This window comes from Jaculus jaculus, chromosome 13 (assembly GCF_020740685.1).
Source record: "Jaculus jaculus isolate mJacJac1 chromosome 13, mJacJac1.mat.Y.cur, whole genome shotgun sequence".
Classification (NCBI taxonomy): domain Eukaryota; kingdom Metazoa; phylum Chordata; class Mammalia; order Rodentia; family Dipodidae; genus Jaculus; species Jaculus jaculus.
Window position 1 is genome coordinate 63,872 of NC_059114.1, and position 72,089 is coordinate 135,960.

At 47.9% G+C, this 72,089-nt stretch overlaps 1 protein-coding gene across 1 annotated transcript; it reads left to right on the forward strand.

The window, feature by feature from the left end:
* The first annotated feature begins 15,951 nt into the window (after positions 1 to 15,951).
* Positions 15,952 to 41,483, forward strand: Rtn4r (reticulon 4 receptor). The gene is made up of 2 exons (XM_004670752.2): positions 15,952 to 16,080; positions 39,812 to 41,483. Exons 1-2 carry the CDS (start codon positions 16,059 to 16,061, stop codon positions 41,209 to 41,211), a joined length of 1,422 nt encoding a protein of 473 aa, XP_004670809.2. The 5' UTR covers positions 15,952 to 16,058; the 3' UTR covers positions 41,212 to 41,483.
* The last annotated feature ends 30,606 nt before the right edge of the window (positions 41,484 to 72,089 follow it).

The window sequence follows — 72,089 nt, forward strand, 5'->3', positions numbered from 1 at the left end:
ACCCCAACTTATATCTAACTTTTACTTTAGAGCTTCTAGGTTTTGTATAAGTTTTAGAATGATTCAAAATTATAGTTACAGACTTCCAGTTAAGATGGCAGTATGGGAACCACACCAAAGCAGCCTAGGAGAGAAAAGGAAAAAAAAAAAAAAACAGCAAAATACACACTTTTACTAAAAAGTGAAGTGTATAAGAAATTAAAACGGCAGCAGAGAAGTAGGAGAGATCCAGAGCCCACACAGGCAGGCCAAAGTGGCTCTGGCAGTGGCGGCTCCAGCAGCGGCAGTACCAGGTCCATGGGGCCACAGCTGCCAGACTCAGCTTAAGCTGCAGGAAAAGCCAGTGCCCAGCTCCAGAAAACAGATCAGCATGCCACCAACCCAGCCAGCCTACTTGTACCCACAGGGCACCAAAGAGGGACCCAAGCAGGAGCGCAGCATGACTGAGACCAAAATCATCCCAAAAGGTAACTAGGATTACACCAGGTCAGTACCTGCCTAATAAACCTGGTATATAGCCCTGAACCAGAAGTGCTCATTACACCTTCCATATCAGGATAAATTATATGTTAAGTCTGATGGATAGTCAGATTTGCTATTCTTAAATAAGCTATATTTTGGGCTTGTTATTTATTGCTTCTTGATTTATAGTGGCTGGTTCCTCTTCTGTTATACATTAGGGAAGGGTCTCATTTGGTCAGAAGCTGACTTGGAACCATCAGCAGACCAGAAATATTAACCTCCTTGTTGATAGAGGATCCAGTTGTCATAATACCCGCTCTTGCATAAATACTCCGTGCTGTTTTTCACTGAATGTGTACATTGTTTAGTTAAATTTTAGAATCTATCTGTATTTTGTTCCACTCAACCTACTTGAATATTCCCATAGCAGGCAAACCCAACCCTTAGGGTCACTTTTTTAAAAATTTATTTATTTATTTTATTTATTTGAGAGTGACAGACACAGAGAGAAAGACAGAGGGAGAGAGAGAGAATCGGCGTGCCAGGGCTTCCAGCCTCTGCAAACGAACTCCAGACGCTTGCGCCCCCTTGTGCATCTGGCTAACGTGGGACCTGGGGAACCGAGCCTCGAACTGGGGTCCTTAGGCTTCACAGGCAAGCGCTTAACCTCTAAGCCATCTCTCCAGCCCTTAGGGCCACTTTTGTAGATACTCTGAGAGTCCTTAAGAGCCACACCTAACACCTTAAGCTCCTACCCTGAAGATATATAACATCAGGTCGATTGATACATCTATTAATACCCAGCTAACTAGAAAAGCCAAGCAGTAACTTAATCCAAGATGCAAAAATATACACATTATAACACAAGAAACACCAAAAACCAAGACAACATAAATCCACCAAAAAGTTTTAATGCATCAGAAATGACCTCCAGTGAGAACAACTTAGAGGAAATGCCTGAGAAAGATTTCAAAAGAATGATTGTAAATATGTTCAAAGAAGTCAAAGAAGAAATCAAAGGAATCAAAGAGGAAATCCAAGGAATCTAAGAAGACACAGGACACCAATTTAATGAAATAAAGTGGTCAATACAAGACATAAATAAGGAAATAGAAATAATAAAGAAAAACCAGTCAGAATTGCTAGCAATGAATAACACAGTTAATGTAATTAAAAAAAAAAAAAACAACTCTGTAGAAAATCTCACCAGTAGAATGGGTGAAAGAGAGGACAGAATATCTAAGCTAGAAGACCAGGTGGCAGATTTAATACAGTCCAACAAAGAGAAAGACAAACTAATACCAAAGTATGAATGGGAATATCAAGATATTTGGGACACTATGAAAAGATCAAACATAAGAATTCAGGGGGCTGGAAAGATGGCTTAGCAGTTAAGCACTTGCCTGTGAAGCCTAAGGTCCCCCGTTCAAGGCTCAATTCTCCAGGACCCATGTTAGCCAGGAGCACAAAAGGGTGCATGTGTCTGGAGTTCATTTGCAGTGGCTGGAAGCCCTGGGGCACCAATTCTCTCTCTCTCTCTCTCTCTCTCTCTCTCTCTCTCTCCCTATCTGCCTCTTTCTCTCTCTGTCACTCTCAAATAAATAAATAAAAATGAACAAAAAAAAATTTAGAAAAAGAATTCAGGGTATAGTAGAAGGAGAAGAATTTCACTCCAAATGCATAGTAGGCATCTTCAACAAAATCATAGAAGAAAACTTCCCCCAGATTGGGAAAGAGGTGCCAATGCAGATACAGGAATCCTTTAGAACACCAACCAGACAAAACCTGGGAAGAACCTCTCCTCGCCATATTATAATCAAACTACCAAACACACAAACCGAAGAAAAAATATTGAAAGTAGTTAGAGAGAAAAATCAAGTTACCTACAAAGGCAAGCCCATCAGAATTACAGCAGATTACTCAACACAAACTTTAAAAGCCAGAAGGGCTTGGAGTGATGTATTCCAAGTTCTGAAAGTTGGCAACTGTCAACAAAGGTTACTTTATCCTGCAAAACTATCCATTCAAATAGATGGAGAAAGAAGGACATTCCAGGACAAAAGCAGGCTAAAGGAGTATTTGAAGACAAAACCAGCTCTACAGAAAATACTTGAAAGAATCCTCCATGCTGAAGAGAAAGAAAGGCACACATATAAGGAACCTGGGAAAAAACAAACAATATTCAAATACTAGTTAACACAAAAGAGCAAAGGTAGAACCTGAAGAACTACAAAAAACCTGACAAACCTAAATACACACCTTTCAATAATATCTCTTAATATAATGGCCTCAATGCCCCAACCAAAAGACATAGGTTTGCAGACTGGGTTAAAAATCAGGATCCTACAATTTGTTGCCTCCAAGAAACCCACCTTTCTACAAAGGATGGACATTATCTTAGGGTGAAAGGTTGGAAAATGGTGTTTCAACCAAATGGGCCTAGAAAACAAGCAGGGGTTGCTATCCTAATATCTGACAAGGTAGACTTCAGTCCAACGTTAGTTAAGAAAGATAAGGAAGGTCACTTTATATTGATTAAGGGCACACTCCAACAGGAGGACATTACAATCCTAAACATATATGCACCTAACATGGGGGCTCCCAAATTCATCAAACAAACGCTATTAGAACTAAGGTCATAGATACCAGCAAACACAGTGGTGGTGGGTAACTTTAACACCCCACTCTCATCAATTGACAGGTCATCCTAGGAAAAAATAAACAGAGGCATCTGTGCTAAATGAGGTCATAGAAGGAATGGATTTAACAGATATACACAGGACATTTCATCCAAGTGCTGCAGAATATGCATTCTTTACAGCAGCACATGGAACATTCTCTAAAATAGACCATATATTAGGACACAAAGCAAGTATTAACAAATACAGGAAAATTGAAATAATTCCTTGCATTCTATCTGACCACAATGGAATCAAACTACAAATCAATAGCAAGAAAAGCTATAGCACATACACAAAATCATGGGAACTAAACAATACACTACTACATGATGAATGGGTCAATGAAGAAATCAAAAAGGAAGTCAAAAAATTCATAAAGTAAAGCGGATAATGAGAACACAACATACCAAGATCTCTGGGACACAATGAAGGCAGTCCTAAGAGGTAAATTTATAGCTTTAAATGCCTATATTAAGAAATTTAAAAGGTCTCAAGTAAACAACCTAATGCTTCACCTTAAAGCCTTGGAAAAAGAAGAACAAGGCAAACCAAAAATCAGTAGACAGGAAGAAATAATAAAGATTAGGGCAGAAATTAATGAAATAGAAACCAAAAATCAATCCAATGAATCAATGAAACGAAGAGTTGGTTCTTTGAAAGGATAAACAAGATTGATAAACCCTTAGCAAATATGACCAAAAGAAAGAGAGAAGAGACACAAATTAATAAAATTAGAGATGAAAAAAGCAACATCACAACAGATACCAGAGAAATTCAAAGAATCATAGGGATATACTATAAAAACATATACTCCACTAAGTATGAAAATCTGAAAGAAATGGATGATTTCCTTGATTTATATGGCCTACCTAAATTAAATCAAGATGAGATTAATCATTTAAATAGACCTATAACAAGTATGGAGATCCAAAAATCTCCGAACTAAAAAAAGTCCAGGCCCAGGTGGATTCACTGCTGAATTTTACCAGACCTTCAGGGAAGAACTAACACCATTGCTCTTAAGCTTTTCCATAAAATAGAAAAAGAAGGAATCCTACCAAACTCATTCTACAAAACCAGGCAAAGATAGAACAAAAAAAGAAAATTACAGACCAATCTCCCTAATAAACATAGATGCAAAAATTCTCAACAAAATATTGGCAAACAGAATACAAGAATATATCAGAAAGATCATTCACCCTGACCAAGCAGGCTTTATTCCAGAGATGCAGGGATGGTTCAACATATGAAAATCGATAAATGTAATACATTATATAAATGGGCTGAAGGACAAAAATCATATGATCATCTCATTAGATGCAGAAAAAGCATTTGACAAAGTCTAACATCCCTTCATGATAAAAGTACTGCAGAGACTAGGAATAGAAGGAACATATCTCAATATAATAAAGGCTATTTATGACAAGCCTACAGCCAACATACTACTAACTGGGGAAAAACTGGAAGTTTTTCCACTAAAATCAGGAACAAGACAAGGCTGTCCACTATCCCTGCTTTTATTTAATATAGTACTGGAAGTCTTAGCCATAGCAATAAGACAAGAGACATACATAAAAAGGATACAAATTGGAAAGGAAGAGATAAAGTCATCATTATTTGCAGATGACATGATTCTATATATAAAGGACCCTTAAGACTCTACCAGCAAACTGTTAGAGCTGATAAACACCTACAGCCATGTAGCAGGATACAAAATAAATACACAGAAATCAGTAGCCTTCATATATGCTAACAACAAACACACAGAGGATGAAGTCAGAGAATTACTCCCATTCACAATTGCATCAAAGAAAATAAAGTACCTTGGAATAAACCTAACCAAGGAAGTAAAGGATCTCTATAATGAAAACTTTAAAACACTCAAGCGAGAAATTGCAGAAGACACTAGGAAATGGAAAAACATCCCTTGTTCCTAGAACAGAAGAATCAATATTGTGAAAATGGCAATCTTACCAGAAGCAATCTACACATTTAATGTAATCCCCATCAAAATTCCAATGGCATTCTTCACAGAAATAGAAAAAGCAATCCAAAAATTCATTTGGAATCACAATAATCCTCAAATATCTAAAATAATACTGAGCAACAAAAATAAGGTTAGTGGTATCACCATACCTGATTTTAACCTATATTACAGAGCCATAGTAACAAAAACAGCATGGTATTGGCAAAAAAAAAAGCAGACATGTAGATCAATGGAACAGAATAGAGGACCCAGATGCAAGTCCAGGTAGCTATAGCCACCTGATAATTGATAAAAATGCCAAAAATACTCATTGGGAAAAAGAAAGCCTCTTCAGCAAAACCATAGGAGCACTCAGAAGGTATCATAGTGCTGGAAAGAAGTCACTGGAGTACTGAGTAACATCTTGATCACACCTTCCAAGGCTCAGGGTCTAATGCAGAAGAGGTGGTGGAAGGAATATAAGAGCCAAAGGAAGGTTAGGACTCCATACAACATGCTCCCTCCAGACACAAAATGGCCTGGATATCCACATGGCCTCACAGTACCTGACACTACCTGCACAAGACCATAATAAAAGAGGAAAAGATCATGACATCAAAATTAAAAGAGAGAGACAGATTGAGATGGGGAGGGGGTATGATGGAGAATGGAGTTTCAAAGGGGAAAGTGGGGGGAGGGAGGTATTACCATGGGGTATTTTTTTTTTCTCGAGGTAGGGTCTCACTCTAGCCCAGGCTGACCTGGAATTCACTATGGAGTCTCGGGACGGCCTCGAACTCACAGCCATCCTCCTACCTCAGCCTCCCGAGTGCTGGGATTAAAGGCATGTCTCACCACGCCCGGTGCCATGGGGTATTTTTTATAATCATTGAAATTGCTAATAAAAAGTTGGAAGAAAAAGTAAAATTGAATAAAAATTATAGTTTCAAAAAAACATTTTATTTATTTATTTGCAAGGAGAGAGAGTGAGAATGAATATGGGTGTACCAGGGCCTCTAGCCACTACAAACAAATTCCAGATGCATGTAGCACTTTGTATAACTGGCTTTACTTGGGTACTGGGGAATTGAACACAGGTCTTTAGGCATTGTAGACAAGAGCCAAATCATTGAGCCATCTCTCTGCCTCAAGATTATAGGGGTTTTTTTGTTGTTGTTTTTTCGAGGTAGGGTCTCACTTTAGCTCAGGCTGACCTGGAATTCTCTATGTAGTCTCAGGGTGGCCTCAAACTCATGGTGATCCTCCTACCTCTGCCTCCCGAGTGCTAGGATTAAAGGCGTGCGCCACCACGCCCAGCTAAGATTATAGTTTTAAAATATTTTTATTTATTTATTTGTGAGAGAGAGAGAATGGGTGTGCCAGGGCCTCCAGCCACTGCAAACAAACTCCAGACACATGTGCCACCTTGTGCATCTGACCTACATGGGTCCTAGGAAATCAAACCTGGGTCCTTAGGCTTTGAAGGCAAGCACCTTAACCACTGAGCCATCTCTCCAGCCCAAGATTATAGTTTCTATTCTATGCTTTCTTCTAGTAGTTTTATGATTTCATTTCTGCTTGTTAAATCTTTAGTGCATTGAGTAGTTGTTTTAGTATGAAGACTGAAGGAAGAACCTAAACTGTTCCCTCGGACTTGTTAACCTTGACTGTGTGCTTGAGGTTAGTTATGCATCTTCTTAGAATTCATTTACTTCTCACACTTATAGCTGAGGCCTTTTCAGGGTTTTTTTTTTTCCCATCATCTGACTGTCCATGGGCTGTGTGAATTACTGTGATCTTAGGATACAATGAGGTCTAGGATTCAACTTAGCCAATGTCTTTTCTTACATTTATTCTTTCCTGTGACCTTCAGAATTGCTCTGAATGGGCTCCCTCATGCATTCAAAAGATGAGTAGTCAGAAACTCTGTGGTGGGTTCCAGCGCTGAGCTCTCACATTGTTCCTTGAGCCTCTGGCTTCCCATTCAGCCTAACCAGCAGGTGGAGGATATAGGTGCGGCATGCTGTTCAGGGTGCTGGACTCTGGTTCTACACCATTCTTGGGATAGAGGAGTGGCCCAGGGGAAGATCTAGGTGAGAATCTCTGATATCCTTGAAGAAAGTAAGATGCTCCTCCAGCTGTAAGGTTCTACAGATCCAAATATGTTTAGGCAGAACTGGGTCAGTTATGCAGAACCAGCTGGAAAGGCCCAGTGACAAGAGCAGTGGACAGTTCTGGGCAGAGATGTCAGAGAGAGGAGGCCAGAGATGATGGTTCTAAGCTTCCTGATGAGCTAGCCAGTTCAAAGCAAGACTCCTATCAAGTGAGCACAGTAGCTAGTAAGCCCTAAAGCTGAGACTATGAACACTCAGTTCAGAGCCCGAAGCCTGGGGAGTGAGAGGAACTTCCTAGAAACCAGACCCTGAGGTAGGCTGGGTGAAAGTCGCCATCATAATCTTGGGATTCAGAACAGCAGCAGCCCACGGCTTTGTGCAGAGGTACCAGCTCACTCCTTCTCAGCCATACCTGGGACCCAGACTCAGTCCTGTAGTGGAGCTCCCAGAAGACTTTCCTGGGCTAAGCAAACCCAAGGCTAGGAAAAGCCAGGGCTAGAAAGAGAGGGGTGGGGCAAGGAAGAGGGTAGGTGAGATGGGCAGACCATGGATACCTGACACAAACTTAAGATGTGCCTGTGAGAATAGCAGCAAACTTTTGCCAGCCTGGACTGTCAGCAATAATGCTGACTAAAAATATTCTAGACTCAGAGGCCCACTGGCGGCTGCTGTGGCCACCTCAGAAACCCCTCCTTACACCAGACACCATCCATGATCCTCCAACAGATTGACAATGGAACCCATTAGGCATTAAATAAACTTGGTCACTGCATCCATTGAATCTCAAACCCAGGCCAAGGACTCCAGAAGCAGCCATGGGAGGTCTGCTTCTCCTGAAAGTCAAGTCTGGCCCACCACTCCTGATCCTAGGCAAGAGACAGGGGAGACTCAGTCAGGAACCAGTTTGGCAAGTAAGGAAGGCTCTTCTAGCCCTCATTGAGGCAGAACTCTGTCCCATGGTTCTCAGAGCACAAAGCTGCTCTTGGGGAAATGAGTTTCAAAGCCTTGGTTTGAGTCATCCTGGCAGAATATGGGGAGCTAGGTAGGTTTCAGGTGGGCTGTATCCCATTTGTCCCTTTGAGCTTCCAGAAACTAGATGCCATGGACACACTCTCTTCTGAGATAATGAGATGATATATCTGGGGCAAGATCCTCCTACCTTAGGCTCAGTTTCCCCATTTTACTCTGTGGTGATGAGGGGAATCAGGGTCTAGCAAAGATGTATATGGAGAGGTCTGAATCTGGCCTCCCAGATCATTTGTTGAATGACTAAATTATGAAAGAAAAGAGCAGATAAGGGCAGTGAGGAGAAAGTAAAGGCCCCTCTTCAGTGGGCCACTGAGTGTCAAGCTGACCTTGCTGTATCCTCAGTGGGATAATCAGAGGCAAAATTTTGGGGCTCCTGTCTGGAAAATGGAGCAAATATTCATGCTCTATGGATGATTATGATGCAGAAAGGAGCTTTGGGCCTTAGGAGCACTGGGGAGAGCAGAGGTGAACACTGGGTAGTCACCCCAGGCCGGCAGTTAGGATGAGTACAATTGACTCAGCAGAAATCCCTCACTGAGGGCCTAGAAAGGGCTCTGAGATGCCCTCTACTCCTGTCCCATCCAACTGGAAACCATTACCACTCCAAAAAATCCCACTCCACTTGGAGCACATCCATCTTCTCTCAGAAGGTGACACCCCAACGTACCTGCTAGGCTTCTGGTGTAAGGAACAGGTGGCAATTTAGCTGTTACCGCCAGGTGGGTGGCTCTGGAAGAATTCACATTCCTTTCAAGGGCTACAAGCCACAGCCATGCCTCAGGTACAGCCCAGAGGTCCTGCTCCTTAGAGCCCTTCCCCTGCATCATACTTTGGGCCTTCAGGAACATGAAGCATCCTTTTCATCTCCAACCCTATGCCTAGATGAGTTGTGTATACTCTGAGGTCACCAACTCAGCCATACTCCCTAGAAAAGGCCCCTGAACTTATCCAACAGTTACCATAAGAATGGTACAATGTATGGTAGACTTGAGATCTCACTCATCTCTCTGGAAGTAAGAAGGAGCAGAGCCAGCCTTGGGGTTCAGGTGCATCAACTGGTGTTCCATCTGGCTTGACTCTCCTCCCTATCCCTGCTCAGACCCCCGTCATGGAGATGGGTCACAACAACCACAGTGATGGCTGACACTGCAGTACACATACCCCATATAGGGTCCTCAGAAATCTCCAGGAGGTGCACATGACATACCAGGAAGTGTGCCCAGCACAGCACAATCCAGAACAGTATCCTCTGGGAACAGAAGTTTGCTGGGTGTGGAGGTCAGAGGCACTGGGAAATGGGCAGGCCCAATGGGATTCTGGAGGATATGTCAAGACCCTTTCCTTCACAATCCCCAGTTCCTGTTATGTGTGGCTTTGACGAAGAATAGATGAGGAAGCTGTTTAATTATGGCTTACTACGTACCAAAGTTGGGCAGTGGGACTAAGAATAGGATTCAGAATAGAGGATGACAAAAGACGAGAACACTCCCTGTACCCCCAGGGTGGAGATAGTGAGAAGACTAGAACACTCCCTGTACCCCCAGGGTGGGGGATAGTGAGAAGACTAGAACACTCCCTGCACGCCAGGGTGGGGGATAGTGAGAAGACTAGAACACTCCCTGCACGCCAGGGTGGGGGATAGTGAGAAGCCTCTGAGGAGGCAAAGGTGAGTGAGAGGTCGTCAGAATATTCTGCTACTAACTCCCCAGCTCTCTATTTCCTGTCTGAAAAAATGGGTGGTGGTGTTGCCATCATAAAACCTATGGCACTATGTGTTTAGCAACCCTGGCACAGAGTCTTCTTGGGACTTGGGCACACAGCCACCCTCTGTGGTGACAGCAGATGGCCAGTTGGTGCCCCCCCCCCAGCTCCCTGGCACTGAGATTTTATCTTCAGCGGCCCACTCAGGTTGGTGGCTTTGGCACACTTGGGCAGCAGGCACAGAGTTACAGCATGACCTTCGTGCTTCCTTCCTAGTCCTTTCTTGCACTATCCTGGAGTGCCCCAGAGCATGTGCAAGTCACCTTATTCCCTCTCATGTAGGCATCAAGGGTCTGGGCCTGCATTGATGCTCCACAGGGCTGCCCCAGCAAAATCATGGCAGGCCTGCATCCCTACTCCCCTATCCCCTAAAAGCAGCAACCTCCTACTGGGGCTGCACCATGACCTGTCAGGCCAGACTGATCAGTGAAGGATCCCCTTTTCCTGTGTTGAATTCTATGAGTGGACCTAGATGTTTGGGTCAAACCTTTTTAATCCCTTCTAGGGCCATGTTGCAGTCAGGTTCGCATTGCTGGCAGAAATCACCTGACCAAGAGCAGCTTTTGGGGGAAAAGGATTTATTTTGGCTTATAGACTCCAGGGGAAGCTCCATGATGATAGGGGGAAATGATGGCATGAACAGAAGGTGGGCGTCATCCTCTGGCCACCATAAGGTGGACAAAAGCAACAGGAGAGTGTGCCAAACACTAACAAGGGGAAACTGGCTATAATACCCATAAGCCCACCCCCAACAATAACTGCCTCCAGGAGGCAGTTGTTCCCAAATCTTCATCTGCTGGGAACCTAGCATTCAGATCACCTAAGTTTATTGGGGACACCTGAATCAAACCACCATATTCTGCCCCTGGCCCCCATAAACTGATAACCATCTGTGATGTAGAATACAATGCAGTCAGTCCATCTTTAAAAGTCCCCAAAGTTTTTATCAATCCTCATGATGTTCAAGCATTCCATAGTCCAAGATCTTTTAACTGAGCCATAATACCAAAAAAGAAAAAAAAAACAACTTCTCAAAAGACCAGGCATGGTGGCACATGCCTTTAATCCTAGCACTCAGGAGGCAGAGGTAGGAGGATCACTATGAGTTCAAAGACACCCTGAGACTTCATAGTGAATTCCAGGTCAGTCTGAGCTACTGTGAGACCCGACCTCGTAAAACCAAAAACCAAACAAACAAATAAACACCCATAGTGGCACAGAATAAACATTCACACTGCAAAAGATGGGAATAGCAAAGGAATAGTAAACCAATACAAGATTTAAACAGGACAAACATCAAACTCTGCAGCTCCAAGTTCAACAACACTAGTCAGTGACAAATCTCCAAGTCTGATAATCCTAACCAGCAACAAGTCTCTAGGCTACTCACAGTCCTGTAAAACTTCATCTGGAGCCAGCAGCTCTCCTCAGCAGCCATCTCATGGTCCCGGCATCTCCACTGGGTCTCCACTGCAACTCACAGTGCACCCTCACAGCTCCATGGGGTCTCCATGCAGACAACCAGCAAACCTGCTTCACACTGCCCATAGCCATTTCCAAAACACAAGACCATGTTGCAAACTCAATGACCCTCTCTTTCCTGCATTTCTTATACTCCACAACACCAGGTAGGATGCTAATTTGTTAATCAGAGGGAGGAATGAAGCAGACTTTGAAGAACAGGACACTCTTTGAGCACTCAGGCCCCTTCAAAAGAGTCTACATTCTTCCTGTTGCCCCAGCGCAAGTCAGCTGGTCCAATATCAAAGGTTGTAATCTCTCATATAATTGCAGCTGAATGAGCAGCAGTTTCAGCCCAAAAGTTTCTTTCTGTGCCATATTCCTCAACACACACCAGTCCATTTCTAAGCACTTCAACTCTGCACAAGTTCTCAGGACACGGGCATAACAGCAAGCTTCTCACACAAACTGCTTCTAGCCCAGTCCAGACAAAGCTCCTTTTCACCCTCATAAGCCAAACCTCACAGTCCATAGTTATTACTGCATTCGGGTCTTGTAACTCTGATCAGAATAATCCATCAAGCTGTACTTACAGCACTGCAAGGTGTCTCTTGGGCCAAGGCTTCAAGTCTTTCCTCTTGAAAATCAGCTCCAAAAGGCCAAAGCCATACAATCAGGTATCTAGCAGCAATCCCACTCCTCGGTACCAACATTACTGTTGCAGTCAGGTTCACATTGCTGGTAGAAATCACCCAATAAAGAGCAGCTTGTGGGGAAAAGAGGATTTATTTTGGCTTACAGGCTCAAGGGGGAAGCTCCATGATGGCAAGGAAAATGATGGCATGAGCAGAGGATGGACATCAACCCCTGGCCAACATCAGGTGGACAACAGGAACAGGAAAGTGTGTTAAACACTGGCAAGGAGAAACTGGCTATAATGCCCATAGGCCCACCCCCAACAATACGCTGCCTCCAGGAGGTGTTAATTCCCAAATTGCCATCAGGTAAGAACCTAGCATTCAGAATATGTAAATTTATGGGGGACACCTGAGTCAAACCACCACAGGCCCCTCCACAGTCCTCTCAAGGGTCAGGAGAGGTGAACAAAGAACGGACAGTGAGTTGATGACCACACCTAGGAGCCTTAATGTCTGCCTTGTCTTTACTAAGTTTTACTGAGCTCAGAGAGGCCAAGGGCCTAGGCTGAAGTCATAAAGGCAGATGGTGCCTTTTCGTGCTATATCATGCTCACACTGAGCTGCATACTATGACAGGAGAAAGAGATGAGAGCCCTGGGCAATGCCAAGCCTTGATACAGGGAGTGGGAGCTAAGCAAGCTATGCTATGGGTGTAAGGAACAATTCAGACAGATGCTGGCGTGGCCCTGCAGGCCCAGCCCAGGCAGGGTGTGACAGCACTGAGGGCAGAACTGCTTGCAGACTCCATGCCCTCTCCTGATTCCCAGAGCCACATATGCAGAAAGCTGAGAGATATCAGATCCATGAAGTTCAAATGGTCTGTCATCTCAGCATCCCTGCTGAAGCTTCCTAGAAACTGAGTAGTGTAGATTTCATCAAAGGAATAGTATATGGCTAGGCTCCCCCTGACTGGGTCTTGGGCTCTTCCTCTGGGGGGTCACTTCCTAGAGCTTGCTTCATGTCTTAACCAGAGGCTCTGGCTCCTGTCAAGCCCTCCATACCCAGCCCTTCCTTTTCTGTCCACTATTCTCCCTTCCTCATTCTTGGGGCCCTGAATGGTAGCACTGTAACTGCCCACTAGGGTAGAGTTCTGTTCCTCATGCTGCCCAGCACCTGCCCACACCCTGATAAATATGCCTCTCCAAACCTCCCACATCCTCCACCAGAGTGAGCTATGTCCTCCTGGAAGCATACTGGCCAGCATTCAACCAACTCCGTACCCTGTCTGTCTTCATGATCCCTTTCAGCACTGGCCCATACCCACCCACCTCAGCCCACACCCAGTTGTCCTACAGACAGCCTCCAGTAAAGAGAGTGCTGGCCAAGGTGCTGACTGGAGTGGGACACAGGAAAACTGCCTGCAGCTCACAGACAATGCTTTTTGTTAGCTTTGGTCCTTCTCCCATGGCACAGATCGGTGGGCAGGTGGGGGGCTCCAGGCCACAGCTCAGAGTAGCCAGAAACAATCAGGCTTGGTGGCTAAAGAGTTTTGGTGCTAGAAACCTCACGGTAGCACTGTCTCCCATTTCCCCTCCCAACCCCTTCCATGGCCAAGAATGATAGCCCCAAGAAGAAGTGGGGGGGGGGGGACTTTGAAGCTATAGAGGATAGAGTCACAATTTATCCACTGTGAGCAGCCCTGGGTCATGGATAATTAAATCCATCCATAAGCAATGAGCAAGGAAATGTCCTTTCCAGGTCCCACTGCAAGGACAGCAACCTAGGACTGCAGCTTTGTCCTCATATTGTCAGCTATATCAAGATGAATCTTCTGAACTAAGGTGTGTCTTTGAGGAGGGCTCAGTCCCTGTTCTGGGTGCTACAGGAACACTGAAGAAATGATGCTGACCTAGAGGATAAGCCATAACCTCCTGCTGGCTCTTTGAGCTTGGTCTTGAATTCTCCATCTGTACAATGGGTGACAACTAACCCATGTGGCAGGGGTAAGATTCACTAAGCCACCGCCATGATGAGCACTCGCAGGGGAGGTATCTGCATTTGCCCTGACTTTACAGAGGACCAGAAACAGGCGAAGGGGTGTCTGCACTCCACATGATAGTACCCCCTTCACATACGCAGAGGTCCCATTTCCCATTCCTGCTTGGGGGCTTTACCCAGAGCACCTGAGTTATTCTGGGGGCCTCAGCTTTGTGCCAGGCCAATATCTGAGGCTGTCCTGCACATGGGTGAGCCAAGGAGCTGGTGAGCCAGACCTCATCTTCTGGGTGGTTGGGAATTGAATGTATTCCACAGTGACCTATAAATTTATGTCTGGGACAAGGACAACTGGTATTATGCAGGCAGGGATGTGGTCAGGACCAAGGGGCAGCAGCAGGGCAGGTCTGAGCAGTGCAGCTGCCACATTAAGCTAGAAGGCCAGTCCATCACAGGCACCACAGTACTTCCCCTCCAGGGTATCTCATCTTTGGATGTGAGTGGTGAGGCTTGTCAGGGGAGGGGGAGTCTCTGTTTTCCCTTATGAGGTAGGCAAACTATGAAACTTTGTTCCTCTCCCTTAGGACCACCTCTGAGGAAAGGATATGGAAGGGGAGGCAATGTATACTGAGCAGCTCAACCACCGGGTCTGTGTTTCATATTGCAGACAATGCTGACTGTGCTGGGTCCACAAGTCTGCAAGTCTGCAGCTGCAGGAAAAGGTCTGGTCTCCAGCCTAGGCACAGAGTCCCATGGACTGGTTCAACACTCAGGCCAGGCCCCCATCCACATATTCCACTCCCTGAGGTGAGCTCGGAGAAGCCCAGGGGGATTAAGGAAGATCTAGGTCTGGCTCATTAGATCCTAGGCTCACCCAGGTGCAGGACAGCCTCAGACACAAAGCCGAGCCCCCCCCCCCCCCGCCCCAGAATAACTCAGGTGCTCTGGGTAAAGCCCCCAAGCAAGAATGGGAGATGGGACATCTGTATATGTGAAAGGGGTACTATTATGTTTATTGATTCCCAGCTGAGTTTAGCTTAGAGGAAGATGGGAGATACCAAACAGATGAGGCCAAAGTTAGTTTTCAGACTCTGGTACCCTCATTTACAAGAATGGAAGCGGTAGGGACGTCCGCAGAGGCAGGGCCGAACCAGGCACCAGAGAAAGGAAGGCAGCCGAGAAGAGGGTGACTCCAACACTCTTTAAGCCCTGTGCTTCAGTTTTCGTACCAAATCTCGGAGCTGACCTCTAGCAAAGGGCTTAAGGGGGCAGTGTGGAGGGCCAAGGAGAGACCTCGCCGCGCCCCTCCAAACCCAGGACTTGCTAGGGGACCTGGGCCGTGCAGAGCCGCCACGCCCTCGAGCCCGCGCCCACTGCCACTCCAGGGCCGCCATGCCCGCGGTCGCCTGCAGAGGCCGCCGCCTCTTCAGGAATGCGTCGCCTTTGTCTAGGGCTGCACGGCGCCCACACCCCAGGTGGCCGAGCGCCTCCTGCGGCGCGTCCCGAGCGACCTAGCCCGGCCCGCCTCGCCTTGCACGGCCCCCCGCGGGGCTCGCGCTCCACACCGTACCCCTCCGGCCCGCGCCCAGGTGAGCGGCCCGCCCGCCTCGAGGCCCCGCCCCAGCCCCGCCCGCCCGGGCCGCCGGGAAGACCGGGCGGATTCCGCGCGCGTCAAACCACATGATCCCATAAAACATTCATCCGCTCCCGGCCCGTGCCGCGAGCGCCCCACCAGTGCGCGCCACCGCCCTCGCCCTCGCCTTCGCCCTGCGCGCCCGCCACCCGGAGCCCAGCCCGGGACGGGCAGAGCAGTGCGCGCCGAGCCTCGTCCCGCGGCCGGGCCGGGACCGGGCCGGAGCGGTGGCGCCTGGATGCAGACCCGGCCGCGGGGAGACGGGCTCCCGCCCCGAAGCCACTTCCAATCCCTGACGCGCCCCGCCCGACCCTTAAGATGAAGAGGGCGTCTGCGGGAGGTGAGTGTCCGCACAGCGCCGGAGCCAGGCTGCAAGTGGGGAGCTGGCAGGGCGATGCTTCCCCTACCCCGAGGCGCCGGGCACGGCCCGGGCTGCCAAAGCGGGGGAAGGGTCGCTGGGCGGCGTGTAGGGCCACCGCAGTGCCTCGCTGTCCTCCGGCCGAGAGCACCCGGGCCCTGAGAGGGCGGAGCCGGCGGCAGCAGCAAAAGTTGCGGCTTTCGGGGAAAGTTGACGGCGACGGCGGGGCTGGGGGCGTCGGGTTGGAGGTTCTAGACGCTGGATCGTGTCCGGAGTGGGGGCTGCGGGCTGGGAGGGCGGGGTCCGGCCTCGGAGCACCCGGGCCGCTAAGGGGTTAATAAGGGGTGGGGGGAGGTTTGCCGAAACGTGTGTACGGATTGGAGGTGAGGGTATCTCGTCTGCTCCTAGGTCTCAGCTCAGAACCTTTGGTTTCTCTGGGGTCAGACGGAATAAGGATGAATGAGTGCGTTGGCGACCGTAGAGGGCGTGGGGGACAGGGCAGTCCTAGCGCTGCTCTCCTGGGGCAGATGGTGATAGGAGGCAGCAATGTCTCCCGTTTCTGAGGCCCCTGCAAGGCTCAGTTGTGAGAACTGTTGGTGTTCCTGGCACCCCCTTCCTGGCATTCCTTTGGGATCCCTCCCCCACTGGGTGTGAAGTCCCAGCAGAGGAAGCAAGGAAGGGTGGATTTCTTGTAGGCTAGTCATGCCCTATCTGCAGGTTCTGAAATGGACACATGCCTGTCCCAGGTGCCCACCCCAGCTGCCCTGCTAATGCCCATTGTGCCGCAGGCTGCACACACGTTTTCTTGCACGTGTCTACATGCACACTTGCACACCTCCCATGCACACACATTGTCTGTTCCAGAGCACTCATGTATAAACTCTTTGTGCACACACAGACTTTGAGTGTGCACATTGGTGTCTTCACCCCCACTTGTCCACCCACGGCCACACATGGATTCCCACAGCATGCCTGCTGTGAGCTCCATGGTTGGCACATGCTGAGGCGCTTTAGCAGAACCCACTCCCACACCCACGCAGGCCTGTTTTAGGGGGTTCTGGGCAGCTGGGACCAAAAGGGAGCAACATCCTTGTTCTCGCCTCTTTCTGCGTGTCCTAGTAGTCTCCCCTTTGAAGCACATTGGCCTTGTGTGTGCATATATGTGTGTAAAATGATGTATATCTGCTCATGTGTACATATGACTGTGTGTGTCTGTGAGCACATGGATATATTTCGATTTGTCTCCCAGTGAGGGTGCCCCTGGGTACCCAGGTGGGCTGTGGCTGCCTTCTACCCAAATCTGGAACAAAGGCCCTAGGAATGTGTTTTGGAGGTTTGTTCACTGCTCCCAGCCTAGGCTAAGGTGCAGGATCTCCCAACCACCTCAGCCACAAGCTAGGGCCACAAAGGTGGTGACCTGTGGTGGGCTGGAATCCACCGGAACAGATTCATTTCCAACCTTGAGGTCATATTGTGACAAACAGGTTGTGAGGCTGCCTCTGCCCCTCCAACCAGGGCAGCCAACCCAGCATGGCTTCAACTTCCTCATCATGGTGATCTTCTGGTGAGAAGTTCCACAGTGGTTTCAACTTGCTCCAGTGTTTGTGTGGGGTAAAACATGTTGACAGAGTGAGCAGAAGCAGCTGACCACTCCCTATACTAAACCCCAGGCCTGTCTTCCCATCTGCAAATCAGCACTGTTCCCTGCCCTGCTTCAGCCCAGGGAAGGAAGGTGTGCTTCTGAGATAGGAGCTCAGCCGATCCCAGATCCCAGCTAGCAGAGGGGAGCTTGCAAAGCCTGATCCTGAGTGTAACATTGCAGGAGAGCAACAGCTGAAGGAAATCGAGGCTCAGGGAAGACACTTCTCCCCACCTTAGTCTTCCTCACTCATAATGTGGGTCAGTGATCAAAGGCTGCTGGAGCTCTTCAAAGCTGATGCCCAGTGGGGTCTCTTACTCTGTAACTGCAGAAGAGGGCTGGCTGGTCCTGGCTGAGGAAAATGAAACTCAGGGGGGGCTGCAGACCCCTGGCTGGTGAAGGGCAGAGTTAGAAGAATATCCCATCTGGTGAAGTGCCTCCTCCAGTGCTGTCTCTCCCTGTCCACTTGTCACTTCCCTGGCATCCCACTTACCTGTAGCCTCAAGGGAAGAAGGAAGGGCTTAGCCTGTCTGACAGTCCTGGGGTACCAGGAGGACCTCTGCTGACTTGAGGTTGGGAAAATGTATTTGGAGAATTTTGAAAGCAAAGCGCTGAAGTCAAAACTCCCAGGGAAGTGGGGCTTGGTGGCATAGGCCTGTAATCCCAGCACTCAGGAAGCTGAGGCAATATTGCAAGTTGGAGGCCAACCTGGAGCTATATGGTGACACCTGCCTCAAAATGAAATAACAAAAACCTTTTGGGGCAGCTGGACTGACCCCAGTGGGCATCAGCTTTGAAGAGCCCCAGCAACCTTTGATTGCTAACCCACACCACGAGTGAGGAATTCCTAGCCTTATGATATATAGCCCCTGTGGCAACCAATAAAACACCAGAAGGGGCCCAGCTGGAAGGCAGAGGGATCCCTTCTGCAGGTCTAGGCCTGAAAGGCTCTCAGGACCTTAGGCCTTAGGCTGTGCACCCAGGGAAGGGATCCAAAGAAGGAAGGTAGGGTGTGTGTGTGGGGGGGGGGTGTATATCAGAGAGAGAGAGAGAGTATATGAGAAGGATATAGCCCTATCATTGCTACCAAGGCTCCTGGCATTGCCCTGTGCCTGGTCAGTGAAGTTCATGCTGACCCACTTCCAGCCTGTAAGCCCTGACTTCTGACCCCAGGCAGGGCTATATGGCCATCTGCGGCCAACTGGAACCTGGACTCCAATATCTGTGAGAGTCAGGCTAGCTGCTGTGCCTGTCTTTCCAGGGCCCAACACCTACTTCACCCTTCAGTGTCCCTACCTGTAGGTCCAGCTGTACCTGGCTAAGGTCACCTGGGCCCTCCAAGTAGCCAAATCCCAGATGCTGCATTTACTTGACACCCTTAATTCCTTGCTTGCTCATTACAGCCCTCAAATCCTACTCTGATCAAGCATATCAACTGGGTGATCCTTGCCTCTTGTTTTCCAGGGTTGAATGCATTATAAAGGACAGCCACTAGTGGGAACTGAGCCAGGGGAGTAGGCACACAGTCTCCCCCCCATCTCCCTGCACCATCCCCAGAGACATGGTCCTGGCTAGGTCCCACTGCACCGGGTGTTTGGTACTGCAGTTTCTTCTTTTGTCACTGTATTTTAAACATTTTGCACATTGAGAACTATTCTTGTGCATCATGTTTAACTAGTGTGTGTGGAATCCCTTCCTGAGAATGCACGAAAATTTGTTTATCCAAAGCCACAGTCATGTCATTCCTCATGTCCCTACCCTGGCAGATCCTCAATTGAGGCCATCTGCCAGAAGAAGGGCCTGGACTTGTGCACCTCCCCTCCTCCACACACACACTTGGGTCAACTTCTGGCCAGGGTCTCATTCCTGATCTCCTCCCAGCCGTTTTGAACTCTTTAAAAAAAAATAAGGTGGGCAGTGGGGTGCATGGACCAAAATTTTAGCCATAGGGATGGCCATCTCTGGAGCTAGCCCTTCAGTGCCACATCTCTCTAGACCTCTTCATATGGCCCCTGATAATTTCCCCACCTATATGACTTTACTACCTCTACCTTGTTGTGGGAGAATGGATGTGGGGGTGATAGAGGTGACCCACAAATGCCTCATGACCTTTCCCAAGGCAACCAGACCCAGGAGGTGGAGATAAGAAGCAGGAGCTATTGGCACACCTTTCCAAGTAGCCTTGGAGAGGTGCTGAGCAGGCAGAGTCCAGTCTCCCTGTGTTAATCAAGATGGGCCTAGAAGGCAGCAGGTCCCATGCCAGCACCTTGGCATGCAGAGCTGAGTGGATGTGGGACATAGAGGTGTCAGGAGCTGACCTAGCTTCATTCAAAGTACCTGCCCTGTGCCTAGGGGTGCTCTTTGGCCCTCTGGGGAATTAGATTTCTACAGAATATTGGTATACATCAAAGGTTTTATATGGTCAAATTTGGGATGGGTTGGGTTAAGCTGCTGACAGAGGATCTTTCTCATAGGGCATCTCAGGGTTTCAGATGGGACAGGCAGTGCTCTCTTTGACAGGCAAACTACAGGGCCTGATGTACCTAGGAACCCATTTTGGAAAACAGTGAGAGGGTCTCTTGTAGAGGTATAGTGGGCCCCAAGAATGGACAGGGCATCCCACAGCAGTCTACACCCACAGAGCACCTAGTGGGTGGAAGGACCAATTTCTACCAGCAGCATAAGGCAATGTGCAAATTTAACCTTTGGATTTATGACTCTATTTCTTTGCAGCAAATGTCATGGGAAATGTCAGGCTAAGGCTGAAGCTGGGTAAGGGGCCCACTAAGGTAGGGGGTGGGGTTGAACAGCCTGGAGTACCCAGGAACTCGGAATAGGGTGGAGCTCCAGGATCCATACTGCCTCCTGGGAGCCCTCTCAGATTGCCCCTGGCCTACCTACCTGCATCCCTGGCACCGTATCCTTGATTTGTCCCAGCCATTGTGACCTTGGTAAGATGTTGGCTTTATTCACCCGTCTGCCAGGGCCCAGATGGGGCTGGCTTGGGGACCTGCCAGAAGTTCCCCTCCCTTGAGTCTAGGCAACTATAGGATCAGCTCATGCAGTGCTGGCTTGCTGTGTAACTTTGGGTCACACTGCCCTTAGCTGGGCTGCAATCCATAGCTACTGACCAGAGATGATGTTCCTAGCTCCTTGACCCCAGTCTTCCCCAGAATGTGGGACGCAGGGCTCTAGGACAGATGGTAGAGTTGCATGCAGAGCTGGTTGGAAGCTTGCTTGTGGCAACTGCTGGGCCTGAAACATTGCTCTGTAAGCACACAGTAAAGAGTGAAAGCCACTGACAATGTGGAAGGCAGGAAAGGGCTTAGGGCCAGCTAGAGAGCCACAGCCTCACATCTGTCCCCTGTGCTACATCTGGCTCAGCCAAAGTCTGATCTTCTGTTTGCCCATCCCCTCTTATGTCTCACTTCAAGCCTATCTCAGATTGGTCCCCTCCCAGGTCTATGGCTACATTCCCTCCAAGCTCTCAGTTGGCCATGTTGTCCTCCTTCTAGTCTCCAAGTCTGCCTAAAGTCTCTCTTGGCTACCCCTAAGTAAAGCTTTTGCTCCTTTGTTCTCAGAGTAAGCCATAGGATCTCCTGTAGAACCTTCTTGTCCACCCTTGCTGGGGGAGCCCCTTGCCCCCCAGGTCCAACTGCCTGCCTTTCCATCTCCACACCAGCAACCATGCACAGTTGGTGGCCCTTTCAGCAGTGCCCTGCAGATGGAGGCCCAAAAGGTATCCGAGTGTCACCAAAAAGGAGTATCCTCATCTATGTGATCAGTACCTGACTGCCAGCTAGTGCCTACATCAGCTGAGATATACCCAGGCTGGTGAACTACAAGTCTGGCAGTCAGAGGCAACCTAGCTGGTCAAAACAACTGCAAGCAGGGTCTCTAGAGCCTGCAGGCACTTTGGACCCTTAAGCCTTCCTGTGGGCATATGGATGGTATGAAGGTAGAAGTAGTGAAGGAGAGCTGGCCCACAGGGCTAGCCATGCAGGGAGCTTGACTTGAGCATGCTGGCCAGCTCTCAGTAATCTGGCTGCTGAAGCTCCTCCTGGCAGGTCAGGCAGCTCCTGTACCTCAGGCCTAGAGCAAGGCAGTTGGCTGTGAAAATGGAGGCTGGTGAACTCTGGGGCTTTTGGTGGGAGATGAGGACCCCACAATCCACAGCCTTCTCTGACTCCTGGTCACATCAACTTGACCCACCCCAGGGAATACAGAGGGGAGGGGAACCCAGGCAGGCAGTGGGACAAATGTTTGGGCCCTGTGAGCTCCTTTAAGCAAGAGCCTCTACTGAGTCATGTGGGGCCCAGGAGGAGCTTATGTGGAACTACCCCTCCCCTGAAAATCCTTCTGCCAGTAGGGTCCTTGCCAGCCATCTTAAGGGGAGTGAGTGATGGTTTGGCTCATGTCAGTGGGCTGAGAGGGCATAGTAGGCTGAGGGTGGGGGTACATCATCCATGCAGGCCCATAACTAGGTAGTGCATTAGAGAGGTTGGAACCTCCATTTAGGGATCTTCATGCTCAGGAGGAACCTGAGGAGTACCATGGGCCCCTAGGCAAGACCCTGACCTCAGGAACTTGGCTAGCCTAGAAGGCCATGTAGCATATTCTACTACTGCTGCTTATATGCTCAACTTTCAGGGCTATGGGGTGGCTGCCTGTGTTCCTTTCTGGCCCTTGGAGGGGCTCTGGACAATGGAAGCCTGGGTCATCTGCCCTTTAGGTAGGGTAGACATCCCAGAAACATCTTTTATTCCCCCAAGTATGTCTGGAAGCAGAATTTCAGAGGAAGGCAGGGTAGCTACTCTCCCCCTGGCCAGCATGAGAGTAGCAGTTCTGGGAGGGCTTTGGGCCAGACCAAGGTCACCCAGAATGTGTCATTTGCAGCTTTCTTGGCCTCTTCTGCCTATATTCCCCACCTTGGCAGAAAATCCCCCTCTCTTGTAGAGCCCTGCCATTTTCCTCCCATGAGCTCTTGCTCCTGTCTGCCCTAATAAGGCCTTGCATCTAGCTCTCCCTGGACATATCCAGGCCCTTTCATCTTTAGAGGGCACAGAACAGGCAGGTGCTGTGTCCTCTAGTATCCCCTGAGGATGAAGCAAATGGGGTGGGAGCCTGGGAGCCTGGTGGGGCTGGACTTTAGATCTCCCTGAAGGCTGCTGACATGAACTCCCATGGCCACCCAAAGAAGCAGCAGGACTATTGGTGTCTCCCCCAGAAGTGCCCCTTGCCTACATGTGTGGTCAATGGGGCATGTGGTCCTGGGTGTGCCTGGAGAGATGAACTTGTAGCATCCCATGGAAAGTGCCCTAGCCACACCCTCAGCAGGACTGGTAAGCACCAGGATGCCCCAGGGTAGGGAAGTTGGTTCCTGAGTGGGGCTTTGCTGTGGGGAGATTCCAAGGGGAGGATGGATCAGTGACCTCTCCTTGTTTTCAGCAAATCCTTCCTGGCACTACCAGTTTCAGGTTAACCCTGGGCAATGGAAACCCTGATTTCTTTTTAATTTTTTTTCAATTTTTTTGGTTTTTTTGAAGTAAAGTTTCACTCTAGCCCAGGCTAACCTGGAACTCACTATGTAGTCTCAGGGTTGCCTCAAACTCATGGTGATCCTCCTACCTCTGCCTCCCAAGTACTAGGATTAAAGGCATGTGCCACTACACAAGGCTCAGAACCCTGATTTCTTGTAATATCTTTTGCCCTCAAGCCACCCCAGGGCCCAAGGAGATATTCTCAAGTCCACAAAGTCCCAGGATAGAAGGACTTTATAATATGGGTACTGACAAGATAGGGTCAGCACCCTGAGGCCTACCCTTCACATGGGGTCCCCACATCCCCAGTGGAACTAGAACCTCTGGGAAAAGGGAAGGGGCCTTCACTGCTATGGTCCTGGAGCATAAGGTCCCCTGCTCCATTAGAGGCAGGGGTTATTAGAGTGGGCAGACTGTGGATAAAGGGGAGAGAAGAGAAAGTAGAAGAGGAACTTACTCCTCCCTGGCCCCAGTGGGAAGCCCAAGCAGCTGTGTGTGCTCCACAGCCTGACATGTAACCCTGCACACTGGGCCATGTCCAGGCTGTCCTTCAGCTTCTTGCCTCAGCCCCAATTTATGTCAGGCAGAGGCTGACATGGGAACAGATATGACAAGCTTCCTGTTCAAAAATTGGCAAAAGAAAACGTGTTCTCATAAAGATGTTTCATCTAGAGAATGGAATTTCAAAGGGGAAAGGGCGGGGGGAGAAAGGGTATTACCATGGGATATTTTTTATAATCATGGAAGATGTTAATAAAAATTGAGAAAAAAAGATATTCCATCTACATACCTCCTGGATGTCCCTGGGAGGACCCTTCGTAGCTGAGACAGATAGTGTCCCTGATGGACTCCATTGTCACTGGTAGAACCCTTCATAGTTGAGACAGATAGTGGCCCTGATGGATCCCATTGTCACTGGTAGGACCCTTCATAGCTGAGACAGATATTGACCCTGATGGACTCCATTCTTCACCTGCCACTAGAGCTACAGCCTGGCCCCGCCCAAGGTAGCCCAAGGCAGATGTGGGAAGGCATCAACCCCTCTTCAGAACCCTCTCCAATACTATAGGCCTACCCCATTCATACCCTACTCACAGGGCCTCAGTCACAGCTGGTGACTCTGGTAGCAGTTGCATAGATACCCAAGTCCCTGGTGGTTCCAGCACCTCCACCACCAGTCTTGGCACACACAGGAACACCTGCCTCTAACCCTCTCCACCACCAGTTAAGGCTTGATTCCTTCCAGGCAGTCACAATACTCCACCTGAGGGTTCTGTCACTGTCCCCTATAAGCAGAGAGCTCCAGGAAATGTATCCAGAGATCTCCAGCCCCTCAAGTCATAGGGCCATCTTCATCATTGATGCCTCTGGGCCTCAGCTATGATAAAAACTTGGTGTGAGGGGGACAACCTATGTGTGGCTTTGTGGTAGGAGTTAAGGAAGGAGGAAGACATTTCCATAGCCAGCAGTACATTTCCAGCCAGTTAGTAGACACTCTCCCAACCCTGCCTGGAACTCTCTGTGAGGGAGATCTACCCTGGCCTGGCCTAGCTGATGTCTCCCCCAACTCCAGTGCCCATTGGACAAAGCTCATAAACAGTGGCCCCAACAGAACTCAACAAAACCTCCTGTGGATCTGAGATTGCATTCCTGGGGCAAGGCCAGAAGTGATAGGGAAGGATCTGGAAATGGTCTAGCATCCTTAAGGCAGTGGAGAAGCTTAGAGGAGAAGACCTCACTGATCCCAGGTCTGTGCCCTGCAGGATGAGGACAGTGGCCACCCTAAGGGGCACTTATGAGACTGTCCCCTAGAGAGAGGCCAGATGCAGGCTGACAGTCCCAGGTTGGTGTGCTAGTCTAGCAGTTACCCTCTTATTGCTGGGACAAAATACCCAACCAGATGCAACTTATGGAGGGGAAAAAGGCTTTCAGTTTCAAGAAGTTTCATCATGTCTGAGAAATCTGGGCATCACATGTCTACAGCCTCAGGAAGGAAGTAGTTTGAGTAATAGGCTTGGAATTGGGCTATATTTTCCCAAAGCCCATCCCCAGTGATATACTTCCTCCAACAAGACTCCATCTCCCCAAGAACCCCTAACTTCCCTAAATTACCACCTGTTAGGGACCAAGTATTCAAAACACATGAGCTTATGAGGGCTTTTCATTCAAACCATGAGAGCTGGGCATTTCCTGGGTGGCTGCAATGTATCTGTCCTGTGTGGGCATCTGTGAGGTGAGTCTTCGGACTTTAATTCCAGGTGAGGAAATGAGCTTGGAGAGGTTGGGGGTGGGGCTCCCACCTAAGGCCTTACACAGGTCTGATTCAGCAAGGCTGGCTGCAGGACTGGCTGCAATGGGCAAAGGACCCCAAGGCACAGGTCTCGTGACTCCTCCTCCTCCTCCTGCTCTCACATCAGGATATGAGACCAAACAGAACAAGTCAGGAACACCTTGGATTTACTAGTCCATGCTCATGGTTAAAACCTGAGCAGTGGAGTAGTGGAGGGGTGATACCTGTCTGGGAGGGAGGCATGGCTGTCTTGTGAGATGGAGTGTTTTAAATAAGCATTCCCAAGAAGAGGTGGCTGTGACTGGGCTGGGGTGTGGAGCCTGCCAGGAGATGGAGTGGGGGCCTTCAAGAACAAGCTTCTTGAGGCTTAATAGTGAGATCCATGAGTGGCCCAAGCAGGGAGGTGGGGCCAGCTGGGCACTGGATGTATCCTTTGTGGGGTGAAAGGTCAGCCCTCCCAGATGCTCAGGGTTCCCGAGATGAGTGCAAGGAGTCTAGGCCCAGGGACAATAGGGCCTTTTGTAGAGCTTCAGGTGGAGGGGGGAGGGCAGGAGGTAGGCCATGATGGGAACCCAAGCTGACCCCTCCTGCATCGTGGGCAAAGATGCTGAGAACGTGAGACTGAGAAGGTACCTGACCTTCTAGGCTCCACAATCCTGGGACAGCTATCCCTTCCCCGACTGCCTGCTAAAGCACCTCTATACACTGCAGCCTCAGGATGTACCTGAAATATACTGACCTCCTTTTTGCAGGAGGCAGTGACACCTTGCTCCCACCCGTGCAGGTGAGAAGCCGCCAACAATTTCCATTCCAAATTGATTTCAAATAAGCAAGAGTTATCACACACAATCATATAGGAATAATTTGTCACTCGTTAATAAAAGAGCAATTACTTATTCACATTGCCCCTGTCTATGCACCATGAGCTTGTTTGCAGATCAGGGCTCTCTGAAGTAGAGAAGCTGAGACCAGGGCTAATAGCCAGGGATACAGCCCTGCCTCTAGCACAAAGTGGCTCCTACTGGGTTCTGACTGCCCCCACCCTATCCTAGTATGGAAGCTCAAGTCTGAACAGGAAGGGGTCACTCTGACAGTGAGGAGACAGGATCAGGTGTGGGTGATAAGAAATTGTTCAAGGTGGTAGGCTAGGCCAAGTGGATGTGGAGGTGCATTGAGGCTGGGCAAGGGGGAATGACTACCTGGTTGACACAGTTCTGGAATTATAGACCAAAATCTTCTCCTTCAAGTGTCTGAATTGAAAAAGTGTCTATAACAAAGAACCCAGTGTGTTTCAGAGACTCAGCTCTGTTCTCTGTCACCTTTGGCTGAACAGAGCTATAGTCTGTGCATAGGGCCTTGTCCCTTCACAGGATGCCAGCTGCCCAGATAGTGCATGCCAGTACTTGGTAAACTCTCATAGTTCCTTTTTCTTTTGCATGTCAGGAACAATGGTTTCTAGCCCATATTTGTCTACTTTCTGGAAGATACACTTTATCTTCTTTTTTATCATCTCTGTTTTGAAGATTTCAGTGAAAAATATGTAATGGTCTTTTTTAAACAATAATATTTTGATCAATAATACCTTGCACAAGGTTAAAACCAACACCCAGTTTTTAGAAGCTGATATAAAAATCCAGTTTTCTGTGTCCCAGCCTTTAGTCCCCTGCCCTAGTTCCTTGGATTTGTTAATGATTATCTTTGTTCTCTAAAACTCGTATTCTAGCTCATCCCTTGCATGTCCTTTGCTTTTCCTGGGGTTTATAGCTGGCTGATTTCTGTTGTTGTTGTTGTTGTTGATTTGTTTTGTTTTGTTTTTCCTCTGGTCCTATCTTATGGAAGCTCTTTACTATGTCAGGGTTCTAATAGATCTCTCATTTCCTCTGGAGTCTCATCTTAGGCCTTTGTCCTGCTACCCTATGACTTCCCCTAGTGACCACTAGGATTATATTTAACATTCATTGGATACATGTTTCTTTCTGTGAATGCATTCTCATTTTTATTTGAAACATAACCCCAACTCCTTGTAAGAAATGCATAGTAAGGAACTATTTCAAGTTCTTCCATGTTTTTAAGTTTGTTCAAGCTGGATTGACTAGGTCTAGAATTCCATATTTTAAAAAAATGTCCCCTCAGAGTCTTGAAGCTTACAGTGTTGCTATCCTGTGTCACTCAGTGTACTATGGAGAAGTCCAATAGTACCTTCCCTTGTTTATGATCACCTTTTCTTCCTAGAGTCTCAAGTCTTTCTTGATCTTCAGGGGCCTGAAATTTGCTAAGAATGCCCAGTGAAGGATCAGGTCCTCAGCTCTGGGAAATTTTCTGGTATTACTTCTTTGATAACTTTCCCCCCTCTCTTTTCAGTTTTCTCTTTGTAGAACTACCATAAAACACATTCAACCTATATTTGTCTACCAAGTCTCATTCATTTTTTTTCTTTTTGGAAGATTTCCATGACCTTGTTTTCTAGCCCTTCTATTGACTTTTTTTTCATTTTAGCAATTCTATTTTTAATTTCTAGGCACTCTTGGTTCCTTGGTCATAGCACCTCGTTCTTGTTTTAAATCCCCTTCTACCACTAGGAGGACTAATTAGAATTTTCTTCTAATTTCTGACTTTTCCTTATACTATCTGCTTCCTTTAGAGTCACTTCCCTCATTATCTGCCATGGTCCCTTTTCCATGTGCATGGTGATTTCTGGTTTTTCTGCTCACTTCGACAGAGGAAGGAAATTGAGAACTCTGTGCTAAAATGGAATATGCCAACTGATAGGTTGTCATACTAGGGGTTGTCCAGAGCTCTCCCATATGCCAAGAATAGAGACTCCTTTTCTGGATTGGTCTCCCTACTCCTCATAGGGTGTGCTTTCTTATCACCATCAACTCAGGGGAAAAGATGAACATGGTTCTGTAGCACAGCTTACTGAGTCTAATGTGTGGTAGTTAGACAAAGTAGGGATACCACCACTGTTGTATGACAAGCAGCAGCAACCGAGGATGCATGAGAGTGGGGCTTTCACAAGGTGTGACAGACTGTGTTGGCCTGGTGTCCAAATGGATCTGTAAGCCTCCTTTCTCTGCAGAGGCTGAAATCCATGGAGTAGACAGGGACATGATTCCGGGTGGGCTTTTGCAGCAGCCTGGCTCCAAACCCTCCTCCAGCCTGGACATAGCACCTTCTGCAAGGGCAGCAGTTAGGCCAGGCCAAAGTGTCCTTGAGACCATTACAACAGACCTCCTAGCTCCAAGTTTCTGACTCTGAGCTCCTCACATCCTCTGGATCCTCAGTCTGACTTGGGGATGACCACAATCAGACCTGCAAGATGGCTGTGCCAGTCTCGGTTGCTAGGGCCCAAACTAATCCCAGGGACTGTGGGCAACAACACTGGCCACAGAGCCCAGACCTCCATGGAGATTCCAAGCTAGAGGCATCACTGGGTTGCTGGGCGGGGGGGGGGGGGGGGGGGGGGAATGTGCTCAGTGTGATCTTTACATTACTGGTGTAGTTACAGACTCAGCAGCTTTTCCAGCTACTCTTCGAGATGGTAGATCCTACATCCAAATCCCAGCCCTCAGATCCCAGAGAAAGAGGCTTGGTCTATGGATGAGGGGGTGGAGAATGCCCAGAGTGACTGCCCCTTCTTACTGTGTAGTCCTTAGAGTTTAGTATCTGTTTTAGTTACCTTAGGATTTTAGGTGCCTTGTCCCCGGCCTCACTGGTGCCCTGTCAGAGATATTACCACACCCAAGCACCTATATGTTAGTGGAAGTAATAGTCACTTACTCACTGTGCTGTGGGTAGATGTGTCATGAAACCACTAGGAATAAGGAACATCTGCCCAGTGAACTGTCCCATAAATATCCTTCCCTTCTCTTCCTTCTGCCCTGTCCTGCTACTGGGCCCCATGCAAGGCTGGGACTATGATAGTGAATGACAGTGCCTTCCTAGGAGACTGATTCTCATCAAAAATACTCTGTAAGGCCTCAAAGCTCTGATGCTGGAATGAAACTTCCTTGGGCCCAGACCACTGCCCAGGGATGTCTAGTGTCCACAACACACTAGCTCACTGCTTATTGGCCTATGGTTCCTTGCCTTTGATTAAAACTGGCTGCCTTTAACATAATTACCAAGTTTGCCTCAGGCTGCTCCCAATCCAACATTTTATACATAGCTGGTAAGATGGTGATGGTGATAGTGATGATAATGGTGATAATTGTGGTAATGATGGTGATGCTAATGATAGAGATGGTGATGATGGTATAGTGGTGATAGTGATTACAGTGAGATGTGATGGTGATGATAGTGACTTCTATAATTTGGATCATGAATATCCCTCCAAAGGCCCCATGGATTGAAGATTTTGTCCATAGTGCATGGCAATATTGAGAGGAGACAGAATCTTTGGAAGGAGCTAGGTCATGGAGCACATGCACCTGAGGAGGATATAACACCCTGGCCCTTCTCTTTCCTTCTCTGTTTCCTGGATGCCACAAAGTGAACTACTTCCTCTGTTGTGTGCTTCTGCTATGCTGTGCCCACCATAGGCTCAAAGATAACAAAGCCAAGAGACTGTGGGCTAAAACCTCTGAAATTGTGATACAAAATAAACCCCACCTCTTTAAAAGTTGACTGCCTCATATTTGGTGTCTGTGACAGAAGGGTATCACAGTGATGATGATGATAGTGGTGATCGTAATGATGATGATGTAGTAATGATAGTGAGTATGATGTTGTGATGATAACAGGGGTGGTGATGATGGAAGTGATAAGGATAGAAGGCATCTCTATAGCCCTCTCTCCCTTCATAATCCTGGCCATGGGTCTGTACAAGTGGTGAGGACTGAAGGTATCAAAAGTAGTCTAGGACTACTTATTTGTCAGGAAGTACTGCCTTTCTCCTTTCCAGGTCCAAGTCTTTGCATCTTCAATATGGTTTTATTCTTACCTGTGAAAACCATTAGCCAATGCTAGAATCTTCTCATTCTGAAAAATACATTAGTGCTGACCTGCCCATATCCCCTCTTTCCAGGTCCTGCCCAGCCCAAAGACTCAACTTGGTATTAGGGGGTCATCGAACCATTTCAGTGGGACCTTGCCAGAGCCTCCAGAGCAGGGTGCAACAAGGGGCAAACCAACCCCCGCAGGATCCTGGAGGTGATTAGATTATCATGGAAGGGACAAGGCTCCAGGATGTCCCAACCTCAACTAAACCACTACACAATTACCCTAGATTTGTGTCTCCTAAAGTGTTATCATGCTTCCCTCCCAAGTGGGAACTATGTCACATAACATTTCCCCCTAGTGCTTGAGGATAGCTGTTCATCTGTTCCTTATAACCTTTTTTGTTTTGTTTTTGATTGGTTGGTCAGTTGGTTTTGAGGCCGTGTCTCATGTAACTCAGGCTGGCCTTAAACTCCTGATCCTCCTGCCTCTACCTCCTGAATGCTAAGATTATAGGCATGTTTCTTCATTCTTGAATTGCTTTTGCTTTTTTGAGACAGGGTCATGCTGTGTAACCCAAATTGGCCTTGAGCTCATGATCCTCTGCCTCTCCTCTGTCTTTGACTTCCATTCCAATAAGTCCTCTTTTATGCATGCCCAATTACAAGCCTCCTGACAGCAAAATACTTGGTTCTTCATGGACCTGCAGTATTCAATACTTCCCTTTCACGTGCAACCTCTATCCTCTAAGATGCTGACTTGCTCACTGTTCTTTTGGGCCAACACTGAACCAGGGTGAGAGATTTCTGGGCTCTGCCCACCCAGTCATGGAGGTTTGGCAGGGCAGTGAGTGATATCTCTGGTCCTTAGTATCCTTTTTCATTAGGTGGAAAGTTACATGGTCTTGGTTGGGCCCTTGTGAGTATAAAGATGGAAACACCACACATGGCAGGTGTTCAGTCACAAACCAGGTTGGCAGTTTGTTCTTGTAAAAGGTCCAACATTGTGGGCCACACTATATGTTGTGTCAACTCAATTCGGCTGAAAGCAGCCATAGATCATGGGTCACCACATAAGTGTGGCAGCATGCTAAAAACAAGACTATTGCAGTCAGGTTCGCATTGTTGGCAGAAATCATCTGATCAAGAGCAGTTTGTGAGAAAAAGGTTTATTTTGGCTTACAGACTCAATGGAAAGTCCCACAATGGCAGGGAAAATGACGACATGAGCAGAGGGTGGACATCACCCCCTCACCAACATCAGGTAGACAACAGCAATAATAGAGTGTGCCAAACACTGGCATGGGCAAACCGGCTATCACACCCATAAGCCCGCCCCCAACAATACACTGCCTCCAGGAGGCTTTAATTTCCAATTGCCATCAGATGGGGAGCCTAGCATTCAGACTACTATGGGGCACACCTAAATCAAACCACCACACAGACCATCACAAATGATGCAGCCAGCTCTTAGGCCATCTAGCTAAACACTTGTAAAACAGGAAGAGAGCCCCTCCTCCGCTCTGACCAAGGGCTTCCAAATGCTTCTCGAACTGTGCACTAGCCTTGCTCCAAGGGTGATTCCAGTGGGAGCAGCAGGTCATGGAGAGTTATCTGTTGCCTCTTGGATCCTTTGTTACTTGGAAAGTGCTGGCTCTCTCTTGCCCTGTGATGATGCTGTCTTCAGCTCTGTTGCAGAAGCCTCTGGGAGGCTGGAGCAGCCCTGCTCAGAAGGGTGTACCAAGAGTTCCACTAACTAGCAAGTTTGGGGGCCTTTCTGCCTATTCTGCTCCTGATGAGAGGTCAAGAGGCAGCATGAGCCAATCTCAGAGGGCAAGCTAGAGACAGCCTCAAGCCCTGCAGTGTGTCTTGTAGAAGAATATTCTGCTTGGACAGAAGCCTGGTTGCTTGTGTTTAACAAGTGCTGAGAGCACAAGAAGATGGGGAGAAGTATCACCCCCTTCCTCTCACTACAGTACAGCAGACCCTCCTCCAGGTCCTATGACTGCAGCCCCTTCACAACAGCCCTCGACTGCCCCTGTCTGATCCCCTGGCCTAAACCCCAAGGTTACTTGCTTCCATAGTATGTCTGTGCCTGTTTTACATTCTGCTTATGCTAACAATCCATTCCTGTCTGCCCCTCCTTGTTTGTCCTCTCCCAGTGTGCATTCTTATCACCTAGTTGAGGCCTAAGTGTATGCAACCATCACATACATTCTTGTGTGCACACCAAGAAGTCCATCTTGTACCTCAAACTTGTGGAAAGTTTATACTCTGGACCTCACAGGTCATCAACTTCACATCAGCAGCATATTTAGGGATAGGGTGGGAGATCCAAGATTCTGACCTGGGTGCTTATCCTAGAAATATGTGCCATAGTTGGGGGGAGGGGGCAGGACCCAGTACTGTGTGCCCTGCCAGGTTAGGTATCCTGTCCTAGGCAGTGTCAGGGTGGGGAGATGGGGTTGTAGGTCAGGTGTGTGGCAGTGCTTGGCCTCCCTTGGCCATTACTTAGGGAGGTCCCCTCCCTAAGGTCCCCAGGACAGGGACATACAAGCCACTGACTAGTTCCTCATTAGTTTCCCTGGTCACTAGAATTTGTGCTGGATGCTGGATTGAATTAGTAACAATCAGCTGTCTGGAAGACAGAGTTCACCAGGTAACTAGGCAGTAAGTGTGTGTTGGCCATCTGATGGGGTAGGCACCAGCTTCCCATGGGGAAGGGGACACTCACTGGGCCTCTGGCCTGAATGAGCATCAACCAGGCAGTGCCTCCATGTACTCAGCACAGGGACCCTGATATCAGGACTTATAAGGTGGATCAGGGAGGTGTATAACAGACAGGAATGTGTGGCTGGACCCAGTGAAGCACTGGAGCCCATAGGCAAGCAACAGATTGGAACCAAAAATGAATTCCTGACCAGGCCTGGTGGTACACTCCTTTTATCAGTTCACAAGTTCAAGGCCTGCCTGAACTACAGAGTGAGTTCAAGGCCTGCTTGGGCAACCTAGTGAGACCCAGTCTCAGAATAAAAATACAAAAGAGTTGGGAATGTATGCAACTCAGTGTTAAAATGCTTGCCTAATGTGTATAGTGCCTTGAGTTCCATCCCCATGAGAAGGAAAAAGAATTCCTGGACCTTTGAGCTTGAAGGAAGCTCCTGGAGTTCCACCCCAGCATTTTCACAGTATTGGGCCAACACAGGACTCTGTGACACTAAACTCAATTATGTGGCATATGCCACAAGGCAAGGTGACTATCTGTGAACAGTTAACTTCAAGTGTTAAGAACCAGGTGTTCAGCACAGCATCGGGGAAAGTACCTCTGATGTGGTACCGAGGGACAGAGGGATGTATGAATGGCCTGACCCTAATGTGATCCTCCATGGATGTACACTCTCCAACCAAACTCAATCTTCTAAACTCATGTAAGGCCCCAGGGTAGACCTTTTGGGTCTACTGTGTGAGCTAAACCTTTCTTTAAAAAAAATATTTGCAGGCTGGAGAGAGCTTAGCAGTTAAGCGCTAGCCTGGGAAGCCTAAGGACCGCAGTTCAAGGCTCGGTTCCCCAGGACCCATGTTAGCCAGATGCATAAGGGGCCACACACATCTGGAGTTCGTTTGCAGTGGCTGGAGGCCCTGGTGCGCCCATTCTCTCTCTCTGCCTCTTTCTCTGTCTGACACTCTTAAATAAATAACAATAAACAAAAATTGAGCCAGGTGTGGTGGTGCACGCCTTTAATCCCAGCCCTTGGGAGGGAGGCAGAGGTAGGAGGATCACCTGAGTTCGAGGCCAACCTGAGGCTACATAGTTAATTCCAGGTCAGCCTGGGCCAGAGTGAGACCCTACCTCGAAAAAGCAAAAAAAAAATTAAACATAAATTTTAGACCTCAGGACCTTTAAAAAAATATTTGCTATGTTGTTGTCATTATTTGAAGCAGGGTCTCAACCTAGCCTAGGCTGATCTGGAACTAACCATGTAGTCCAGACTGGCCTTAAACTTACGGTGATCCTCCTACCTCAGCATCCTGAATGCTGGAATTAAAGGTGTGAGTCACCACACCTGGCTTGAAACTTTCTTTGAGGGCTGGTATTCTGGGAAGGAGTTGAAGAGCTGGTCTTTCAGTGCTTTTGTTGCCTTGGGGTTGTAGGAACCCTGTTAGCCCTGGGCTGTGAACTGTGCCTTTCCCTCTTTTACAAAATGGGTCAATAAACTTGGCCCTTAGAAGACATCAGTCCTGAGCCTGGGTCCACCAAGTCCCCTGTTGTCTCAGGCAATCCCAGAATCACAAGGCAGGGAAAATTGGGCAGGGGCAGGGCCTGTGGCCAGGGGACAGGGATGATGACGTGGTTCAGTCAGAAGTCAGTTCCCACAGCTCTGCTACAACTACAGCATAACCTCAAGGGTGCAATGGCACATGCCAGGCCTCAGTTTCCCCAATATTTGTGGCTAGGCCTGATTCATATCAACCTAGGTCCTCTGCTGTCCTGCTGGAGTGAGTGACCATGCCCGTTATTGACCTTGCCTGCCCTACTCCATAGCCAAAATCAATAAGAAACAAGGCCTCAAGGGGCCCAGGACAGGGCAGCAGAAGCTGGCAAGCTAATCCCCAAGAGACACAGGGTGGGCTGCCCCACAACAGAAGCTCTTTTCCTCATCATCGTGGCCTGAAGGGGCACAGGAAGGACCATGGAATGGAACTGCCCCTCCACGTGTCTGTGGGCCCACGGGTGGAGGGTAGGTAGTATGTATGAGCAGTAAATGAAAATGAGGGGACAGATGGCCAGTGGGGGGTGATGAGTCAGTGATGGGGAGCTGACAGAAATGGGGATTTGGCCCAGGGAGTGCCCTGACCCTCTGCAGTGTGAGGATGACACCGGTCCCTCCACCCCCGCCTAGAGCTATTTCTGGTCTGTGTGCTAAGCTGTTCTGCCTTGTAACTGTGGTCTGCTGTGACCGCTTCACAGGGACATTGCTGGTATTTGAGAGGATTGTGAGCTGACCCAACATCCTAGATTCTTCACTCATGACCCCAGGCGCCTCATGCCCCGGCACCTATCCAGCATGCCAGCAATCCAGTCCCTGCCACACAAGGACTGTCCTCCATGCATGGGCCAGATCATGCTTTAGTGTCCTCCAGGTGGCACTGTGGCTCCTTCCTTCACCCACCCTTCCTTCTAGACTACCCGGAAGCAGAATTTGGCCATTCACTGCCTCAGTTTTCTGATCTGTAAAACAGGCTGGTGATATTGGTAAGAAAGCTAATTCCTCTGTGGTACTAACTCATGGATTTTTATACCAGCCAGTAGGATTTCTCCACCCTCCTTGGGAAGAATGTTTCTGCTTTAGGAAAGTCACCCAGCTAGTGGAGGGATGAAAGCCAATGCCCTGGGTCTGCAAGGCTATCAACCTTCACTATCTGTTAACCTCTGGGTACAGTCAAGGGGCCATCACCATGGGATGTCATCCCAGGCTGGGAAGGGTGTGGGGTCACCAGGGACAGAGCATTCTGGGAAGACACCAAAGGCGGCAATTCCAGCTCAGCTGCTCACTGGGCTGCTGAGGTGAGCTGCTGACCTCAGCAGCTCCTGCCTGCTGGCTCCAGCAGCTGCTGGGTGAAGACCCAGAAGCCTCTCACCCAACATAGCTCCTTCCTTCCTCCTCCCTCCACACACCCCTCAGTTCCAGGACCTCCTTTCCTCTGCCTTTGCCTTCTACCTACCACATCCTGACCTCTTTTCCTATCTCCCCTAGCCTCTCCTGCAGTAAAGGTGAACATGGGCTCTTGGCTCATAAGAGCTGTTGGTACTAGTATATGTAGCACAGTAGCTGTACCCTGCCTGGTCTCGCTGCCCCCAGGGCCAGGATCCAGTTACTGCCTTCCCTGAGGAATCTCAGAATCTTGTGTACATGTCAGCCAGCCCTCTCCTGCCATGGCCTCCATGCCCCTGTAACTCCTTAGCCAATCTGGACTAAGCCAGAAACCCCCGACTGCGACTCAGCTCCAACAATCAGTAGACTCTATAGGGGAAGGACCCTAAAGGAGGTCTGATGAGAACTGCCTGGGGATAGAGTACCTAGCTTGTGAGGGTAACTGAGGCAACTGGGTTGGGAAGGGGTCCTTGTGGTTTCTGTGTGTGAGAGCTGTGCCATGCATCCATAGGGGGTTCTTACTGAGAATGGGAACCCTAATGAAAGTAAGTGAGAGTAACAGGTAGAGGCTTCAAGAAGACAAGGGGTCTGAGCAACTCCTTGGGAGAAAGCCAGTGTCTTATGTGAGAATCGGTGGGAAGATTAGGGAGAGAAAATAAGAGGTGGGTGTGGTGAGGACCAGACCTGGAGTTCAGAGTCTTTGTGGTTCAGGGGACTACAGAGGCCTCAGCAATAGACTGGGAAGGCCATTCATGATGGCAGGCAAGTAGGTGGGGCAGCCTTGGGGTGGGGTCACAGAACACCCGCCCCATACCTTGCTAGGTCTCAGGCGATTTCCCAAACCCCTGCTGTGAACACAAACCATGTTGCAAGGTTGAGTTTGATTATTTCCTAAAAAGATCCCCCTCATGCTTGCTCAGAGGAATGGTTGCCATGGAGACCAGCAGGCAGGCCCCAAGAGGGGCCAGGCTGGAGCCAATTACTGTGGCTACAGCAGAAGAGAGCCCACTCCAGCCACTGCGTTGACAGCAGGGCTGTTGCAGAGGGCCGACTCTCAGAAGTTGGTTTCTCAAAGGCAGTTGTCTGGGCAGGAATGAAGCTATGTCTTTGTGCCCAATCCCTGCTGCCAAACAAAGCTGTGCACCACACAGGCACTCTCTCAGTTGGTTGCCTCCCTGGCATTGCTCATTCATGGATCCAGCATGGGCACCCACACTGACCCCCATTGGAGCTTTCAGGTGGCAGCCCCAGGACTGTGGTCTACAGGATGTGGTGCAGTAGTAGCCTGGCTTGGTCATGGTGTGGTGGTTCGCAGAGGCTGATGGTGCAGCCCAGCGTCAGGCTCAGTCGGTAGATGGTATACAAACTGTGGCATGGCAAAGCTGACAATGTGGCCTACTCCTCACCTATGGCAGGGAGAGCCCCAGCCTAACCCCGGGACATGAAGGTCCTATCTTGGTTGTCCCTGAGTCCTGAGGTTCCAGGCTAGGAAGTGTTGTTCATATAGCATGGTGTCCATCTGTGACAGCAAGTAAGTTGGCATGATCACACTGTGCTGTCCCAGGGAGAACATGCAAGAAACAGTAAGCCAGGAAAGGATATCAGATGTCAGAGCCCCAGCCCCAAGTTCAGCTACACATGGCCAGCCCAGGGAGGTACAGCCAGGGCCTAAGGGCTTGAGGGCTCTCGCACTGGACTCCTATCCTGTTACCTCCACCTCCTTGGAGGCCAGCAAATGGCCCCAGGCCATCAAGTCCAAGCCGAGCAGAGAGATAATCCAAGGGCCAAAGGGAGAGGTTCCCAGACTGGGGGGGGTTGTCTGATGACTGGCAAACCTTCTAATCTGCTGAGATATTTATTGATTGTTTGTTTGTTTATTTTGAATGTTCACGTGTGTGTGCATGCTTGTGATAGCACCTCAAGTGTCATCCTTAGGTATGTCATCCACCTCTTTTTGAAGCAGGATTTCTCACTGGCCTAGGGCTCTCCAATTAAGTTAGACTGGCTGGCCAGCAGACCACAGGGATCTCCCTCTGCATCTCTGAGCATTTAGGTGGGTACTGTGAATAGAACTCAGAACCTCACTCTTATAAGACAAGCACTTCCAACTGAGCTACCTCTGCAGCCCCTGGGGCTCTGGATTTAAAGCAATTGTCTATTCTACACCAGGCAGCAGAGGACTCCTGTGCCAAGGGACCAGTGTGAAGTGGAAAGCCCGGATGGTGTGGATCAGGGAAGTTAACCTGTCCCACTCCCACCAGCTGCAACCCTAGCCATTAGCCAGCTTCAACCTCCTGTCTTCAGAGTGCTGCTCTTAGCTATCCTGGCAAGAAAGGTGTTAGCTGTCAAGGAAGGTACTAGCTGATAACTCAAGTGTTAGCTGATAAACCATAACCCTCCCAAGGGGATTCACATTTTATAGACTCACTCCTGAAGGCAGAAAGAGCCTTCAGCATTCAAAGGACAAGGGCACTAGTGACAGGCGAGAAAACCAGCTGGGCCAGGGCTGGGACCAGCACCCCAGTCCCCAGAAGTCAACTGCTGGTATAGGTCATTGGTGATATCCCAGATGTATCTGGCCTATAGACCCAGGATGGGGCACAGCAGCTTGGAGCAGGGGAGGAAGCACTGGGAGGCTGTCCCACTCAGGACAGCTGGGATACCAGCAGGGATTGGCTGAGAAAGAGGGGATAGAGCAGAGAATGAGGCCAAGGGAGGAGACTGCAGGAGGTGCTCTGAGCCAAGTCAGGAAGTGCTTAAAAAGGAGGATGTGTGATATAAGGAGCAGCCTGCCTGGGGGGTCTAGGGGGAGGCTCCTGGGGGCAGGGCTGCACACTCTCTCCCTTTCTACTTCTTGCACCCAGGCTTCTGTTCCTGTGATGACAGAAGCATTGCTAGGGGGAGACCTAACCCAAGCACCTTGAGACCCCTACAGGGAGAGACCCTAGAAGCTGCAGATTCTTCATTTAAGGATGGCTCCCTTAAAAGGACTTCCCAGAATCCAAGATGCCAGCGGTTTCTAGAACTGCAGAGACCTGAGTATAAGGTGTGAGGTACAGTCTGTCTCTGCAGCCTGGGAGGAGGGGCCTGGAGGCCCTGGGTGAGTCTCAGCTTGAGGCATCTCTTCACGAGTCCACATTCTAGCCTGGCTAGTCCACCAGTGTTTATCAGGAACTGGCCTCCTCTCTCAGCCTGGCCTGTGGGTTTGTGGGGCAGACTAGGACAGGACAGGGGTAACACTGACACCCATGAGAATAGCAGCCAGGTCCCAGGGTCTGTTTGTTCACTAGAGTCCCAAGATGGTATCTATAATCATCCCATGATACCTTCAGATGGGAGTTAGGTGACCAAATAGACTAAACCTGATGGGAAGTGAGTCATAGTTACAACAGCAGGTATGTGGGGTGGGGTGGCATGGGAAGTAGAGGTGTGTGCATCAGTATACAGTATGTGACTCTAGGGATAATTTACAACCTAGCATTGTACATATGGCATGAGAGGCAAGTGCCCCACACCCCCATTCCTGGGGTAGATGGCCCTTAGGCCCTATCCTAGTCTTTCTGGAGGCCCAACCCAAGAACCAGCCTGATTCTAGCATCACTCCCTACCTCTGACAGTTACTGTCCACTGACCACCCTTTCCTATGCCCACAGGGAGCCCACTGCTGGCATGGGTGTTGTGGCTGCAGACCTGGCAGGTGGCAGCACCATGCCCTGGTGCCTGTGTGTGCTACAATGAGCCCAAGGTGACGACAAGCTGCCCACAGCAGGCCCTGCAGGCCGTGCCCATTGGGATCCCAGCCTCCAGCCAGCGCATCTTCCTGCACGGCAACCGCATCTCCCATGTGCCAGCTTCCAGCTTCCATGCATGCCGCAATCTCACCATCCTATGGCTGCATTCCAATGCATTGGCCCGGATTGATGCAACTGCCTTCACTGGCCTGACCCTTCTAGAGCAGCTGGACCTCAGCGACAATGCACAGCTTCGTGCTGTGGACCCTACTACATTCCATGGCCTGGGTCGCCTGCATACACTGCACCTGGACCGCTGCGGCCTACAGGAATTGGGCCCGGGCCTCTTCCGTGGTCTGGCTGCCCTGCAGTACCTCTACCTGCAAGACAATGGGCTACAGGCACTGCCTGATGATGCTTTCCGTGACCTTGGAAACCTCACACACCTCTTCCTGCATGGCAACCGCATTCCAAGCGTGCCAGAGCGCGCCTTCAGAGGCCTGCACAGCCTTGACCGCCTCCTCCTGCACCAGAACCGTGTGGCACATGTGCATCCACATGCCTTCCAAGACCTTGGCCGTCTCATGACACTCTATCTGTTTGCCAACAACCTCTCTATGCTGCCTGCAGAGGTCCTGGTGCCCCTGCGGGGCCTGCAGTACCTGAGGCTCAACGACAACCCCTGGGTGTGTGACTGCCGGGCACAGCCGCTATGGGCCTGGCTGCAGAAGTTCCGAGGTTCCTCATCAGAGGTACCCTGTAGCCTGCCCCTGCGCCTGGCTGGCCAAGACCTCAAGCGCCTGGCTTCCAACGACCTAGAGGGTTGCACCCTGACTGTAGGACCCTTCCGTCCTATCCAGACCAGTGGAGCCACCAATGAGGAACTGCTGGGCCTGCCCAAGTGCTGCCAGCCCAATGCTGCAGACAAGGCCTCAGTGCTGGAGTCTGGGAGGCCAGCCTCTGCTGGCAATGCCCTAAAGGGCCGTGTACCACCTGGTGACAACACACCAGGCAATGGTTCGGGCCCACGGCACATCAATGACTCTCCCTTTGGGACCTTGCCCAGCTCCGCAGAGCCTCCACTGACTGTGCTGAGGCCTGAGGGTTCTGAGCCGCCAGGACTGCCCACCACTGGCCCTCGCCGGAGGCCAGGCTGTTCCCGCAAGAACCGCACACGCAGCCAGTGCCGCCTGGGCCAGACGGGTAGTGGGGGCAGTGGAGCTGGAGATGCAGAGGGCTCAGGCACTGTTTCAGCCCTGGCCTGCAGCCTCATGCCCCTGGGCCTTTCACTGGTGCTATGGACAGTGCTTGGGCCTTGCTGACCAGCCACCAGGTGTGTGTACATATGGGGTCTCCCTCCATGCCGCCAGCCAGAACTGGGGACAGGCTCCATGGGCCCAGGCCAGGTCCTCCCTGAGGGACTCCTCCCCACCAGCCCACCCTCATCTCCGCCCCGTCATGTTTACAGGGTTCCGGAGAAGGCGTTTGTTCCAGAACGCCACCTCCTACCCGGATCGCGGTATATAGAGATATGCATTTTATTTTACTTGTGTAAAAATATCAGATGACGTGGAATAAAGAGCTCTTTTCTTAAGCTGTGGCCTTATGGGCTGGGGGTGCTGTGGGTGGTGAGAGGCGAGGGTGGGCCCAGATGCAGCATATCCCCACACACTGACATCAAGGAAGCCTAAAGAGGAAACAGAGCTGCTAGGTTGCACCCTAGGCTCAGGATGGGGGCTTACATGCAGATATGGGATAGTATTCTTGCCCCCTCCAGCCAAAACCACTGACCTTGCCTCACAGTTGACATACTTGATCTCAGCCAACTTCTACAACCCAAGATGTAGGCCCAGGGCAGAGTTGGGGTGCTGAGGCTTTGTCCCCTTCCTCAGCAGGTATGCCTGCCAATCATGCCAGCTTTTCCAGAAAACCTAGGTATCAGCTGGACTGACAGAGAACATGCCAGGCCATAGGTCTGAACAGGCTGCCTTTGTGAGGATATCTGCTCTGAGACCATCCAGTCCAGGAGCAGGCTGAGGGTGGAGCATGAAGAACATAATTGCACTACTGGGGAAAGGCCAGAAGGGTGGTGGCCTGAAGAAGAGTTAGGTGGGTGAAGCCAGGCTCAAACTATTCAGGGGCCATGTGCACCTTGGCACCACTGTCTGAGAACCCAGCCCAAATATCTGGGTGCCTCATGCCACACCCATATCCCTTGAGGATCCACAAGCCATGTACATACAACAGATGTACATGGCAGAGCATGAGCCACACAACACACACATGTGTATACACATGCTTAAAAGCAGCACAGACAAGTAGATACATAAGTGCTTTCCCAAGGCCTGGAATGGGGAGGACTCATACAAAACGGAAAGGGTCACATGACCAGGAAACTATGTAGGGAGCTACCAAGAGGACCTTGACTCCCCACCCCCACAGGGCAGGAGCAGGGAGAGAGGGAGAAGAAAAATGCAAGGACTTGAGGGAGCACTGCTAGGGAGCCAGATGGCTGTGGAGGCGTCTGGGATCCAGAAGCCTAGGGAGGAAGAGAGGGTACAGGGATATGCTTAACAACCAATCACCCAAGATGCAGGCCCAGGGAAAAGTTGGATTGCTGAGGTTCTGTCTGGCCTTGGCTGTCTTCAGCAGGTGTGCCTGCCCATGGTGCCAGCCCTTCCAGAAAATCCTTGGGCTAGTGCCTGCTGACACTGCCCTCCACCTCCACATGACTACCCACACCTACACCTGCAGTTTGCTTCTTTACACAGTAGACACTGGCACACCTGAGCTCCAAGGGCTGGGCCTCCTTGCTTGCCCCATGGCTGGGGTCACAAAAGCTAGAGAAGGCTGTACAATGGTGGGAGCTCAGCTATCCAAGGCTCTACCCAGTCCTTCTCCCCAAGAAGAACCCCAGTTCTCTCCTGACAACCCTAGCAGAGACAGCCTTGTGGACAATCCAAAATGATGGTTGAAGGCTGTGTCTGCCTTGCACCTATAGACCCACTATCAGCTCTGTGGAGGCTGCCAGCCTGCACCTAGTGGACAGAGGTTCTTTTTCTACTTTTCCCCCAAGTGGCCTCTGCCTGCCTGAGAATATGAAGCCAGCCTGCTCAGTTTAGGGGAGGGGGAGGGTTGGGAGATGTGTCTGAGGGCCTCCCAAATGTGGATCAGGACCAAGAAACCTTCCATTAGCAAAGAGCCTTGGGGCCTCTGAGCTGGCTGCCTACAACAGACATTGGTGCCTTCAGTGAATTGCAGAAGAGAGGGTCCCACCTCTGCTTGCATGCCTTCCAAAACAAATAGCTCACTATGATGCTGGGCTTATTCCTCACTGACAGGCATTTATCTCTCCTCAGGCCACTGTCACCAACAGCTGGCCTTCAAATGGTGGCTGGGAGCCAACCCATGGTGGTGGAAAAGAAGACTGCAAGGCTGCATGTTCAGCTATAACAGGGTGGCAGACTCAGATGCACTGCTTGAGGCCTTTTGGGGCCCTTTCCCCATTATCTTATACACAAAGAACCTGACCCATCCCTTGGGGCTACACCCTCCCCTCCCCTAAGGCATGTCATGGAGTGGGGACAACAGACTGGCCTGACAGGTAGGAAAGGTGACTACTGGTAGAAAAGCTAAGGGAGAGGCAAGGGGATAATGTGCCCTTGAAACAGAGGAGAGGGAACTCATATCCTTGGGACTTTATATGATTTTCTGAGAAGGCTCTTGCAGTGGTGAGTACTGTAGGGCCTGTGCAGATAGGGACTGTGGAGTCACCACTGTGGCCAAGCCCAAATAGAGACAGGAGGATCCAGAAGGCAGAGGATGTGTTTCAAGTTGGACAGGATGGTTGGAGGCGGTGGGCAGGGCTCCCAGGCATCTGCCCTAAGCAGTCTGCAAGGGGTGCCTGTCCCTGAGATAGGGGCCCCAATAGGAGCGGCCGCCTTGTCAAGGCCCAGGAGCCATCTGGGCGGGGGTGTTGTGTGGGCTGTACAGGCTGAGCTCCGAAGAGGGGCCCTACTGGAGGACATACTTGGGAGTCGTGAGCATTTGGGTGATATTTACAGCCCAGGAACAGATGAGATCACCGGCCGGTGACTAGGAGGAGCCTGGAAGGGGTGGGGGCTGGGACTGGGCCAGATCCCCAAGACACAGTTCCTGCCCACCCCAGCCCTTCTTTATCCCCACCTGCCCAGCCTTGGCCCACCTGCTTCCCTGCGGTCAGGTGCTGGATGGCATGAGTGGGCCACTGGCTGGTGTCCAGCCTAGGTCTCTGGGACTCTGAAATATAGAAAGCTAATTAAAGCCACGAGAAGCTCTGAAACATGTCAGCCTTCTCTGGATAACCACCGCTGGCTTACCATGGATGCACCTGGCCCCCAACCCAGGATACCAGACCAGCCACAGTGCTCTCTGACAGAACCTTTCCTACCTCACAGGTCTGGCCCCAGTGTGTTTTAGGCCATGACAGAGCTGCACTACTGACCAGTTTCAGAAGGCTGACATCTACAGCCAGGCTCACAGTGGCCACAGCCATTAGGAGAAATGAGTTAGGAACAAGCAGCCCTTGAAGCACTGAGCTCAGGGCTGAAAAGCTCCTGAGGTCACTTTCAGGACCTTGAGAGGGCATTTTGGCACTACTGCAGGCCCTCTGGGTGACTGAGGTGCCCCAGGAGCTGCCATGGAATAAATAGTTGGCCTGAGATAGGGGCACCTGCCCCCTGTTTATCTGGCTGCCAGGACTTTGCACAGTAATTGGAAGAATTCTTTTTTTTTTTAAGCCTTAAATTAGTTCTGAAATAATAAAAGCAGCAGAATGTGCAGCAACTGGTGGTCAACTAATGTCCAGTGAGACCAATAACATGACAGAAACAACTTTGCAGGGAAGCTAGGATTTGTTAAATAAGCTGAGGCCAGAGGCTGGTCCCACAACAGCAATGTTGGTACGGGGAGGGGTGCTCTTACAGCAGAGGACATTGCCTCAGTTACAACATGAGCCCCTATGCCAGAGTGTGGTGGGCACCTCACATTCAAGATGCCATGGGAGCCAGGCATGGTGGCCCACGCCTTTAATCCCAGCACTCAGGAGGCAAAGGTAGGAGGACTGCCAGTTCGAGGCCACCCTAAGACTACATAGTGAATTCCAGGTCAGCCTGGGCTAGAGTGAGACCCAAACTCAAAAAAAAAAAAAAAAAGAGCAAGATATGCCATGGGAACACACTGCTAATGTCTCTGGTGTGCAGATAAGGAAACTGAGGCCCAAAAGAGTGAAGTGACACACTGAACAGGACTGGACCTGAGGCCACACTTGTTACATGCTTCACTATGAGCTGAGGCCTTTGCCTCAGAGAGGATGTTAATCTCTCTTCTTGTGTCAGTCAGCCTGGGAGGTCACTTAGGAGGGAAGAGAGCAGAGCACTCTAGGCTGTGGTGAGCACATGATCACAGCAATTAACAGTCTATTCAGATGGCCCCAGGCCATTTCTAGCCAACATGGAGACCCAGTCTTAAAATTGATACCTCCACAGTGCCCAACTTGCCACATCCACCATTGAGGGCCAGCTTCCAGACCACCCCACAGACTATCTCTTTGGTCCTTGGACCACAATGTCCAGGTCATACTTGGATCCCAGGCCTGGGCAGACCAAGAGGCCCCAAAGTCATGTGTAAATAGAATTGGGCTCAGTCAAGCCAGCTGGCCCAGGATATCTCCCCACTGTGAGGTGCCCTAACATCAGCAGAGCAACCACCTGATGTCCTGAGCATTGCAAACATATACCTTGTACACTATGGCAGCAGATAGACACTGAATGGCTGCCATGGTGTCAGAAGACACCTAGCTGTGGAAGACCCCTGCCTTCTTGGCCAATTTTGTGGCTGAACCTTGAGGAAGGTTCATGCTTCAGCTCAGTCATGGAGGGGAAGGACCCATTCATCCATGCATCCAAACAGCTCACTGTGTATTTATTAGGTACCTACTGTGTGCTCAGTAAAGCCCACAGTCTTTCTTCTTAGGCCCTAACAGAATACTTCTGAGGCTGGTGGCATTACAGCCTGGTCCACCAAGGCAAAGTTTGAGACTGGGCCACTACCAGGCCACATTAGCAAGAGGAAACCACATCACATGGTCCAGCATGTGGAACTCACACAAACAGATGTGTGAGGAAAAGGTGGCATGTTCTCTCACATGGCCTAGACTCAGTCGCCTTGGACAAAGTGAGAGGGCAGAGGATAGCTCCTCTACAGAAACACAGCATGGCACAGCCTGCCCCTAGCTTCTCTAGAGCTGCTCCTGCAAGTGCTGAGGCCTAATTAAACCTACCACCAACTGGCCTCTGACAAACACCAGGGACAAGGAGGCTTTCGATTTATCTTCACAGAGGGCTGTACAGAGATTTATGGGCAATAAAGGAACATCCATCTCTGGGCAGGCAGAGGAAAAGCTGGGAAGCCCCCTCCCCACACAATACACCAAAGCCATATTAATGCTGCCAAGGCTTACAGCAGTGCTCACCAGAAAAGAAAGGAATAAACATGGACAATTAAGGAAGGATGAGCGCCTTGCAGGGAAAATAACCCTCAACATATATATGGCAGCTGACCAGCTCAGCTTGGGAGGGTCTGGGGACACCAAACCAGTGACCTGGGGCCCAGCCTTTGAAGAGTAACACAGCCACAGTCTGGTGCAGCTGCCACACTTTTTTGATTGTTTGTTTGTTTGTTTTTTGTTTTTTTGAAGTAGGGTCTCTCTTGAGCCCAGGTTGACCTGGAATTCACTGTGTAATGTCAGGGTGGGCTCAAACTCATGGTGATCCCTCCTACCTCTGCCTCCCAAGTTCTGGGATTAAAGGCATGTGCCACCACACCCAGCTCACACAATTATTTTTGGAAAAATGAGAGAAATGGGAATGGCCTGCCACCTCTGATGAGGCTGGTAATTCCTGGGAGGTAGTCTGTGCATTGGGTGGGGATACAGATCTGGGCACCGGGAGCTCAAAGGATTCTGCTTGGGTGTCCTCCTGGAGCACTTTGTCAGACCTCTTCCTCAAGGCTTTCTGGCCAGCCCTCCCAGGCTCCTGGTCCCACCATTGCTACCCCAAGATCCCACTGATGGCACCTGTCAGTCTGCCAGCCAGTCACAATTGAGCTGCAAATGAACTCCAGATGTATGTATCACTTTGTTCATCTGGCTTATGTGGGTACTGAGGAATCGAACCTCGTTTCTAAGGCTTTGCAGGCATGCTCCTTAACTGCTAAGCCATCTCTCCAGCACTCCCAGTGTCTCTTGAGCCAAGTATTTCCTGCTTCCATAGCTTCCCTCCTAATTTGGCCTTCTCCTTGACAGAGTGTCATGTGGCTGCATCACTCCCATTCCCTTATTCTATCTATACAGCACTGTGAGAAAAAACCTAGAGACAAAAGTCCTGGCCCAGCAGTGGGAGCCCCATGGGTTATGAAGTAGCACCCAGAAATGGCTAGGTTCTGGCAACAAGCATCCCATGATGGGTCAGAGAGGGACCAGCTGTGATTATCAGGATCATCCTCCAGGTATCTAGGAGATCAAGGATGACAACTATGCCACAAGGAGACCACATAGGCCCTGCATCACCTTCCCAGTCACTTGTGATATACTCTGAGGCCCATATGCTCAGGGGAGGATAAGTCAGATCAGGAATCCATCCATGGCCACCCTCACGGACAGCTTCCGCTTCCCCCATTCCGAGGAGGGGCTCAGGCTTCTCTTTGCCAGAAAGTTGGGCATTAAGGCCTCAAGCTGCTGAAGACCCTGGCCTGTCACTTCAATGTCTAAGCTCAGGACCACTGGTATGCCCTTAAGTGATGGCCTGTTCAGGACTTCTAGGAGTTTTGGTGATGTGGGAGGAAGAAGTTAGCTTCTCATGCACAGGAGCAGCAGTTAGACCTGGGGTTCCCTCTGGGAGCCTCTGACCAGTATTCTTGACCTACTTTGATCTCTCTTACCCTTGAAGTGACCCTTAGGAAGCCTTTTGTGTCTTTTTATCCTATTAAGATCACTTTGGCTACCCTTGCCTGGATGGCACTCCAAGTATAGCCCTTCTGTGGGTGAAGGACCCAGAAACTGAATGATGCCATGACAGGCTTCAGTAGAGCGCTGCCCTGGTTAGGCCTAAGTTACAAGTTTCAGCTTAAACAGAGGAACAAAGGGGCAGCTGCCCTACCCCCTGCCCAGGACACCTGAGACTGGCCAAAGACTTGTCCCTCCTACCTCCCTGTCTCAGCCAATCGAAATACATACAAATGTTATTTACTGCTTGTTGCTTAGTTACCTAGCTCCCGCCCACCAGCCTTGCCGCGATGTCCTAAGAAATCAACCTATCATGTACCCATTCCCTACTTCTTTGTTCAAATCCCTATAAAAAACCTGCCCCCCTGCTGCTCGGGGCTCTTGTACGGATCCAACTGCATTGGTGAAGTCAAGAGACGGAGCTTAAGCCCAAAAATAAAGCTCCTTGCCCTTGCATACATGTTTGGTTTCTCCTTGGTGGTCACTGGGGGTGCCAAGAACTGGGCATAACATGGGAAACCTTGGCCTGCTGAGCCTCAGATTCTTCCCTAAGATCCAAGGCCTCTGAAGTTACAGGGACTAGGGCACACAAGAAACTGACTCATTGCAGCCCCTATGGAGCCCTGGGACTGGCCAGAGGAAACTTCACAAGGCTCTGAGTCTCAAAGGTGACCTGAACTGGATGCCTTCCCTCTATACCAGACCTTCCCTCTATACCAGAGACCAGCTCATAGCTGCAGGAAAGCAGAGAGAATGTTCATTACCTGGGCCTCAGAGTTCTCAGTTTTATAGCACCACTTTTCAAATTGAGCCAGTGTTGAGCAACTACCATATATATGCCCAGTTGAAGGAGATACTGCTTTGCCATCCCAGGATAGATCTGAGAGCTGGACCAGGCTGAGTATCAGAACAGGGCTGGAGAGATGACTTAGCAGTTACGTGCTTGCCTGTGAAGCCTAAGGACCGTGGTTTGAGGCTCAATTCCCCAGAACCCACGTAAGCCAGATGCACAAGGGGACACACGCATCTGGAGTTCGTTTGCAGTGGCTGGATGCCCTGGTGCACCCATTCCCTCCCTCCCGCCCTCTCTCTCTCTCACTCTCAAATAAAAAAATTAAAACAAAAAAAATTTAAAAGAGCATCAGAACACGGATTCCCTTAGTGTCACCAGCACCCACGGTGGGTCTTCGTGCACTCTAGTTCCTCCCTCCGCTCTACCTGGGCTCCCAGTCTACCTTCTTGGGGCCTTCTCAATATCCCCTGCACTATAGCCCACACCCCTTCTGCTATGACTCTCGTCCCACAAACTCCAGCTCACTTTTTGCCAGCCTCTCAGAACTCGCCATTATCTGGAAACTTACTACACTCTCCTATAATGCCAGGGACAGAGACCAAGGGGACTTGGAGGTGTCTAGGAAGACCCTGGTCCAGTCTAGAAGCCTTCTCTACCTATCCTACCCTGGCCCAAGACAGCCCTTGCTCGCTGGAAGCTAAGGACCAGATGGATACATTACTGTAGGGGTAGTTCCCACAAGCTGACATTTGTTGGTTTCTTGGAGAACAAAAAATAATTATTTTAATAGCAAAGCAGTTTCTTTTTCTGTGTAGTTGGAAGCTCTACCCTGGGAACTCTCATGCCCTGCTAGAGGGTCCTGAAATGGTCTAGCCAGGACAGTTGTGGAAACTATAGGCCTGGGCCCAAGTCAGCCTTGGGACACTGAAACAGATTTTTCCTTCCTAAAGTGATGAGTCCCATCCAGGCCTCCACTGTGGTCCCAAACCAGGCCTGGAATACTTAGGCTCATCTTCCACCAGCAGCACAGAATCCTACCCCATGCCCTCTACCTATCCCTTCTATTCCTTCTGTGTTGCATGGGATATACATTGTGAGTCTTGCAGGACTTGGATATACCCAGTCACGATCAGCCTTGGGTCCCATGCTGCAGAGCTCTGTTATGTCCCATGGCTCGTATCCACTGCAGAGTAGATGTGAGAGCCTTGCAGACTCATTTCCAGAGCCAGGGGCTGACAGCCACCCTATGGTTTTGGAGAAGGCGAGTCAGACTCATCTACCAGGGACTCATTAGTATTCCAGAAGCCAGCTCTGGCCACCTACCACCACTGCTGTCCTTGCCATAGGCTCACAGCATGTTCTGAGCATACATGTGTCTACGAGTGCACTGCCAGTGTGGGTGCATATGTGTGACATGGCTACATGGCTAACATACCATATCTATAAGCAAGCTGCTTGTGTGTGCATTTATATACATGTGTGTCTGTACAGAACAGTGCTTTTTGGTGCCTGTGTGTACCTGTGTATCTGAGCATATTGCATGCATGTGTGTGCATGCACATATCTGCCTGTCATGCATAGCATCTGCCCTCTTGAGTTCACATCTGCACCTTCATCTTTGCACTGTCCTCTGGTCCTGGCTGTCCCTCTCTGTTCAATATCTTCCCTTTCCACACCTAGAAGGTCCCAAAGTCCTCCTCAGCCCACCCAGTGTCAGTGGAGGACCTAGGAGCAATATCTCCCACCTGGCTGGGTGACAAGCACTTTGTGCCTCTTTCCAAGTCCTCTGTCACTTGAGTGAGGTCACTTGTGTCTGACACACAAGTTGAGCTGAGACTGTATCTCTTTCACTCTATTCTAGGAAAATGTGCTGGGTTGTTACTGGGCGACTGACCTCTTGCCCTAAGGAATATGTAAAGGATCTCAGCCTGAAGTGGAAGATGAGTTCTGGGCTGGACAGATGCCTATGCTGTGGGACAGACCGTAGGAGCTAGAGTGACAGGCAAGAATAGGAACCTAAACCTTGCGAAGTTGGATCTGTGGAGCTTCTGACCCCATCCCAACCAACAAACATCCCCAGGCTTGGCTGATCCCTCAGCTCCTGTACCTGGTTGGAACAGCAGCCTTATCAAAGACAATAAAACTATACCAGGCTGAGAGCTGTTTCTAGTGCGATCAGACCTGTGAGCAGGTAGGTGGGGGAAGCAAAGGTATCCTGGGCAGCAGACCAGACTTCTTCCCTTTACTAGCACATAGGCTGAAATCAGCCCATGTTAAGGCTAGCTCCCCACATGCATGTCTTCCAAGTAAGTCATGCTGGGCTATTTCAAGGCCAGGTTCCTCTGAGCCCCATTCTTCTTTAGGAGGCACCTGGCACAGGACCCTGAGTCTAGGTCCTAGAAGGAGCTAGTAGAGATGCAGATACCACCTCATGTCCTGATGGTCCAGGAGGCTAAGACAGGGGAGACTTTACTGACCAAAACAGAACCACACAGCAGAGCTTCCCCCTAGGGTCCCACTCTGTGGTCCCTTTCCTGCCCCTCCACATCAGGATCTTGCAGGATGTCAAAGGTCCCTTCTGGAGTCCCTTCCTCCAAGGCACAACTCATCTCACTCCCAGGGGATCCATATTGTCCTGTTCCCAGATGTCAGTGCAGGTCAGGGAGGCTTTCTCTGAATCCCCAGGCCCTGAACTGAAGATGATTAATGGGACCAACACCCTCCCCCTCCCAAGAGACCCACCTGCCAGAGTATGCAGCTGGGGTTCTGGGGAATGTTTGAACATGAATGAATGGATATAATATGAATGAATAAATGAATAAGAACAGATACCCAAAGCCTGACTACAATACAAAATAGCCTCAGATGGTGTCAGGAACAGAGCTATAGCATCTTGTAGATGGAGCTGAGCTCTGCTATATCTCTGACCTAGCCTTGTCTGTAGTTCCTATGCCAGACAAGGACAATGGAACACAAGGATTGGGTATCTATGGCCAGGGGCTGAGGTTTTTGCTGCACTTGTCTGTGGTGAGTCAGGGCTGCTATTGGGTCTGCCAAGGAAGGGTCCCAAAGGGTCATGGAAATACCTGTTATTGCAGTCCAACAATTTCAAGGATGCCTCTGAAGTCCTACAAAGCCAGCATTTTGTCACATAACTGTGTGTATATTCTGGCCTTTGAGTTGGACAAGAGTGGAGCATATTATGTGTATAGTTGATGATGTGAGGCCTACAGGGTCCCTCTGCTCAGACTCTATGGACATCCGAAAGGATTCTGGGTATTGTATTTACCTTCATATTGCTGGCACAAAGCCCCTGACCAAAAGCAGCTTATGGGAGAAACATTGTTTATTTTGGCTTACAGTCTTAAGGGGAAGCTCCATGACAGCAAGGGAAAACATGGCATGAGCACAGGCTGGACATCAGCCCCACCACAGCAGATGGAAACAGCAGCAAAAAAGCCAAAGTGGGGCTGGAGAGATGGCTTAGCGGTTAAGCGCTTGCCTGTGAAGCCTAAGGATCCTGGTTCGAGGCTCAATTCCCCAGGACCCACGTTAGCCAGGTGCACAAGGGGGCGCATGTGTCTGGAGTTCATTTGCAGTGGCTGGAAGCACTGGCGTGCCCATTCTTTCTCTCTCTGCCTCTTTCTCTCTCTCTCTGTCTGTTGCTCTCAAATAAATAAATAAAATAAACAAAAAAAAAAAGCCAAAGTCTAGCAAGGGGGAGCTGGCTATAATGCCCTTAAGCCCACCCTCAACAATCCACCTCCTCCAGGCATGGCTCCGCCTACCAAATTGCCATTACCTGGGTATTAATCATTCAGAACACATGAATTTATGAGGAGCATCTAATTCAAACCACCACACTACGCATCCATTGGCTTATAATAGATGAGTTCCAGTTAGCTTGAGATCTTCCTTGTTGCTGTAAGACCCTGAAATTTGGGACTATTTTATTATTTGGACATAATCCTGCCTGACACAGAAGATAGTGAACAAGTTGATTTTTCAATGGACACAAATGTGGAGTAATGGAAAGTGTTTGAGGGTTCCAGGAGAAGACATAGGTAGAAATAGCTCTTTTTCATAAATGCCTGAGCTAGAGGTCCACCAACTTCTGTAGACCTGAACCTCATGAAAGTGAGCCACAGAGAAGAGCTAATTGGAGCAAGGATCAGCAACCCTGCAGGACAGAGAAGAACTTTAAACTACAGAGTTGGGAGATGTGGACCCTCTATCTGGTCAGACTAGTTCAAAGGCATGGCTATCCTGCTATCCCATGTACTGAATGTTGGGATGGAAACAAAGCTCACAGCCTTTGTCCCTTTCCTGTTGTGGCCTACCAGTCAAGCTCTTGTGTTCCCTACTCCCTGAACCTAATGACCACTCACCTGGCATTGCAGACAGCTTCACATTCCCTGAGATGAACTTTCAGACCAGGCATAGTTAAGGAGGAAGAGATTTGTTGAAGCTTACAGATCCAGGGGAAGTTCCATAATGGCAGAAGAAACTGGCCTGCTTTCACAGGTCCAACCAGAGAGAGAAAAGTAAGTACACAGCACATTTTGCATATCTTTAGATTGGAATCTCAAATCCGCCACCATACCTTAAGGCTGGATCCAGCCCAGTGACACCTCCTCCAGCCAATTGGCTACCGACCTAAATTACAACCTGTAATAAAACACTGAATATATTGGGGGCCATCTACTCAAACTACCATACCTGGTGACTCCTGCATGTCCAGCTCTCTCTACCCTTGCTGATCTCATGCCTTCTAATAGCCCCTACCTAGCATATCCAATTTAGGGCAGATCCAGAACCCACACTCAGTAGCCACAGGGTGGGAAGCCGTCAATCCTATTTCACTCAAGGGACAATGGGGCTGAGAGCCACCAACCCAGCTCCTGGGGCTGCTATACAAGAGGCCCTTTGCCCAGCTCCCTAGCCACCCTCCCCTGAGCCAGGCTTCTAAGGACCCCCCAAGCTCTACCCACTCAGTATGTGGAAAAGGAGAGACTGCTGCTTGCAAAGGCATGTTTTCATTAGTAAAGAAAAATAATTAATGCCATGGTGTTTTTGAAAATTGTTTTGGTTTTCATTTTAAGCATTTTTTTCTATACATAGAAGCAGTACTTCCACTAGGCACAAAACATTTTTTTAATACATGGAAGTTTTTTATTTCTTCAATCCAGGTGCTCCCCAGGATGGGGTCGTATGTAAGGACATGACTTGCAGGCTACTTCCATCAGGTTCTACTGAATGTCTGCCTGGTCAATCATGCACACAGCAAGGGCAGAGGGCAAAGAATAGATAGGGGCCCAGCCCAGAACACAGCACATATATATAGTGACTGTGGGGCAGGGAGCCCATCGGCTCCTCAACTCCCTCATTCTAGGTCTGGGGTGGATGACATAGGTGAGCCCAGGGCAAGGATAAGCTCCAGGAAAAGGCTGGGCATCTGCTCACAGGGCCACTATAAAGCAAGGAGTGCTAGGGCCACCTGCCCTAGAAGGGCAGGCTAAGCCATCTGCAGAGCTGGAGGCCACTGACCTTAGGAAAAAGCCCAATTCCCACTTTTCTTCCAGGCACAGAGCCAGGGACCTGAGATAGGCCCTAGATAATCCATGGGCTCCATAATTTCCTAGTCTAGGAGTTGGTAAGCATTAATTTCTTGGCTCTGCAAATATACCCACAAATCTTATTACTTGGTGCTTTCTCAAATACTAGGTCAGAAACAGTTATTATAAAATTACAGTCCAGGGCTGGAGAGATAGCTCAGCAGTGAAGGCACTTGCTTGCAAAGCTAACGACCTGGATTTAATTCCCTGGTACCCATGTAAAGCCATATGCACAAAGTGGCATATATGTCTGGAGTTTGTTTGTAGTGGCTAGAGGCCTTAGTGTACCCATTCTCTCAGTCTCCCTATCTCTCTTCTCTCTCTGTTTGCAAATAAAATAAAATAAATTAAAAAATTACAATCCACAGTGCTTGAAGAACAAAAACAATATAATGGCACTCTCCAAATACACTCCCAGGCTGAAGCAGGAAGCCAGCACCAGAGACCCTCAGCTTGTCTATAACCAGAGTCAAGATCCTGAATATCCTGCTGCCCACAGCATGTCCTAGGCTTAGATGTGACATTAAACAAAAGAGTTAGGATGTCAATTTTTTCCTGAAAATGTTGTCATTAATTTTTTAAAATGTGCAATATTGTTCTCAACAAAACACATAAAAAATGAGTTGTCTATACCTAATAAATATTTTCTAGATTAAGTATTTGTAATGCTATCAATTATTTATTTCCATATATAGAGACTGCATAATTTGTAATAAAATGCAGAACTAATTTTAATTTTTCTGCACAATATATGAAATTGAGTTTTTGACTAATACATGAATAAATTGACCTAATCCCTTCCTTTCACAGCATACAGTATTATTTCAGGTATAAATCTCTTATTTTATAGATGTTTTCAAAAAATTAATCTCTAATATTTAAGGATCGGTATAAATCTCCTTAATGGTGCATTTTGGCAGGTTCTCATTTATAAGTCTTGTTTTTTCTTCATGTACTCCTCTGAATCACCAGCCATGCATGGCACAGTCATGCCAGGGTACCACAAACACTTATAAATGTTAATAATTTCCAGAATCAATGTTGCCATTGGCTATTATGAAGTAGCACCTGGCCTTTTCTTGGGCAAGAGGAACAGTTCCATCCTTAACCTGCAGACTGAAGTCTCCATGACAGCTGGGCACAAGGCAAAGGGACAGCCAGGACCATTCACATTAGTAGCTGACGAAGCCGGCCTGGCTCTGGGGGCGCCGTCCAGAATCAGGGAGCTAAAGGCATAGTGGGCTTGCTTCACTGAGAAAGAAGCTGGGCAAAGGCCTCACACCATGTACTCCACAAACCTGGGCAAAGGCCAGGGACTCACCTAGAGAGCTATTAAATTCTGATAGTTATGCACCAAGCACTTGACTGAAGCTCTGTTCTGGACACCGGGAACAGGGACACAGGGAAGCCTGGTCTCACTCTCAGTGACATGAAGTGGTCCCCAACCCTAAGCCTTTCTCAGCCAAGCCAGGAAGGCTTCTGAAAGGGGTTGGTGCTATGTAGACCAGAACTTTAGTGTTAACTATAGTCATAGCAATAGCTCACAAGTCTAACCCTACTCTGAGCCTCAGTTTCTTTTCCTGTAATCCCAGCATCTATGTTGCTTCATTTTGATTGTCACCTTCATTGTATTAAGAAACATCTACTGGGACCCTGCATGTGTGCATGAGTAGGCCTGGACTCCCAGTTTCCTGCCCCCTGGTTCCCCAGCAGCTCCTGTGGGGCAGCTCAGACCATGCCTTGGATTCCTGTTCCCTGGTGGGGTTGGAGGGAACCTCCAGATCCCCACAGTAGATGTGTTATGACAGGGTCCTACCAGGGATCCGCCTGCAATCATCTTACCTCAAACTCATGACTCAGGCAGGCACCATAGCCACAGTGACTGAGATTCAATGCCCCAAGTAGGATCCCTGCTATCCCCTTGCCCTGCCTTCCACCAGTTGCCATAGCCAAGTCTACCACCAAGGACCAGGAAGTGAGTGCCAGAGAAACAACAGTTCCCTCCCTAGTGGTTGAGTTAACCAGGCACTCCAGGGCCCCACCCAGAATTCCCAGGAGAGTAAATACACAAGAATGACCTGCTCAAGCTCAAGAGCACCCAGTCAAAACCTGTGAATATGCCACCTTCTCATTCCTACCTTGACCAAATCTGAACAAGGCAATCAAGGCACATTCCACAAGAGATGATAATTGCCAGAGTCCTGGCAAAACAAGATAAGGACCTCAAGATGGGCAAACCTAAGGCAAAACAAAGAATACAAGACACCAAGCCAAAATATCCCCACCTATGTCACCTAGCCCCATAATGGAAGCTTCCATTGCAAACACAGAGGAAACTCCAGCCTTAAAACCCCAAAATGAAGCTATGGTAAGTATACTCAATGAACTTAATGAGGCCATGAATAAAAGGATGGAAAATTAGTTGAGAACTGAAACAGACAACTCACAAAAGATTTTAAAGCATGGTTGGATGAAGAAAATCAACACCAAAAAGCTAGGCATGGTAACATTTGCCTTTAATCCTAGCATTCCAGAGGCAGAAATAGGAGGATTGCCGTGAGTTTGAGGCCACCCTGAGATTACATAGTGAATTCCAGGTCAGCCGGGGCTAAAGAACGACAATTACAACAACAACAACAAAAAGCCAGGTGTGGTGGTGCACGCCTTTAATCCCAGCATTGGGGAGACAGAGGTAGGAGGATCACCACGAGTTCAAGGCCACCCTGAGACTACATAGTGAATTCCAGGTCAGCCTGGGCTAGAAAGAAAGCCTACCTTGAAAAACAAAAAACAAAAAAAAAGAAAGAAAGAAAGAAAGGAAAGAAATGGAAAAAAAATGGGCTGGAAAGATGGCTCAGTGGTTCAGGCACTTGTCTTCAAAGCCTAAGGACCAAGGTTCAATTTTACAGTACCCAAGTAAAGCCAGATGCACAAGTGGCACATATGTCTGGAGTTTGTTTGCAGCAGCTGGAGGCTCTGACATGCCAATTCTATCCCTGTCTCTCTTCCATCTCTCTCTGCTTGTAAATAAATAAAAATATTTCTAAAAAGAAATGAGGGGGCTAGAGAGATGGCTTAGTAATTAAGGCACTTACTTGCCTTCAAAGCCAAAGGACCTAAATTCAATTCCCCAGAACCCACATAAGCCAGATGCACAAGGTGGTACATGTATCTGGAGTTCGTTTACAGTGGCTAGAGGCCCGGGTGCGCCCATTCTTTCTCTCTTTCAAATAAAAAAAAATATTTTGGCTAGAGAGATGGCTTAGTGGTTAAGGTGCTTGCCTGTGAAGCCTAAGGACCCATGTTCAACTGTCCATGTCCCAAGTAAGTCAGATGCACAAGGTGATGCAAGCACACAAGGTTGTACATGTGCACGAGGTGGCACATGCATCTGGAGCTCAATTGCAGTGGCTGGAGGCCCTGGTGCACCAATTCTCTCTTTCTCTTTCTCATCCAGAAAAAAAAAATGATATAATTGAAAAAAAATGAAGCTGGGCATGGTGGCACACACCTTTAATCCTAGCATTCAGGAGGCAGAGGTAGAAGGATTGCTGTGAGTTTAAGGCCACCCTGAGACTACATAGTAATTCCAGGTCAGCCTGTGCTAGAATGAAACCCTACCTCAAAAAACAAAAAACAAAAAAAAAGAAAGAAATGAAATTGAAATTGAAATTTCACAAAGAGATGTAGATGCTGAAAAAAATGTAATAGCAACAATAAAATAACTCTTTTTTTTTAAGGCTCCTAAGGAAGCCTCACCCATAGAATAGACCATATGGAGCATAGATTCTCAGAACATGAGGATGACACAGAGGAAACAGTCCAGCATTCCACAATGTTAAATTCCAAAAACCATATACACAGAATATAAGGGAAATGTGGGATACCTTAAAGAGTCCAAATATTTGGATCTTTGTCTGCAAGAAAGGGAAAAATACAGATTAAAGGCATAGAGAACATATTCAACAAAATCATCAAGAAAATTTCCCTAAACTCACAAAAGAGAGCCCCATCAAAGTACAAGAGGTACTCAAAATACCAAAAAGGCAGGAGCAGAGAAGAAATTCCCCACATGACATTATAGTTAAAAATCCCAACACTGAAAACAAACAAACAAAAAAATGGTTCTAAAAACTGCAAGAGATAAATAGCTTGTTACACATAAAGGTAAAACCATCAGAATTACCTCTAACTTTTTCAATGGAAACTCTAAAAGCCACAAGGAATTGGAATGGAGCATTTCAAATCCTAAAAGACCATGGCTGCCAACCCAAAATACTATAACCAGCAAAATTATCCCTCATAATTGAAGGTGAAAGAGAAATTTTCTATGATAAAGGCCAGCTATATGATTGTATGAGCACTAAGCTAATCCTACAGAAAATAAGAATAACTCAATCTAAAGGATGAACAATCAGCACACTCAAGAGTCTACAAGCAGTAAAAATAGCAACCATAAGCAGAACAGACATAAAGTCCAAGAAAACACCAAACTCCACAAAGCCTCCAATTTGACAGGGATTAACTCACATCTCACAGTTATAACTCTAAACATTAATGGCCTTAATGCTCCAATCAAAGACACAGGCTTAAAAGCTGGATCAAAAAAATGATCCAATCCATTTGTTGTCTACAGGAATCCCACCTTACCCATAAAGATAGACACTACCTTAGGGTGAAAAGACAGAAAAAGATATTCCAAGCGAATGGAAATAAGAAACAAGCAATGGTGGCTGTACTGACAAAATGGACTTCAAACCAAAAATAACCAAGAGAGAAAAAGAAGGCCACTTCATGCTCATCAAAGGATCACTACTACAACAAGAAGATATTATAATCATAAACTTATATGCACCAAATACTGGAGCACAAAATTTTATGAAACAAATTCTCTTGGACAATAAAGCAAAATAACCCTCAATGCAATTATAGTAGGAAACTTGAATACTCCACTATTATCCTTACAAAGATCATCTAAGCAGAAAATTAACCATGAAATAAGAGAATTAAACAATAACATAAGCCAGGCATGGTGGCACATGTCTTTAATCCCAGCACTCAGGAGGCAGGGGATTGTCATGAGTTCAAGGCCACCCTGAGATTATATAGTGAATTATATGTCAGCCTGGACTAGAGTGAGATCCTGCCTCAAAACAAAAAAAAGTCTCAAAAATTCAGGAAAATCAACATAATTTCATGCACTATATCAGACCACAATGCAATAAAGCTATAGATTAACAACAATAGAAACAACAAAAAATCCACCTGTACCTTGAGGCTTAACAATTCACTCTTAAATAATGCAAGGGTAGTAGAAGAAATCAAAAATGAAATTAAAGAAACTTTTGGAACTATGGCCAGTCAGGCCAAATGAGCCAACAGGTGCAATAGTGGCACATTTGTTATGGGAGAAACCAACCACCCTCTAATTTGACTGGAGGCCCACTCTATGGGAGGGAATACATCCCTGATACTGAAGCCTACAACAGGGGTAGTTATGAGCCCTAGGGGTGTAACGTCTGCTGCTGTCTGGCTAAATGTATATACTATGCTCATCAAACTGCCCAGTAAGCACTTTTCTTAATGTTCATACCCATATATTAATGCTACTCTCACTTTTGGTTAGAGAACCTTCTCTTTTCAGATGGCAGTGACCTTGGGATGACTCAGAAGGCACCGTGGTGCTGAGAAGTGACAGGAGTACTCAGCACTGAAATATCTATGTCATACCTTCTAAGACTCAGAGTCCATTGTAGAAGAGGTGGCAGAAAGAATGTAAGGGCCAAAAGAAAGGTAGGACTCCTTACACTATGCTCCTTCAGACACAAAATGGCCTGGATATCCATAACCTCACAATGCCTGACACTACCTACACAAGACCATCATAATAGGAGGAAAGATCATGACATCAAAATAAAAGAGAGACTGACTGAGAGCAGGAGGAGATATGATAGAGAGTGGAGTTTCAAAGGGGAAAGTGCTGGAGGGGGGAATTACCATTGGATATTGTTTACAATCATGGAAATTGTTAATGAAAAATAAAAATAATTAACAAATTTCTGTAACTGGGAAATAATGAAAGCACAACATAGCAAAACTTAAGGGACTAAATGAAGGCAGTCTTCAGAGAGAAGCTTATAGCAGTAAATGCTTTCATTACAAAAACAGAGAAATCTCAAGTCAACAACTTAACCATCTACTGAAGACATTGGAAAAACAAGAACAATCCAAACCCGATAGTACCGGACATAAGGAAATAATCAAGATCAGAGCAGAAATCAATGAATTGGAAATAAAAAATAATTAAAAATTGATGAATCAAAGAGCTGGTTCCTAGAAAAAGTAAACAAGATTGATAAACCCCCTAGCCAATTTGATCAAAAAGAAAAAAGATAAGGCTCAAATCAATAAGATCAGAAATGGAAAAGGAGATGTTAGAACAGAATTGGGAGAATTATCAAGACATATTTCAAAAATCCATGCTCCACAAATTAGAAAATCTAGAAGAACTAGATAAATTCTTTAACTATACCAGCTACCAAAACTGATAAAATATAACTGAATAGAGATATAACTTCAAATGACATTGGAACTGTAATTAAAAGACTCCCAACAACAACAACAACAAAAGCCCAGGACAAGATGGTTTTACTGCTGAATTCTATCAAACATTCATTGAAGATCTAAAGCCAATTTTTCTCAAGTTACTCCACACAATTGAAAAGAAGAAAACACTTCCTAATTCCTTCTATGAAGCCAGCATTACATTAATACCCAAACCAGACAAATATACCTGATGAACTGAGAGATGACTTAGTGGTTAAGGTGCTTGCCTGCAAAGCCTAAGGACCCACGTTCGACTCTCCAGGTGCCATGTTAGCCAGATGCACAAGGTGACACATGCACACAAGATCACACATGCACACAAGGTGGTGCATGTGTCTGGAGTTCAATTATAGTGACTGAAGGCCCTAGCACACCAATTTTCTCTCTGCGTCTCTCTCCCTCTCTTGCTGTTCTCTCTCTTTCTTTCCCTCTCTCTCTCTCTCTCTCTCTCTCTCTCACACACACACACACACACACACACACACACACACACACACATTTAAAGGCCAGTTTGTTTGGCTTGCCTAAAAAAAAAAAAGTTGGGTGTGGTAACACACGCCTTTAATCTCAGCACTCAGGAGGCAGAGATAAGAGGATCACCATGAGTTTAAGGTTACACTGAGACTACATAGTGAATTCCAGGTCAGCCTGGGCTAGAGTAATACCCTTCTTTGCAAAACCAAAAGAAAAGATAGGGATAGAGGGACCATATATCAACATAATGAAGGAAATATCCAACATACCTAAAGCCTATATCATACTAAATGAAAAAATTTCAAAGTATTATCATTAAGGTCAGAAACTAGGCAGAATAGTATTTGAAGTCTTAACTCAAATAATAAGACAAGAGAAGGAAATAAAAAGGTTACAAATTGGGAAGGAAGAAGTCAACTAGCTCTATTCACAGATAACATGGTTCTATACCTAACAGGTCCAAAAACATTCCACTAAAAAACTACTACAAGTGATAAGCACTTTCAGCAAAGTGGCAGGATATAAAATGAACACACAAAAATCACTGGCCTTCATATATACCATTGATAACAATATGGTAAAAGAAATCAGAGAAGATATCCCCTTTACAATAGTCACAAAAAAATCAAATACACTGGACTCTCCCTAACCAAGGAAGTAAAAGACATATACAATGAAAACATAAAAACATTGAAGAAAGAAATGGAGGAAGACATGGAGAAAATGGAATGACCTTCCATGCTCATGGATTAGAAGAATTAATATTGTTAAAATAGTCTTCCTACCAAAAGTAACATATAGATTAAATGCAACTCCAATCAAAATTCCAGCAACATGCCGGGCGTGGTGGCGCACGCCTTTAATCCCAGCACTCGGGAGGCAGAGGTAGGAGGATCGCCGTGAGTTCGAGGCCACCCTGAGACTACATAGTGAATTCCAGGTCAGCCTGAGCCAGAGTGAGACCCTACCTCGATAAAACAAAAAAACAAAACAAAATTCCAGCAACATTCTTCACAGAATTAGAAAAAAGTCTCAAAAAACATATGGAAGCACAAAAGGCCTCAGATAGCCAAGAAATGTATTCAGCAAAAGGAACACTTCTGGTGTTATCACCATACCTGATTTAAAGCTATACTATAAGGCAGTGGTAATAAAAACAATATGGCACTGGCATAAAAACAGACACATCAATCAATGGAATAGAATTGAAGATCCAGGTATGAGCTTGAATAGCTACAGCTACCTGATCTTCGACAAAGTGGCCAAGAGTGCTCATTGGAGTAAAGACAGCATTTTCAACAAATGGTGCTGGAGAAATTGGATAGCCACATGCAGAAGATTGAGTTTGGATCCCCTCCTCTCATCTTGCACTAAAATCATTTCCAAATGGATCAAGAACCTTAATATAAGACCTGAAACTCTAAATCAACTAGAAGAGAAAGTAGAGAGAACACTCCAAGATATAGGTATAGGGAAAGACTTTCTCAACAAGACTCCAGTTGCCCAGGGAATTAGGCAAACACCGAAGAACTGGGACCTCATGAAAATAAAAGCTTATCCTACAGATCAGCAGCAAACCATCAACAGAGTCGATAGACAATCTACTGAATGTGAGAAAATCTTCACCAGCAATACCTCCAACACAGGTGTAATATCTGGAATCTACAAAGAACTTAGCCAGGTGTGGTGGCACATGCCTTTAATCCCAGCACTCTGGAAGCAGAGGTAGGAGGATAACCATGAGTTCAAGGCCACCCTGAGACTACATAGTAAATTCCAGGTCAGCCTGAGCTAGAGCAAAATCCTACCTTGTAAAACCAATAAATAAATAAGCACCCACTCAAAAACTGGGGCAGGGCGCCTGGCATGGTGGCACACACCTTCAATCCCAGCATGTGGGAGGCAGAGGTAGGAGGACTGCTATGAATTTGAGGCCACCCTGAGACTACATAGTGAATTCCAGGTCAGCCTGAGCTATAGTAAAACTCTACCTTGGAAAAAAAAGGGGGGTTCAGGGAATTGAACAAAGTTCTCAAAGGAAGAAATGGAGCTGAACAGCTGGCTTAGCAGTTAAGGTGCTTGCCTGCAAAGCCTAAGGACCCATGTTCGACTCTCCAGATTCCCCATAGGCCAGAAGCACAAAAGATGAGGCAAGTGCAAGGCTGCACATGCCCACTAGGAGGCACAAATGTCTGGGCTTCAACTATGATGGCTGAGACACTAGCAATCTTCTCTATCTCTCTCTGTCTCTTTCTCTCTAAAAAAAAAAAAAAAATTAAATTAAAAAAAGAAAAAATGCAATGGCCATTAAACGCCTACTCATCAGGGAAATGCAAGTTAAGACGACTATGAGATTCTATTTCACTCTGGTCAGAATGGCAACCATCAAATGACAGCCTGGAGAGATGGCTTAGCTGTTAAGGCACTTGCCTGCAAAGCCCAAAAACTCAGGTTTGATTCCCCAGTACCCACATAAACCATATGCAAATGGAGGCACATGAGTCTGGAGTTCTGGTGTGCCCATCCATTCTTATTCTCTCTCTCTTTCAAATAAATAAAATATTTTAAAAATGAAAAAAAAAAAAAAAAAAAACCCCATCCAGGTATGGTGGCACACACCTTTAATCCCAGCACTCGGGAGGCTGAAGTAGGAGGATTGCCATGAGTTCGAGGCCACCCTGAGAATACATAATGAATTCCAGGTCAGCCTGAGCTAGAGTGAGACCCTACCTGGAAAAACAAAACAAGAAAGAAAGATCAAATGAAAGCACATGCTAGCAGGGGTGTGAAGAAAGAGGATCCCTCACCCACTGCTGGTGGGAGTGCAAACTTTTACAGTCACTATGGAAATTAGTATGGACACTCCTGAAAAGGCTGAAAACAGATCTACCATTAGACCCAGCTCTGCCTCTTTTGAGCATATATCCTGATACTGTATAGCACAGAGACACACACTCAACCACTTTTATTCCTGTTGTGTTCACAATACCAGGAACTGGAAGCAGACCAAAAGCCCATCAACAAATGAATTGTTAATGAAGATGTGATACATATACACAATGGCATTCTACTGAGTGGTAAGGAAAGATGAAACAATAAGTCTTCAGGATAATGGAGGTACTTGGAAAAAATCATGCTGATCATGATCAGAAAGACAAATGCCAATGAACTCTCTCTTATGCAGTTCCTCACCTGGTCCATGTCAATATGGACATGGCATTAGAATGAAGACAGAAAAGGGAAAAAATAGGGAGTAAAGGAATGAAGGGCTACTGGACAAGTCAATGATCAGCAAAACGAAAGAAAGAAAGGAGGGAGAGAGGGAGGAAGGGAGGGAAAAGGAAGGAAAGAAGGAAGGAAGGAAGGAAGGAAGGAAGGAAGGAGAAAAGAAAGGTATGTAAAGGCCTAGGGGGTAGAGGAAGAGGAGAAGTATTGTGTGAGAGATACACAAAAACTAATGGCAACACAAATCAATCCCATAGCCAGGTGTGGTGGTGCACACCTTTAATCCCAGCACTTGGGAGGCAGAGGTAGGAGGATCTCTGTGAGTTTGAGGCCACCCTGAGACTACATAGTAAATTCCAGGCCAGCATGGGCTAGAGTGAGACCCTACCTTAAAAAAACAAAAAAATCAATCCCATAGAAACCTTCTTCTGGGATACAACTCTACAAGTCATTAACCTCAATAAGAAGCAGGGGATTACAAACAGAAAAGTTCCATAAAAGGTAAAGAAAGCATTACCATAAAACCAAGGGCACTGATTAGTAATTCCCAAGGCCAGAATAGGGTTTCTTCCTACAGTGAGCTATTGGTCAGAGAGACATGAGGTCCCCAAAAGAATACAGGCTATTGCTAAAACACTTAGTTACTTGCAAGAACTAAAAAGTAAGTCCCTATTGCTGAAATCACCACAGCCTGTAACCATAGGACATCAAGTGATCATGCTAGACCTGAGAGGGAATCCAGTTCCCGGCAGGCTAGCCTTCATAGTGCTGGAAAGTGCTATGAGAGCAGCTGGAAAATTATAGTTGCCAACTGATTGATTAAGCAGGAGATACTCCTGTTACAAAATCAACCAGCCAAGCAAGAAGTGAACATTTGTGCAATAGTGGCACACAGCTGATATAAGTAACCAACTGCTCACGGATTGGACATGAAACCAGCTCAGTGGGGGTGAACTCACATCTGGCTCTGGGAACCAATCCAGATTCCCTAGAATAGGAAACCAGTAGGCTCCAGAGAGAACTTTCACTGCTCTCTAAGAAGAATGGATATACACATCAGTATATCTTTTGAATGACTGGGCTTATCCCCTTTTATTCAAACCATTCTCAGTTTTAGTTGGAGAATCTCTTCTATTTTACAGATGGAGGAAATACTGGGGAGAACAAGGATACATTAATTTATCAAGAAGAGAGAGCCAACTGTCTTCCAAGAGATGGGTCACCTCCACCTCATCTGCCCAGGGCCAGAGTGATTACAGGGGAAGTAGTGACATGAATAATGCTCTCACAACTAGCCTGAAAACCAGTTCCAAGGAAATGGCAACAGACCCTGTGGTCATTCAAGCCTCATGCAAGCAGAGACCCAGAATCTACAGAGAAAACAGCACTAAATCATATCTCTGTCGTGCCCACCAAGGCTTAGGGAGCATCGGGGAAAGGAGGGGGCAAAAGAGTGCGAGACCTCAGGATGGGTGAGAATAGCCTAAGATACCATGTTTCCTCCATCCTTGCAGAGGCTGGCTGAGGCCTCTTAGATTGATTGAGGCTCTCAATGGATACCAATAAACCCACCAAAAACCTTCAGTAGAATTGGGAAAAGGAAAAGGGTATCTATGTGTGCAACCCTTTTGTATTAAAAAAAAAAGTCTAAATTTAAAAAAAGAAAGAAAGAAACATCTAGGGGGTTAGTGAAGCATACTTCTGGGTGTGTTTGAAAGGGTATTTTGAGAGACATTAGGTTACCAAAGTTCTGACCTAATGAATGGATTAATACCTTGACTGATTCATTTAATAGCTTGATTGGAAGGGGGTGAAAGCTAGGAGGTGGAACCTAATTGGAAGTGTTTCACTAGGGGATTGTACTTGAAACTATGTCTTGCCCTGGTCCTTTCCTGTGTTGCCCCTTTTTTCCTAGTTGATCTGATGTGTATAGCTCTTTGCTATAAGTGTCTATTCCCATGATGTTCTGCACCAAGCTCATGTGGTCAGTCATAGCTTGAACCTTCTGAAAGTGTAAGCTAAAATTAATCTGCTTTCATAAACTCTCCTCTCAAGTACTTGGTCACAGCTACATTAAAGTAGCTAACACAGAGTCACCATGAGGTTGTATCTCCTAGGATACGCTCACCTGGAAGCCTATTCCCCTACAAAGTGAGGTCAGCAGTTCTGTGGGGTGGCAATGCTGTTGGAGAGCACCCTGTGACAGACACCATGTCAGGCTCATGGGCCAGGCTGGGCCAATCACAGCACCTCAACATTTGCCCACAGCGATAGGATGGAGAGTCAAGTGACCCAAGTCAAGGCAGTCAAAGTGCTTCCCTGGACTTTTTCAAGTCAAGACAGGAAGTGGAGTTTTTCTTCCATGGAGGAACTTTAAAGATACAATCCTGCCCAGGATCTCTTTGGTTTCCAAGCCACCTGGGAACTTAAGGTCCACATCCATGTTGCATTGAAACATTTCTCTAGACTGTGGGAGATTCACAACAAAGTCTGAATGCTCTCAGGCCCAGTGGAACTCATGGGCATGTAATTAATACGAATGCACTAACAGCTCAACTCTACCTTTCCTACCAAGTCATGGGGGAAGGGTTCAGAACTAGGGGTCTGAATTAACCCTAACAGGATCTGCAATACTGGAGAGCCACCAGCATTTAACAGCAAATGTTTGATAGTTGAAGAACCAGAAATGAAAGTGTATTTTTGAAAACTGAGAAGCAAGCCCTCAGAATTAAAAGCAGGGCATCCACTTTAATTCCCATGGCTATAGAACACAGAGAGCCAAAACACCATGCAGCAAAAAGGTAGACAACAGAAGGGTGAAATAGGCCAGTCACAAAAGGACAAAGGCTGTATGATCTCACCTTCAACAGTCGTCAAATTCATAAGGACAGAAAGTAAAGTGGGTGCGGGGGGGGGGGGTTGTCAAGAACTGGGAGGTTATTTAATACTTCCAAAATTTCAGTTTAGGAAGATGAAACTATTCTGTGGATGAATAGTTGTGATGGCCACACATGATGTGAAGGTATGTAATGCCACTGAACTGCACACTTAAAAATGGTTAAAATGGGCTGGAGAGATGGCTTAGCGGTTAAGTGCTCACCTGTGAAGCCTAAGGACCCTGGTTCGAGGCTCAATTCCCCAGGACCCACGTTAGCCAGATGCACAAGGGGGCACGTGCGTCTGGAGTTCGTTTGCAGTGGCTGGAAGCCCTGGCGTGCCCATTCTCTTTCGCTCTCTCTATCTGCCTATTTCTCACTCTCTCTCTCTCTTTCTCTCTCTCTCTCTCTCTCTCTCTCTCTGTCGCTCTCAAATAAAGAAATAAAAATGATAAACAAATTTTAAAAAATGGTTAAAATGATGAGTTTAATATTAGGGCTATCTTACACAGTTAAAGAATATTAGGATATCTTACATAACTAAAGAAAGAATATTCCAGCCGGGCATGGTGGTGCACGCCTTTAATCCCAGCACTCGGGAGGCAGAGGTAGGAGGATCGCCATGAGTTCGAGGCCACCCTGAGACTACATAGTGAATTCCAGGTCAGCCTGAGCCAGAGTGAGACCCTACCTCGAAAAACAAAACAAAACAAAACAAAACAAAACAAAACAAAACAAAACAAAGAAAGAATATTCCATTCCCCCCAAAACAGATTACAAGTCTATATGTCATTAAAGATTTTAAAATATAAAAAGATAGGTCTCTGTTTCATTCTATTATTTATGATGCAGCATCACCTGTCAAGTGAGTATTCTGAATATACAACCTTCGACTCAATAAATGGATCATTTTAAATAAAATAAGTTTAGATTGGAAAAAACACTCAAGAAGGAAGAAATGAGCATAAAATGGGACACACAAAACCGGGCAACAAAAGCAAGACTTGACATCAGTCACACTGTGATAAAAAGATTTCTAATCACCCTCTAAAAGACAGATGTCCTCAGATGAATCAAAGCAGTGAAACACCCTCTGTGAAGCTTCTCTGGAGGCCAAGGCCAAGGCCAGGCAGGCGCTACATAAATCCCAAAGGGAGGGAGTCAAGCAAGATAGGCATTTTTTTACAGTACTGAGGGAACTATGGGATAGACTTGGGGACACAGTGGTTGATAGGACAGTTAGAACATAGACAGGTAGCAGGAATCAAGAACCACAAGAAAGGACTGGTGTCAGAGAGGCCTTTCCTACAGAGGCAATTCCTCCTCCTTCAAGACAATCAGCCCCAGGTGCACCTAAGTGCTAGATATTGTAGACAGAACAGGGCTGGGGTTGCTGTTGCTGCTGTCTTTGCTCAGCCAAGGGTCATGGGTGGGTGGGGATCCAAGAGCCCAGGGAGGTGGGTATGGCTGCAGCATAAGTATGTTTGTAGGTGGTGGAGAGAAAAGAATGTATGTTTCTGATGAACTTTCTTATATTTCTTAAACTCTCTCAATAAACATGATAGTGAAAAGACACAAGAAACAGAAGCCATGTAAAGATAATAGGTTGCAGTCAGCAACCAGGAGGGACCAAGCCTAAGGACAGACCTGTTGTCTTAGGGATCTGGCCTACCCAACTCAGTCAGTTCACTAAGTTTAGGAGATCAAGGTGGTGACAGGATAAAAAGGATAGGCCATAGTGTTTCCCTGCTTCCAGGAGGCTGAGAAGTCAGCAACGTTGGGTACAATGCACCTCCAGCCCCCACACAGCGTTTTCCCCCAGGCCTTTTGCTGTCAGTTTCTCATGCTCTGACTTTTCAGGTCGTGCGGACTGTACAGCATTGACAGTAAGAGGCTTGGCTGAGAACACATTTTTTTTGTTTGTTTGTTTGTTTGTTTTTGGAGGTCAGGTTTCACACTAGTCCAGGCTGACCTGGAATTCGCTATGCAGTCTCAGACTGGCCTCACAATGATCCTTTTACCTCTGCCTCCTGAGTGCTGGGATTAAAGGTGTGCGCCACCACACCGGCTGAGAACACATTTTACACTTGCAAACTAGATGACCCAGAACCCACCCACATTCCACCCTCCTTCTTCATCAGACCCTCACACCCAAACACCAGCCCTTTCCCTGGTTCCCCCAGACCCAGGAATCCAAGAACTAGAAGCAGCCCATGGACCCTGAGCCTTCTGAAATGAAATTACTCGAGGCTTATTCCTTGCCTTGCACAGTCCTTCTAACAGAAGTACTTGCCCACATTTTCTTCTTGTCCCTTTTGCCTCTTGTCTGGCCCCAATGTTGTGGTGTGATCCAGGATATGGATCTGTAATAAACAAATTTTTTCAAGGGCAGTGGTCTTCTGATTTGTCACCCTCCCTCCACCTGAATAACAATAAAATATATTTTAAAACAGGCAGCTCCATGGCTAGCACCCAGAAATGCTCAGAATGATGCCACAAGGTAGTGAAAGGGTTTATAAAGCATGAAGCACCTCCAGAGAGACACTACCAGCCAGGAACAGGACTGGGTAGGGGCACAGGTACTCCCACATCTCCTGGGCCCCAGTCCTTTTATCCAGCAACTTCCTTGTATGGCAGGGAGGGAGAGTGGGTCAGGGGCCAGAGGGGAGGTGCTGGCCTCAGCCCAGCTGCAAAAGGTCAGAATACAGACTTCTGTTTTACTCTGTAGGGGCCTCCCAGGAATATCCTGGGCTGTGATGTGACTCTGAGCCCAGGGTTGATCCAACTATGGTCCCAGCAACACTGTTGGAGCAGTTTACTCCTGTCCTTTCACTGGGTGCATTAATCAAGGTAATGTGCGTTATCTTCAAGGGCAAGGATGTTAGTAGACCAAGGAGACCAATCACTAGCCAGGCTAGATAGCTTCAATTTCCCCAGGGACCATCCCATCCTGGGCTCAACAAATGGGTGATTTTGTCTACATCTGACAGACAGGACAGTGATTATAAGAGAGTCAGTAGGTACCAAAGGGAAAGTCACATCATCAGAGAAAGGCATAAGATTAGTTAGAAGCATGAGGTCTGGGGAGCCAGCACACAGTCCACTGTGTGCAGGAAGAGTAGGCCAGGAGTATGGGCTGCAGGTGGGCAGCAAGTAGGGGCAGGCAAAGAGTTTAGGTGTACATGGCTAGGTTTATGCAGTGCAGAGTAAGATGAGAGGTAGGCATGTGTCTCTGGCTAGGCTGGTAGTCCTAGAAGTGAAGGGGGCTGAGACCAAAGGTAAGGCTAACCCCATTGGACCAATGTCAGAAGGAGGATGGTGTCTGGCTGGATTGTGCAATACAAATTTGGGGAGGGCTAACTGAGTGGTAAGGGCCTGGTTACTGTCCCCTGTCCTTGGCTCCTCACCGAGGCTGCAACAGCCTCTCAGAGGGTCATGGTAGTCAGTTCTTGATTTTTTTTTTTTTTTTTTTTTAGAGGGAAGGCGTGTCTAGTGAAAGGGAAACCCAGACCTGAAACCTCACAGTGTGGAAGGAGGTCAGCCAGATGGGCAGGACCTGGATTCCTTAGGCCATGAAAGTGGCTTTGGGGGATATGTGTGGGGTTGCAGTGGACATGTGTAAGGCTCTACTTGTCTAGCTTAGTTACCTACAGTGGTGTCCAGTGAGGGAGCTAAAGTTTCCCTGGCCTAGAATCCAAGGACAGCATCTGACAGGCATCAGGGACCAACTCCTACACAGCCCTGGAATGTGAGCCCTGAGCCCTGACACCTGTCTCTTTGTGATCAGCAGCACTTTGGGGACCCTGACTATGCATATGCACTCACCACAGGCAAGGCCTGCTCACTGACATGTGTAGCCTCCTGACTAGGCCCTCATAGTGGTGCAGCCTATACCCCCAGCTAGGACTCCAGGCCTGCTTCAACAGGCCAGTGTGCCTGCTAAACAGGTAGTGCACCTTCTCTACTGAATCCTATGTGGTAGTATCAGGTGGCATTCAGATATGACCCATGGGTGATGGAACTGTACATACATGTATCAGTGTGTGCATTTGTACACATGTATATACATGTATACATGTGGGTGTGCATACATTCAGATGCAAGTGAATTCATGTGCATACGTGCAATTCTGCCTACAGTTGTAGAGACATTCAAAATATGATGGCTTCCCCAAGAGTGGACACTAGAAGCACTCTGCTTGAAGAATCTTGTGCTGTGATATATTAGGTACATCATGAGAACAGATTCCTAAGTGGGCAGGGCCAGAGCAGCATTCCCCACACTGCATTAGGCATCTATCTGGGCAGTGAAGTTGAGGGAGAACAAGGAGAGGTAGTTCTCCCTCCCTTAGCAGCCAACATCGTGAGTCCCAGGCATGGGCAGAAGAAGGAACACCTGGAGTCATGGTCTGTCATTGGTGAAGCACAGGGCCACCTCCACGACCAGGAGCTTCTGGGACAGGGCCTGGCTTTGGAACAGCCAGCCCACCAGTGAGGCCTGGCCTGAGTTACCAGAGAAGCCCTTACCTGCTTAGAATGGATACAGCAGCGGGTACAGGATGAAGCTTCCC

Excerpts from the sequence above, each read along its gene's own strand:
- Rtn4r (XM_004670752.2), top strand. The coding sequence starts at position 16,059 with ATGAAGAGGGCGTCTGCGGGAG. Across the intron at positions 16,081-39,811 it reads GAAGAGGGCGTCTGCGGGAG|GGAGCCCACTGCTGGCATGG; the intron begins GTGAGTGTCCGC and ends CTATGCCCACAG.